The sequence below is a fragment of the Mesoplodon densirostris genome, chromosome 15 (genome assembly GCF_025265405.1).
Source record: "Mesoplodon densirostris isolate mMesDen1 chromosome 15, mMesDen1 primary haplotype, whole genome shotgun sequence".
Classification (NCBI taxonomy): Eukaryota; Metazoa; Chordata; class Mammalia; order Artiodactyla; family Ziphiidae; genus Mesoplodon; species Mesoplodon densirostris.
In genome coordinates this window covers 64,133,691-64,194,832 of record NC_082675.1, presented here as the reverse complement: position 1 = coordinate 64,194,832, position 61,142 = coordinate 64,133,691, and the positions used below count along the sequence as shown (strand labels likewise).

At 43.2% G+C, this 61,142-nt stretch overlaps 1 protein-coding gene across 2 annotated transcripts; it reads left to right on the top strand.

Moving 5' to 3' along the window:
* The first annotated feature begins 1,015 nt into the window (after positions 1 to 1,015).
* On the top strand, positions 1,016 to 52,961 carry SKOR2 (SKI family transcriptional corepressor 2). Of its 2 annotated transcripts, none has more exons than XM_060119044.1 (9): positions 1,016 to 1,354; positions 13,239 to 15,874; positions 16,901 to 16,964; positions 17,326 to 17,400; positions 28,727 to 28,792; positions 29,173 to 29,271; positions 38,675 to 38,742; positions 47,156 to 47,221; positions 52,409 to 52,961. In XM_060119044.1, the coding sequence occupies exons 2-8, from the start codon at positions 13,289 to 13,291 to the stop codon at positions 47,216 to 47,218; spliced, it is 3,021 nt and encodes a 1,006-aa protein (XP_059975027.1). In that variant the 5' UTR covers positions 1,016 to 1,354; positions 13,239 to 13,288; the 3' UTR covers positions 47,219 to 47,221; positions 52,409 to 52,961. The 2 variants fall into 2 exon arrangements, with proteins under 2 accessions (XP_059975027.1, XP_059975028.1); XM_060119045.1 differs by lacking the exon at positions 52,409 to 52,961 and adding an exon at positions 47,632 to 47,696.
* Positions 52,962 to 61,142: the final 8,181 nt, after the last annotated feature.

Genomic DNA, 61,142 nt, shown 5'->3' with positions numbered 1-61,142 from the left:
TAAAGCGTAGAGGCAATGTGTTTACCACATTGTAATTGAACTCATTAGGGCTATGGCTTTTTGTTTTTTAAGCAGCCGCCTCCCTTCTCTGCGTCGAATAATCTATGGGAAGCGTTTATTAGAGAAGGAGGGGGTAGCGGAGAAACAGTCCATCAATTCTTTCAATGAAAAAGGATGAGAATGGGGGGGAAGGGTAAAACCTCTATTCCGTGGATGTCTCGGTGGAGTCAGGGCTAGACCGAGGCTTCCCAAAGTTCCAAGGGTAGAATGATCTGATGAGCGCCCCGGCGTTTGGGAAGTTGCCAAGGGAGGGACCAGGCCTGAGCCAGAAAGGCTGCCTTTGTAACACCACTGTACTCCCAAACTCGGCCTATATCCCCACCATCCCCGGCCAAAGCGCTGCACTTCGACTGGACTCCCTGGCTGGTGCTCACCCTTCCAAGCGCCTGACGCTCATAATGAGATGGATTCTGCTAACTTTTCTTTTAAAAGCGGCATATGAGTTTGTCCCTAAAGCTTTCCTCCCTGGTAGTGCTGGGAAGGACTCATTCTCCTTTCTCCAGTTTTCCCAGCACTCCTCCCCACCCGCTGTTCTGAAGACGCACATTGGGTGCCCAGGATCAGCGCCCCCTACAAATCCGCCCCCCGCCCCCGGGCCTGACCTCACCTCAGGGGGTCTTTCCCCAGAAGACTGGGGGAGGGTGCCGGCTTTTAGCACTGCCCTCGGGCAACACAAGAGAGGCGCACCTGCGCGCCCTGGGATAACACTTCTGGCAGGGAGCCCAAGCTGCCTGCCTGGGCTGCATGCCCCCAAGAGCAAATTGTTCCCTCTTGCCCCTGGCCCCACTCCAATTATCAGGTCTCCAGCCCTCCTCCTTTCCCTTATGTTTGTACCCCTGGGCGTGGAAGGGTGATGGGTGGGAGGCTGAGGTTGGCGCAGGGCTCCTCTCCTTGCCCTGCCCTGCCTGACCAACAGGCGGCGTCAGAGACCTAGGTCTGGGCTGGGGAGTGGGGGGTGAGGATCTGAGCAAGCTAAGCCGAGAAGCTGGGCTCGAGGAGAGCGACCCTCACCCCAAACTTAGGAACTTGCCCAGGAAGCGAGTGGGAAGAGCTGGGTGTCTGCGGAAGACCACACAGAAGGGGAGAGTCAGGACGGGACAGAGTCGCAGTGGAAACCCCGACCGCGAGCGAGAGTGCAGAGGACCGCGGGCGACGGGCCGCGAAAGCGGATGTGGCGCGGGGGGAGGCGGCCGGCGCCGCGGGAGTCAGAGAGCGGCGGTGGAGCCGCGGAGCGCGAGGCAGGCGGGGTGGACTGAGCGCGGAGGGCTGAAGACCGCGAGGGCGGCGCAGACAGGTAAGTGGCCTCGTCCTCCGCGCTCGGCCTCCTCTCCTTTGGGGAAAAATGGGTTGAAAGGAACTCCAGGAACTTCTGACCGCCGTCACAACCCCACAGCTGACCCCTACCTCCTCCCCTCCCCTCCCGCTTTAAACGCACACCCCTCACCGTTTGTGGGTTTTGTCAAACTCTCCCACCCTGTCCATCCCTCCTCCTCTCTCCGCCTGACCCGGGAGGTTGAGGTAAACTGTCTCTAATTTGTTGCTAAAAGATTAACTGCAGAGGGCAGGTCGATTTGATTAAGGCAATTAATCTTTGGTTACAATGTGCTAGTGTCATTTGCGTGCGTGAGGGCGGGGAGGGGGACCGTATAGAGAGAGAGAGAGGAAAAAAAAAAGGCTAACGAGACTTTTTGGAGACGCTGTGGAAAGAGGCTACCCTGCCCGGGACTGCGGCCACGTCTTCGCTCCCACACCCCGCAGCCCCGGAGCCCACGCGCGGTTTCAGCACTTCCAAGCCGGGACAGCGACTCCCGAGGGCGCGGCTAGTAACTTCCGGGTCCCATCCCTGGAGTTCACACCTGGCAAGCAGAGGCTGGAGCTGACCAGGACGAAGGGTACACCCTCCCCCTTCCCCATTGCCCAACCACTGGGCTTCCCTTTCCCCACTTCAAAGCAGGATTCCGGCCAAATACAGCCCCCCCACATCCTCAAGACTCAAGCCCACCTGGAGGCGGGAAAGGGAGAAACCCCCAAACGCTCCTAGTAAAGTTCCCAAAGCTGGAGTTTTCTCTTTTCGTGAATAATTAACGCTAGTCATAAATAACTGATGGAGGCAGTGGAGAAAAGGAAGAAGGAGGAGGAGGCAGGCGAGAGCCAGGGTGGCCAAAGAGATCGAAGGGTTTGTTAAAGGACCATTAAGTAAGCCTTGCTGGGAACGGTATTCCTCTGTAGATCGCAGAGAGGTTACACCCAGGCACCCCAGCGGGGGTAAAAGCAGGGAAGCAAGGCACCCAGGGGAGTGGGGTTGTACTGACCAAGCCCGGAGCGCCTACCCAAGACCCAGTCTCAGCACTTGACCCATTCCCTCTCCTCTATCCAGGACTCATCTTCCCAGAGCCCTTTGAACTCTAGTCATCCTCTAGCCATGTGTCATTCACATGCCCACACCCAAAGTGCAGAAGTTCTGGGCTAGATAGTAGAGGCCCAGGGGTGAACCTAGGCTTTGAGCTCTGTCAGTTCTTCCCTGGCCTGTGGCAAGTCCTGCCCACTCCCAGTTTGCAGGCACCTCCCCAAAGCCACCTCCTCACTCCATCCCAGACCATACCATTTCATTCTTTTCAAAGTGGTCCAAAATTTTGGGACTTCAGCCTCTTGCTTATTCATTCTCATCTTACTACACCAAACCTTGAAGAACAGGGTAGTGTACACACACACACACACACACACACACACACACACACACACACACAGCTCCATGCTCTTCCCTTGCCCCTCCATCATCTCCAATTCCTGACTTCCTTTGAGGGTCTTAAGCATGCTGACCTCTGGCACCTTGTGTTTGCCCCACCTCTGAACTGAGACTCTTAGGCAGGGGTCTCAGAATCTGGAAGAAAGCCTAAGAGGAAACCCTTGCTCCTAGGTTGGAGGCCTATGCCAGAGCCTTTTGGCCCCTTTAGGAGACACTGGCCTCTCACCAGATGGCTAGCCTCAGGTGGCCAGTGCACGCTTTCAGAGTGAAACTCCTGAGGGCCCTTAAGCTGAGCATCCAGCACAATCCTTCACAGGGCCTCACTGAGTCCATTCCACAAGCAAAGCCATGTCTTGTCTTTTCCGAGTGCAACTTGGGATAGGCCCTGGGAAGAAAATATTGTAGACTGTAGTAACCACCACTGGCTGTGAGGTTGGGTTCCAACTTGGGGGCAGGCAGAAGGCTTTTTGTAGCCTTTCCATTGGTTAACAGCTTCCACCACCCCCACTTCCCTAAGGACCAGCTCTGACTATACCAAAGGCCAGCCTGGCTTTTCTGGGTGGGAGCAGAGAGTAGCTTCCAAAGAGGAAGGTTGGTGGCCAAGCCTCAAGGAGTCTAGATTTTAAATGAAATTTTTCTCGTCTTTATGTGATATGAAAGAAAACACTAAAACCAGTTTTATTTTCTCACCCACTTCATCCCTATCCCAACACTCTCCACACCCTGAGCTCTTACCTTTTAAAGAACTGGGAAGTTCTGAATGGGGAAGGGAAAAGGCAAGAGAATAGGGACAGTTTTAGGGAATTGTCTTTCTGCCTCAGTAGGGATACAACAACCCAGTAGGGCTGTGAAACTAGACAAAGGGGTGGGAGGAAATCAGCCCTGGAGCCATGGGTTGTTTACTTCTCATATAAAATATAACTCCCCCAAGCAGGAAGTTACTGCAAACATGTATCAATAATGAATGAATCTCCTGTAATAAAATACTTACATAATTAGCACAAGTCAAGTGGTTGCATTATGTTAACCTTTTGCAACTCTGAGATGGAAAATCTTGCTCCAGAATTCCTCAGAATGCCATTTTCATTCTCAGGAGAGGGTGAGAGCCAAGCGCTCACCCAGCTTTCCACTTCGTTACAATATGGTTTTCCATTTCTGAACCAGAATGTAAGTACTTCTGAAATATAACAGAAAACTCTCTTTGGTGAATTCAGAACAGTCATTAACATTCAGTTTTAAGTGAATGTTAACAGTAAATAAAGAAATCTCTTGATTGTAATCATAGTAACAAAGCAATAATTACCCAGTAGGTGGTCATCAGTAATGATAAATGTATCATTATTACTGTGTGAGTCTGGGAACTCCGTTTTGGAAAGTACTTCAGACTTTTTAGTAGCATGGCTGGTTACAAAGCATTTCTTAGCCTGCAAAAGCCATATAATTTTATACACAATTTAGGTGAAAATAAATTTAAATCTGTATATTACATTTTTAATTTCAAGTTAGTAATTAAAGTTGGGTCATTATATCTCCTCTGAAACCCTCAGTGCTCATCTCCACGGTTTGTTTGTACAATTTGTTTCTAAGACACCCAAGGTTACACAGTTCTAAAAGATGGAAATTTTAATTATTTGCCAACCTTAAGAGTTTGTCAATGATATCATAATGCATCTTGAAAAAGTGTGGGATTGGTTATTGTCTTTGATCTGGTTAGCTATGCTTTCACTTTGAACCTCATGAGGGAAAGACTTTTTGCTTAAAAAGTACTCTTAAATACACAAAAATAGAAAACTCCTCTGAACATTCTCTCTGAATTTTCACTGGTTGCTATTTTTTCAGGGGAAAAAAAATCAGTGACTCAGATTTCTACCCCCTCTACCCTGGGATTTATTTTGCTATTATCTAATTTCACCTTTTGCTACCACTGAGCTAACAACTGCAGGCAGGAGGAAAGCTGAAGGCATGATTCTTATTGGGCAGCCTGAGAGCACATGATAGTTTAATAATGTATTAGCTAATGGGATCAAGCTTGATGGCAAAGTAGAAAATTTTCAAATGGGGAGGGGTGAGAGGGAAGAGAACAGGAAAGGGGGAAAAATGCCTTTATTTCCCCAGGAAATAAAATCCAATGTTCCCTTCACCAGCGTCTCTGGGGAGATGTTAAATGTATATCTATGTCATTTTCTCTCTTGTGACCTGTCAACAGACAATTTACAGCCCCTCCCCCTACTCCTACTCCTCTGCTTCCCCTCCCCAAGCCTTAAAAGATCCTGTTCCACACCCTTTCTGCATCCTCAGCCTCAGTTACACCTTAAATTGCTTCCCTGAAACAAAAGAGCCAGTGTTTTGTGTGGTTTTTTTTTAAGCCTCAAACAGCATTTCTTGTTCTTGGTGGTAGTTGGAATCTTCATACAATTAAAGACTCTTTTGCATAAATCCACTGAAATACTTGCCTTAGTTTTCTCTCCCACAATCTCTATTTCTTGCTCCACTGTCTCCTTTTCCTTTTCTCCCTTTTCTCCTCTCCCTTCTTTAGGAGTGGCAATCAAAAAAGGCAAGCATCTTTCCTTCTTATTCATTATTACAGCAGCATCTTTGAGACGCATCTTTGCCAATGAAAACTCCATGTAGATGCCTATCCTTTTGTTGTGGCGGCCTAGGTTATTCAGGAGCAGAGACAAAAGCCTGAAGTGATGTGATCTAAATGAGCTCTGGGGTTTTCCAGCTGGGACCACCTCCATTTCAAAGGACCCCCTCCCTCCCAACATGGGGAGGAGGGAAGTGGAGGGGGCTGGTACATATGTGAATGCATGCACAGAAAGAGAGAAAGGAGAAGACAGGGAAGGGAGAGAGCCTAGTGGGCTATTCCTTATGCCAATGTCCCTCTTTGATGCACATTCGCAGGTGTGTTCAGGAAGCATGCATCCGTAGCCTATGTGTGTCCTCAGGTATTTTGTGTTCCTTTGAATTTTATCTTGGTCAACTAATATTTGCTAAGTAACCATCAAGTATACCAAGTTCATGTTCCATTCTGGATTTTATTACTTCATGTGAACTATGTGCACATGTGAGTTCTTTGCTGTGTTTACAAGTTTGTGAGGACTTGTCAAGAAATGTGAATTCTTTGTTATAAAAGAAGAAAGTCCAATAGCAAATGTTTCCATTAGTCCCTGGCCTCTGTGAACTGGTAGGGTAAGAGCTTTCTCTGCCACTGACCCAAGGACAAGTTTTCTTGTGAGAATGGTTTCCTCTGATTAAGGGGAATTAAGCCTTCATTCCTTCTCCTACAGTCTTTATTTTCTTATTAAGGTGTTTGTTTGAAAGGTAAGAAAGAAACTACTGATTCCCATAGTCATTGGTGCATGAGGAACTCAAGGGGTCACTGGGGCAGGGATACAGTGCAAAATGTGTTCATTTTCTCTTCCCTTCCTCAATTATGGTTTAGATTTTTAGGTTTGTGCTCTCATTGTACTTCTCCAGGGATACTCTGACCCCAGGAAAAGGGTTCCCATTTATGGACAGTATTTATTAAGAGAAGGCTCAGAGGCCTTTCTCATTTCTTCTATGATTTCCATAATGGATGAGTTTTGGTTTGCTCCTGGTCCTTGGTTTCCTTCATATAACTCCAGCCAGAGCAATGGAGGAAAAACCAGGGAGTCTAAGCTGGGCTTGCCAGGCTTTCTACCCTCTTTTGGGCAGAAAGAGGGAACTGAGGGCTATCAACAATTATTATCATTATGGCCATTACCATTGCTAATTTTTGTTATCAACTTATTTTAACTTGGTTAAGCAAATAGTAGCTAAGGTTCTGGCCACCTGTATACAAAATAAACACTAGACCAATTAGGGGGCAGGGTAAAATTTTATGAAAAGGACTAAGATTCCTCCGGGGAATTTGGTTCCCTCTCTGCTCACCATGAAACTAAAATGCCTTTGAAATCTTTTACTCTGGAGCTATTAAAGACTTCAAACATATCTTGTAACAGTACAGGCCTAAGCATGTCTCCATTCTCCGAGGAAGGTGCTTTTAAAGCTAGGATGTATTAAATGACTACTGTGTGCCAAGCATTTTACATATATTATCTTATTTAATTCTCATAATACCCCTGTGGGCTACATATCAACCTCCTCATTTTACAGATGAAGAAACTAGGGCTTGGGAAGTTTAGGTATCAAAGCAAAATTCCACAACTAGTAAGTGACTGAGGAGAAATTTGTACCCAGTTTCAATCTAACTGAATCTCCTGTACTTCCTGATATGTGAGAATTCTTCTGTACCTGGTAGTTTTGCCAGCCTTCCAGTTTCTTTCCGGGCCATGCAGGTCTACTTTTGCAGACTTGGAACTAATAGGGAAACCATTTCTTACCCTACCTGATGCAGAAATACCAATGCCAAGGACACCTATTTCAGGGACACAGAAGCAGTAATATTCTTGCCCAAGAGCTGAGAATGGGGTAAGAGGGAATGAGTGAGAGAGATAGAAGCTGTTTCTTTGATCTGTAACTGTCATGGGTTCTCCAATACCCAGGCTTGGAGTAGAATGAGAGGGAATATCTGGCGTCTCTAATTTTAATGAATTTATATTAAGGCCTTTATCTTCCTTTCGTGTCAATGCCGAACACAGGCGTGGGGGTGGGGAGTGGCTGGATTTCTCAGTCCTTTTAGATGGAGCAGGTGTGGCAGAAGTACGGAGGTGTGTTTCTGTGTCGCCCCTTGCCTCTTAAGTCTGCAAGGCCATGCTGGAGCCCAGAGCCGAATCTAGGGCTCCGATGATTGCAGACTGGGAGGCTTCTTCCGGGAGGGCCTTGAACGCAGTAGGATCTGCTGCGCCACGGAGCTCTGCATTCGCTTCAGCACCGCGGACAGCTCCTCGGCTTTGCCCTTCCTCTCGAACCTGCCGGGATTCCCACGCTGCCTCTCGGAACAGTCTGCTTCCAAAGTGGAGGGCATCCTGACCAGGTTTGGGTTCGCTTCAACCAATTGTTAAAAAAAACTGCAGCTAGAAACCTCCATCCACGCTGCTGCAACCGCCGCGTGCGCCTTCATGGAGGCGGCGCTCCTCCAGTTCCGAGGGAGCCAGCTCGGTTTGTGGTTTTCCTTTGGGTCCGGTGTATGGGCTCCTTTACCTGTCCCTGGCCTGGGTAAACCGCAGCCGCTTGGAACGGAGATGAGAGTGGAAATGCTCTCCTCCGTGCGGTGATAGATCATGCAAACGGGTGACACCAGTTTAACCAATAAAACAATTTGAATCAATTAGCCGGCTGAGGAGAGTCCCGAGGTGTAAAATGCATGTCTGCTCGAATAGGAAAGCATTGATTAACTCGGCCCCTACCCGCTGCCTCCCGCCACCGCCTGCTCCTCCCTGCTGCCCACCTGCCAAGGTCTCAGGGGGGCCAGGACTGGGACTGACAAGGAACAGGCGCCCCTGGTCCGGAAAAGGAAATTGGAAGGGCAGTGGAGAACCATCAGGAGACCTGTTCAAACTTAGAGGACAGCAAAGAATCAGAGAGATAGTGAGTGACAGAAAGTTGCTCACAGGCTCAAAAACGTATAAAAAGACTGTAATTCCGAAGTCCAGCTCCAGACTGATGGTGAGGATTTGCTGGACCACGGAGTCTGGCTTTGAACAATTGTTCTCCACCTTCACCTTCCAAAAATATACTTGGCCTGACAGCTCAAACAGGCACCCCAGACTCACTGGGGAAATAAAATAAAAATGCTATTTTTTAGAATTATTTGTGCATAAGTACTTAACCTAACATCACACATTTCTCTTTCCAGTGACACTTCTTTGCATTAAAATAAAGTCACAGGTTTGTATGGCAGTAAGCCACCAAGCTAATGTATAAATGTTTATGTTGAAAGATGAGGTAAGGAGTGGCTACAGGTACCACTCAGGCATGGATTCAGTCCTCAGGGTAAACAAGGATGGGAGGGAAGGCAGATTCATCCAGTTTCTCTTTTCAAAAAAATATGTTTTTACAGACTTTTTTTTTTAAGTAGGGATCTGTAGGGGAAGAGGAGCCTTTGGGGGGCAAAGATAGAAACAGCGAAATAAAAGGAATAAAAGCACCACATGATCTGCCTTCTCAGCAGCGACCATGCATTTTCCTGAGGTACATTAATGAGGTGATAGGACTTTTCATTTCTCCCCATTTTCGGTCTTAAAATCTGCCCCATTTTCAGGCTTTCTTTCTAGCAGCCTGGGCTCTAGGAAGTGTAAGCAAGTCGAGACCTCCCTTTGTGGGAGCTCCTGACCTCAGAGAGGAGGAATAACCAGTCCGGGCCCCAGGACCTTCAGAAGAGCAGGCGTGCAGGCGGCCTTCAGCCTTCCGCAGGAATGAATTCGTGAATGAAAATGACGCTCTTTTGGCAAATGAGCCAGGCAGGCATAGTGTGAGTTTCCCTTCTTCTAGGATGGGGGGCTTCGAGGGCACTAAGGAGGGAGCATTCAGTTGACTTCAGCCCCTTAGAACAGAGCCTAATTAGTGCCGATGGTGACTTCAGAAACTAGGAGTTGGGTGAAATATTATTTCACTGCCGTTTGAAACTTATGCTCACACAAACGTTACAATTTTCATGGCTCTGAAACTGTGTTTTCTGCTTATTAATTTAAAATAGCCACAATTCCTGTATCCCTCACTTTTTGTTCAATTGACTCCCTTTTGTTTTATTGACCTTTAATGAAGTGTTAAGATTTCACACTTTCACACTTGAATTTAGTGATGGTTTGTTGTTGATACTATGATGTAGTCCCCGTTGGGCTTCCGGGTTAGTGGAGGTTGTTCTTTCAACCATTTCTACAGTACGACTGCCCAACTCTAAGGCTATGTGTTTCACCAGGCAGCAATCGAAAATTCAGCTGATAGTAAGGGAAAAACTTAAAAGATCTTCCAGTCCAACCCCGTGTAGGTATTTCTTCTTAGAATGTCCTCTAAATAAGCAGCTTCTTCCATTTCTGATAAACGAGAGGTGGTCATTTTGACTCCTAACAGCTGATCAACGAGGAAGTAATATACTGACACTTCACTATATTGTATGTGTGCCTTACTTTGGGAAGCTATAGGAAATGGTCTTTTCCCATCCTGCTTTTACTTCTTCTTCTCATTAGTATTATTACTATTTTCCTTTTTGTAAGGGTATGTTTCTACAGAGTTCCTTGAGAAATTTACTTCTCTGGGAGCATTGGCAACTTGCTCAAGTGCGGGTCAAGGCTGGGGGCCTCCCTGCTTTCCTGTCTCACCTTTTCCTTGTGCTGAAGTGGCCTGCATGGGTTTTATAAATGGGATGGAGAACTATTCTGAATGAAGTTGACTGACGAGTGCACACATGCACTCATTGGGGTCCTCACTTTATTGCACACTTTCCAAAATAGAGAATGCCACTCTGTGTCTTGTCCTAAAAAGGCAAATGTGTGTTCAAAAGTGAAGACGTTCTCCACGCTTCCTTCCAAGTTTTTAGATTGAGTACGCTTTGCAGAACGCACCCCCCCTGCCCCGCCCCGCCCCGCTTTTCTCATTTCACAGTTTCAAAGGAGCACTGAAACTATTCTATTCTCCGGCTAACTGTGAACTGTGATTCCTATATCTTCGGAGACACAGTGAGGCTACTGATTTGCACCGCGTACCTGAGAGATCATTCGCGAAGGAGGGTGGCTCAGAGAACTGAGGGGAGGAGACAATAACTGGCAGGGATACAGTCAATTTAGAGGCGTCCTTCTAGAATCCGGGGCCTCCATGATCCAGGGCCCCGGGATCAGGCAGACTATATAGCTTTCCACTCCTAAATCAGATCTACGGCTCCAGCACCACTGCTGCGTTTGCTCCATGGAGAGGTTGTTGGCAATTGCGGGTTGGTTAGGTGTTAGCCTTCCTGCCTGCTGAGAAAGGATCTCGAAGCTGCTCGCTCTCCCTTTCGCTCTCCCCCCTCCCTCCCTGTAACATGCCAGCCCTTTAATGTGGAGTGTCAGGGAGACGGTGACGTCACCTTGCCCGCTGGGTGGCGTCCCTTCGGTCCGACACGAGTTCAGAGACAGAGAAAGGCGCTGTCAGACTGCACTCCACCTGGGGCTCGCCTGCCGCGGGTTTCCGCGCGCCCACACTTTCTGCGGTCGAGGGGACGCCCCGCAGCAATTCAGGCGGTCATTCTCCGCGGGCCGGGGTACAAGCGCCATTAGAGCCGACTAGCGCCAGGATCTTCACGCGGAGCCCTCTGAAGTCCCGCCCGCTGGATTCCAGGACCCGCTTGGATGCTTCGCCTCCGAGCGACCTCGGAAGATGGGCCGGCAGCCACGCGCGTAAAGACAGCTAGGGGTTACCAGGTACTGCCGGAACCAGCCGGCCCCCACTCGGCGCACAGCTCGCGGTTCATTATTTGGGATCCCGAGCGGCGGGATTTTCCGGTTAGGTTGGGGGCAGCGGAGGGCTTCGGTAGTGATTGGTTTGGGAGCCTGGGGGGTTAAGTTGAGGGTCGTTGGCTCGTCAGTCAGATAGGGAAGTTCGCCAGCTTTCTTTCTCAGTTCAACTAACTTTTAATTGTCTCTTCTTCCCTCTCTCTCTTTTTAAAATCCCCCAACCTAAACCCTCTTATTTGTGTCTCTGCTCTGACAGGAGTCTCTGGGAGAGCCTGGGGTGAACGTGGAGCACACCCAGTAGGAGACACTTCTGCCCCGTCTACAGCTGCTCAGGCTGCGGGTCTCTAGCCAGCTCCCCGCTAGGCCAGGCCCGCTGCGCTCATTGCCATTATCCCAGGGTCTTATTAAGATAATAAGAATCTTGTTTGGGAGGGGAATGAGGATTGAAGGACCATTTGGCAAAGTTAGGGCTGGTTATATCCGGCCCAGGTATCACTGTGCCATTTAACACCCCGTCCCCTGGAAATATTGTCTCTGATCCATCCGAAGTGACAGGCCTGGCTTTCGTCTCGTTGATCGCATCGAGGTTTGTTCACCCTTCCTGGAGGCCACAGAACGTAATGAGAGCTGAGGATCCAGGGGTCAGAAGGGCGAAGGTTGTCGGGATAGAGGTCACAGGGGCCCAGAGAGGACCAGGATATGACAATTTGGGTAAAGGGGTACACTAGTGTATTCACTGAAATCTCTGTAATAACAAACTCCAGTGCCCTTGGCAGAAAGTGGTGATGCGACGGCCACCGGTGATTTTCCAGGGCAAACGATAGTCTTAGCAGCTGCCCTGGACAAGTAGCTGTGCAAAGGTCACTGCCAGTTTCGCAGGGAATGAGCCGCTTTGCTTGTTTTGACTTAGCAGTGTTGTCACAAAGGTTTCTTTCGCTTGCTTTTTCTATATTTTCAATTTACTGGCTGTTTTCCCCCATTAAGTATCCCGGTTGACCAGAGATGACAGGAATTTTACCGCAGGCCCAACCCTGGGCTTCGGCTTTCAGCGCTCCCGCAGATTACCTAGTCCAAGGATTATTTCTACCGTGGGGCACTTCCCCCCACCCCCAATAAGGTAAAGAGATATCTACATAGATCAGAAAAAGAAATGTCACAGAAAGTGGTTCACCTTTCAACTAAATTTGCCTTTTAAAGCCCATCAGTCATGATCCCCAAGAATTGTTCAGTTTCTTTGCACTGTTTCTGGGCTTAACACTCTTGCCTGTACTTATTTGCTCATTGTCATGGAAATGACAGGCAAACAGTTTTTGAATATCTTCAAGCCTACAACTTCATCTTTTAAAGCCACCTATTGGAACCGGAACTACTCAATTTTAGCAAGCAGCTTTTTGAACCCTTGAAAGTGAAACGCCTGTTTGGGTGCAATTTTGCATATAGGTTTGTACATTTTCCCAAAAAATTTCTAATTAAAGTATCAAAATATCTAATGGCAAAGGTAAGGGAGAAGGGATTTCGTTTTGCTTTAATGAGCTGTGTCTCAACCAGTAGTGAATTTCCCCCAAGGAAACCACAGATGCCACAAAAATTACTTTTTTAAAGGTTTGGGTTTTTTTTTAATCAAAATCAATCTATTTTCAAGCAAATGCGACTGGTCTCTCTTAAAATTTGGGCTTCAATGGCTAAGCCTCAGTTTTCCATAACCTTTATAATCTGTACTAGTTACCACTGTCATCATTACTTCCTAATTTATAGCAGGAGTGCCATTTTATTCTAACAGCTTCTATAAATCGGGGATAAGGTTTTGAGTTTCTTAGGAACTGACTTTTTAAAAATTTACTTTGGATATTTAGACCCGAAGAAAAGTAATTCCAAATTCCTGCATTTCCAAAGGATGACCTTGAGGAAATTTAAGAGATGACTTCCTTGTGTCTGAAACTTGGTTCCTTTGCCCAGTGATAATTATATCTTAACCAAAGCAAGGAAGTGATTATAATTCTTCAGTTAGCGACTCAACCCACCCCCGCTCTTTGTAAACTGAAAAAGCTCTAGTCAACGCTTTCTCCTTTCCCTTCCAGTCTCCAAGGCCGACCCGGAGGGCTCGGCCCGGGCTTCCGCGGCGGAGGAGATGGCTTCCAGCCCTCTGCCGGGGCCCAACGACATCCTGCTGGCATCGCCGTCGAGCGCCTTCCAGCCCGACGCGCTAAGCCAGCCGCGGCCGGGCCACGCCAACCTGAAACCCAACCAGGTGGGCCAGGTGATCCTCTACGGCATTCCCATCGTGTCGTTGGTGATCGACGGGCAGGAGCGCCTATGCCTGGCGCAGATCTCCAACACCCTCCTCAAGAACTTCAGCTACAACGAGATTCACAACCGCCGCGTGGCGCTGGGCATCACGTGCGTGCAGTGCACGCCGGTGCAGCTGGAGATTCTGCGACGCGCCGGGGCCATGCCCATCTCATCGCGCCGCTGTGGCATGATCACTAAGCGTGAGGCTGAGCGTTTGTGCAAGTCGTTCCTAGGCGAAAACAGGCCCCCCAAGCTGCCTGACAACTTCGCCTTCGACGTTTCGCACGAATGCGCCTGGGGCTGCCGCGGCAGCTTCATCCCCGCGCGCTACAACAGCTCCCGCGCCAAGTGCATCAAATGCAGCTACTGCAACATGTACTTCTCGCCCAACAAGTTCATCTTCCACTCCCACCGTACGCCCGACGCCAAGTACACGCAGCCGGACGCAGCCAACTTCAATTCGTGGCGCCGTCACCTCAAGCTCACTGACAAGAGCCCCCAGGACGAGCTAGTCTTCGCCTGGGAGGACGTCAAGGCCATGTTCAACGGCGGGAGCCGAAAACGCGCGCTGCCCCAGCCGGGCGCGCATCCCGCCTGCCACCCGCTCAGCTCGGTCAAGGCGGCCGCTGTGGCAGCGGCTGCGGCGGTGGCGGGAGGTGGCGGACTGCTGAGCCCGCACCTGCTGGGGGCGCCCCCGCCGCCGCCCCCGCCACCTCTGGCCGAGTTAGCGGGCGCGCCGCACGCGCATCACAAGAGGCCGCGCTTCGAAGACGACGACGACTCGCTGCAGGAGGCGGCTGTCGTGGCCGCCGCCAGTCTTTCGGCCGCCGCCGCCAGCCTCTCGGTGGCCGCGGCCTCCGGCGGCGCCGGAGCGGGCGGGGGAGGCGCGGGGGGCGGCTGCGTGACGGGCGTTGGCGCCGGCGCCGGCGCGGCGGCTGGCGCCAAAGGGCCACGCAGCTATCCGGTCATCCCGGTGCCCAGCAAGGGCTCGTTCGGGGGCGTGCTGCAGAAGTTTCCAGGCTGCGGGGGACTCTTCCCGCATCCTTACACCTTCCCGGCTGCAGCCGCCGCCTTCGGCTTGTGCCACAAGAAGGAGGACGCGGGCGCCGCGGCCGAGGCCCTGGGGGGTGCGGGCGGCGCGGGCGCGGCGCCCAAGGCCGGCCTGTCTGGCCTCTTCTGGCCCGCGGGCCGCAAGGACGCCTTTTACCCTCCCTTCTGCATGTTCTGGCCTCCGCGGACCCCGGGCGGACTTCCCGTGCCCACATACCTACAGCCCCCGCCGCAGCCGCCCTCGGCGCTCGGCTGCGCGCTGGGAGAAAGCCCGGCTCTGCTGCGTCAGGCCTTCCTAGACCTGGCCGAGCCCGGCGGCGCGGGCGGGAGCGCCGAAGCGGCTCCCCCGCCGGGTCAGGCCCCTCCGGTCGTCGCCAACGGTCCGGGCTCCGGCCCACCGCCTCCCGCGGGCGGCGCGGGCGCTCGCGACGCGCTCTTCGAGTCGCCCCCGGGCGGCAGCGGCGGGGACTGCAGTGCTGGCTCCACGCCTCCGGCCGACCCCGGCTCCGTGTCCGGGGCTGGGGCCGCGGCCGCCGGAGCGGGCCCCGTGGGTGCCCGAGTGCCCGTGCCCCACCACCCGCACCTCCTGGAGGGGCGCAAAGCCGGCGGAGGCAGCTATCACCATTCCAGCGCCTTCCGGCCGGTGGGCGGCAAGGACGACGCAGAGAGCCTGGCCAAATTGCACGGGGCGTCCGCGGGCGCGCCACACTCGGCCCAAGCGCATCACCACCACCACCAACAACAACCGCACCAACACCACCACCACCATCATCCCCCGCAGCCGCCGTCGCCGCTGCTGCTGCTGCCCCCGCAGCCCGACGAGCCGGGTTCCGAGCGCCACCACCCGGCCCCGCCGCCACCCCCGCCGCCTCCGCTGGCCCCGCAGCCGCACCACCGAGGCCTTCTGTCCCCCAGTGGCACCAGCTGCAGCTACCCCAGCGAGGACAGCTCCGAGGACGAGGATGATGAGGAAGAAGAGCAGGAGGTGGACGTGGAGGGCCACAAGCCCCCCGAGGGCGAAGAAGAGGAGGAGGAAAGTCGAGACCCCGAGGACGACGAGGAGGAAGACGAGGAGACAGGGGTCCTGCTAGGGGACCCTTTAGGCGGGGGCGGCCGATTCCTCCAGGGCAGAGGGCTGTCGGAGAAGGGGAGCAGCCGGGACCGCCCGCTGGCCGCCGCGGGCGCTTTCCCACTGGCCCTGAACTCCTCCAGGCTGCTGCAGGAGGAGAGGAAACTGGGTGACCCCGGCGGCTCGGACCTGCCCCCGCCCCCGCCCCCGCCGCTGGCCTCCCAGAAATCAAGCGGCGGCCTTAGCAGCAGCCCGGGCAGCCCGGTCCACCATCCATCACTGGAGGAGCAGCCCTCCTACAAAGATGTAAATATCCCCTTTAGGCTCCTTCAAGCTAATTATTATTATTTAAATGCACCTTTAGGCTGAATCGGTTACATATGCGCAGGAAAGATGAATCACCAGATTTCCCCACAGAAATGAAATATTCAGTGTGTTTGGGAGGGCTTCTTTCCTACCAACTGTCCTCCATAAAAATGTGGTTTCTGGTCTCTCTCTTACAAAGCCTCTCGAAGGCCTTGGGGCCTCTATTCCCCCCTATATTTAAGTTGGCTGCTTATAGAAGTTGGGAAAGACCCCTAAATTGACCAAGTCCTTCCTCTAATCTACCAATCTCTTTTGCCCAACTCCCTGCCCCCAGTTGAGCACAATTGTTCCCCCAGAAGCAGTGGGACCACAAAACTGGTGAAGTCTGAATGATCCTATCATTTTTCTTCTCTGTAATTCAGTGCCTCCCCAAACCATGACCCAGAAAAGATCAAAAATACATTGACTTCAAAAGTTAAATTCAGTTTTATATGAACTGCTTTAATCAAGGCTTGAACCCAAGAGGTCTAGCCAGAATGGACACTTCTGTAAGACACTGTGTCCAGTAAAACAAAAGGCAGGCTCTTTAGCAAGACTGGCTTCTCCCAAACCAATCTCCACCCACATGAAAGTGCTACCTGGGGCCCCTAAAGACCAAAGCTAAATTTAAGTGGCTCAGCATTGTGTTCACTCAAGTGTGCATAGAAAACACTCTCAAGGACTTCAGAGTGAAGTGACTGTGTCCTAATGTAGTGTAGATGTGACAAATGATGTGGCATGTTGATTTACAGAGTGTATAATAGGTGCATATTTAACATACTACTTCGTAAAGGATAGTGCAGGTACGTGCGGTCGTACACTTGTATTTAAGCACAACAACTATTCAGAGAAGATAATCATCAAAAAATGAAGTCTCCTGAGGCTCCATGGAGTCACTTTTATTGATGCTTCTTCCTGCTGACTGTTGACATTAGCATATGGTTTCATCCAGGCATTGATTTGTGTCTCTAATTCTTCTCCATACAGAATCAGAAAACTAAGGAAAATAACCAAGTTATTTTATCTACAAAGGATGACAACAACTTTTCAGGTAAAAGAAAGTAAGCCCCCAGTTTTCTTTCCTGCATTTAACCATTTCTGTGAGACTTACACCCAGCATCTCCTGCCCCTGCCACCATTCTGTGGGTTTTCATCCATTGAATTTTGTGGGGTTTTTTTCATACTACAGTTTATATTTTAATGGGCAGCATTTCTGTAGTTTCCAAGCAATGGCAATTTTCCAGATAACAGCACTGTTGCCCCCGATCTCAACATACGTCTTTGCATTTAAATGGCATCAGTACTCTAAACATACACAGATACATAAATACATGTTAAAATTCTTGGATGTCTTTGTTTCCCACTTGTCAGTACAGATTCACTTGTAGATTTTGTGTTTTGTTTGATTCTAGATAAGAACAAGGAGCATAGCTTTTTCATCACAGACTCTGATGCTTCCGGAGGAGATTTTTGGAGAGAAAGATCAGGTAGGCTGGGACAGATAGAAGGAATGAAGAGTCAGATGACAGAGAGAAGGGCTGAAATTCATAATCAGAAGACTGAATATTTAGTACAAGGGTAAAGATAAAAAAAACAATTCCTAGTAGATATAACTAAGAAAAAACACAAATGGGAAAGCAGTGACATTAATAGCAATAAGATTATTAATTGCTGGGCATATATCAGAAGAGAATTCAGAAATATATCAGGTTACATAATGAAACGGGCTGGAAAAGCATAAAATGACAATAATTGAAATGTTCTCTTAGAAACCTTCCATTAAAAAGGATCACAGCTTATTGCTTTTAATATCTGTCAGAAAGACATTAAAGGTGTTTTATGACATCTATGCCAACATTTATATTATCTCCATGATAATGATCTCTACACAAAATGTATAATACATTTACAAAAATTACATTATACAAATTAAATGAAACCACCTTTTACTGATTGCTAAATGTCTCCAAGGGGTTTGGGAAAGACGTGATTAGAAGTTTTGATACTAAGTTGTCTATTGCAGTGTCTTAAGGAGAGGGTTTTGTTTCTTGGGAAAAAGGAATCTAATTTTCCATTTATGTAATGCAAACTGCCTTGGCTTTGACTATTCACGGTTAATTGACTGTCAAACGAGGTTGTTATCCTGCGGCAATGTCTGCAAATTTGCCTGTCAAATGAGACAGAGAGAGCAAGCTAGGAAGTGAGGGAGAGGGAGAAAGAGTGGTGTGGGGAGCAGAAATAAAGAAAATAGGATCTTAAAGGAATCTTATGTAACAGCAAAGTACAATGAAAAAGGTCTCCAAACCTTTGTTTTTATTTTTCCATAAAGGAAACTTCTCAGTACTTTAAATGGCAAAAGGCAAACACCTATTTTAATGAAAAACTAGCTTTATATATCATGGGAAGAAAGCTTTATATATTGTGAGTTATTTCCAAATTATTTCATGAGTATTTTCTATAAATATTGATCAACAGCCAGTTTGGGCTGACTGTGCTAAGGAGTTACTAAGAATAATTTGGTGGTGTATCCTTGGCCATATCAAGTCTCTATAAAATTGTGCATTCTGGCTTTTCCTGTCTGTTAGCACGTTTTAAGTGTTTTTATTATTATCACTTTCACATTAAAGCATAACCCTTTGAAAATTCAAAAAAATCACCTTTCACAAATTTGCTCTGTGTCTAATATGATAAAGTTGTTAAATGTGGGTTTTTCTGTTACAATCTAAAGTGTACAAAATAAAGTCACAAAGGCAATGATATTTGAGCAGGAACTACCTCTTCCCTAGTACGAAATTTCACAAAATTGAGGCTTGAAATAGAAAGGATTGGTACCAACACATTTCTAATGGGTTTGCACACAAACACACACACACACACACACACACAAATGTTTATAATTCTATTTGATTGATTCTGTAATATCTAACCATTTCCCAGACATTTCTGGATAGTCGATTGCTTTCCTTTGTTTGATATGTGTAGAAATTAACAGCCACTAGAAACAACACATTTATGAATATAAAAAAAAACAGTTTTGGAAACATTTCTCATCCCCATATCAAATGATATTTAGCAGCTCTGTAGAGCTAAAAACAGATTTAAAAGTTGCCCAATTTCTCCCATGCCTAGAAACCACAGATGGGAGTCTGTATGTACTCTAGTGAATGCAAATTAATCGGGCTGTTTCAACAGCCGAAGTGGATGGAGACCTTTGCTGGGGGTGTGTTGTACAAACAGTGAGCACTTAGAGAATTCCCATTCCTCTCTAACCAAAATAGACACAGATCGGAAAGAGAGTTTAAAACCAGTGTCACATCCTAGTGGCATTGTCAATAACTTAATTTGGGAGGAATTTTTATTTGTTTTTATTTTATTTTATGTACAACCCTATTTTGTGAGCAGCCCCATGAAGCTCAAAGTCCAATAAAATAAGAAAATTTGCATGTAGCAATGACTTGTATTTTTTAAATAATGTAAGCCATTCAGAGCAGGACAGGGACCCCACTTTTCATTTACTCATCTCAAGACAGGTTTTAATTTACTGTTGCTTGTTAAAATTAGTACTTTGTAATTTATATGAATTAATTTTAAGGTTGTTTTTGACTGCCTAAATTTGGAAGTTTTTATTTTTCAGTTGGCTATTGGTGATATTAAAGTTCAAATTATACTATACATGTATTTAATATAAAATAACACATTTAGAGAATAATTCACACCAGACTTCATTTCGCTAAAGCATAACTCATTAGAAATCTCCTTGGGCTAAACTCTTACTCTATTTGGGAGCAAATTTTAAAGAAAATAAAAATAAAGTTTTATAAATATTCTATAAAAGATGTAAAATGTATGTAGTTTTTTAAGGGGTATCAATGATTTGTATAAAACTAGGGAACAATTTGCTGTTTAAATTGTTAAATTTAAAATAGTTTCCATAGATTTAATGAGAAAATCCAAACTTCACAATCTGAAATCATCTTTTTAGGAACTTTAATTTCCCACCTTGCACTTAACAGCTAGTATTCATAATTATCATAAAAAATTTAAGTTAACATTTTGACAAATGTGTATACCTACTAGAAATCTAAATGTATTAGAACATACTGATTTCTTTACTGAATTATATTGTCTTCATTACGTGTACACGAATAGTCTCTATAGATTTGTTAAAAACTGAATTTCTCTTCTTCATCTTCCTCCGATTTGGATGGCTGGGCTGTTTCCATTTGAAAACAAGTTCCTCCTGGCCTTGGAAGGGATTTGGTTCCCCCATACTTAGTAAGTTCAATAAACCCTAAAAAAGTCATTAGAACCCCAAGCATGATAGCCAGAATGGGTCAAAAACCACAGAATCCACTGTTGTCTGATGTTCAGATGGAAATACAAATGTCAAAAGGAAGTAAATAGAAGTATAATCAGGATCGGTGTTCACATAAAAATTCCATGGTGTCTGGAGCACAGGGCAGTACAGTCAATAGTTATGTTGGTAATAACACCTAGTCATGCCATTGATGTATTACTAGTCCCTCCCTCACAATAATTAATTTGATACAGATTCCCAGAGAAACTTGCTCCACATTGATATTCTGTATTACAATTTCATTCTCAAATTATTCAGAGAAGTATGTAGGTAGTAGGTTATATCATATTATTATTATCCTGTATTTAATGTGAGACAGGTGGGACGTGGAAAGGATGACCATATATTATTGACATGAACAAATGTTTGGGTGAAGAGTATATTTTGTTAAATTTATCTTGGAATCTTGGGTCACAAGAATTTCACCCTCATGGTTCCTTTGCTGAGCCTGCAGAGAAGATATTTTAAACACCACAAAGTGTTAAGGAGTTTGGGTTGTTGTAGGACTTGCTGTACCTTCAACTGTCCTTGCTGGTAGGAAAGATCAGCTCATGGTCTTCACACTGGAATGCACATTTGAGAAAATCCCAAAATGGTCACCCAATTGGCCTAGGTTTTGGTATTAATGTATTTACTTGTGATCAGACACCAAGAGTCCGTTCATTTAGCAAAGTGTCAAAAATCCAGATGAGCCAAAGAGATTATGAAGCCTTGTGATGAACTGGTTTGTAGTGGTAGCAGTAGAATGCTTTATCTGGAACACATTGCTGGTGAATGGAGTTACTTCTCCCCATGTAACAACTGTTAACTTCCACATGTACATGATAGCGTTCATTTGTTTATTTACTCAATTACTCCCCAAATATTTCAGAATACCTACTGTATGCTAGGTATTTTGCTAGGCTCTGGAGATTCAGAGATAGAATCAACGCCAGTCCCTGCTCTCAAGTTGCTTCCAATCAAAAGGAGGGGACAGCTAAGGTGTAAGGCAGTATGAATACTATAATAGCAGTCTACACAATATAACATCCAAAAAGGTTTATATAACCATATGTCCCTTTAGCCAACGTTTAATTTAATCATCATTATTGGAAAATATCAGTGTTTTATTTCTGTGCATATACAGTATAACATAGAAGAATGAAATGTATTTTCAAACTACCTAATAAGTCAGTATGCAATTTTTGATTTTTACATGAATTTTTCACTCCCATGACAATCATAAACGTAGTTTATCAGGAAATTTCTGACCTTTCTATAAACAAGTAAAGATACAGACTTATCTTTAAATGATAGGTACTTGCTTTAATTTATCCCTAATACAAATTCAGTTTAGCAACAATATTTAGTTCCAGTTCATTTTTTTAGTTCATCATTTTAATTAAGTTTGGCCTTTCCTCAGCCTTTCAGCCCTGTTGGTAACTGTTACTTTTCAGCTATTTCAAAAAGATTACATTTTTTAATGATTTTTTTTAAAAACCTCCCTGTTAATGATCATTAACCTTACTCATAGCAGATATTATACTTCTTTATAATTAGAGGGACCAAACATAAAGTTTTAAGCAGCCAAAATCCCGCAGAAGCCAGAACTTTTATCTGTAGGTCTCTTTAAAATGAGACCCATTGCTTTAAAGCCAAGTAATATAGATTAGGGGGATGGCAGTTTGGTCAAAATATTACCTACTCAAAAATATAAATGACAGCATTTTGCTTGCAATCCCAGAGTAAGGCTTTGCATATCCGTTTTGAATAACTTTAGTGAAGTTAAGTGATTTGAAATTGAATGCAGTGGGGTAAGCTGGTGAGACAGCTGAAAGCTATTGCAGGTCAAGGAAATCGCGTAAAGTGGAGTCATCCTCAATTCCAATCCCTTTCATTGTAGAAACGCCAGAACCATTGGACTCAGAGTGGCTGCATCTTGTTATATGTATAGAAGTTTTAAAATCAATTTGATTTTCACTGGTATGATTCTCTAGTGTACTTAATATGCTATGGATGGATTTCTGAGAATAGTAAGAAGCAGTTACACTTCTCATGAATATATAGCAGATGAGGCGCTCTGATTTATTATTCCATTCTATTTTAGAACATGCTTATGATTTTTTTTTAAAGTAAAAGAAGAAGCAGAAAAATTCTAAAAAGCACAGACTAGTAGATCTGAGTTTTAATTCTCTCACTTACTAGATGACTTTGGGTAAGCCTTTTTAAGTACTTTGGCCTCAGTTTATCCACCTCTAAATTACTACCGACATTTTTATGAACAATGAATTTTGAGGTATTTAAATATATGTATTCAAAATTAACTAATCTCCATATTTCAAATATAAATTTCTTTTTATTTATGGAAACATTTTCCTTCTTGTCGTTTTTAATAATTTATATGAAAATCAAGGAGATAGAGAAGGACAATAAAAAATTCTTCAGAAAAAAATAAAAAATAGCATTAATTGACAACACAAGTTCTAAAACTTAAGAGAATTCTAAATGAACTCACAATTCACTAATCAACAAAACTTGATATACTGATTCAAGAAGCAATGTGTATGTAACTCACGATAAATTTTGATCATGAACTGTAAATTTTGTTGTAATTCTTAGTTAACTATAAACCCACAAATATTAATCTTGCTCTTGTTCCCTTTTTTGGCTAATGGAGTTAATAATTAGTTAGTTCATTTTGTAGCATACCCTCTCCAGTGATATTGATTTTCTTTTCTGTTCTATGACCTCACTACCGTGCCAGACGTCACAGGGGAAGAGTTTAATGTAGAATTTAACACCAAGAAATTAACAGAAGTCCATGTCCCACTGATAGAGGAGAAAATTACTTAACTTTGCTTTCTGTGTAATTGATTTTTTAATGGCTTAATGCAAAATGTTCTTAAAAACCTCTCTAAACCATACGTTGTGCTAAATTTTGGTTCTTGTTCAATGTACTAGTTATACAAACTGTAGATTAACTTTGACCCCATCCAAATTGTACCTCTAAGGTAGATTGTTAGGGAAAGAGAAAATTAAACTTCCAGAAATTTTAAATTAAGTCAGATTATAAAGCTAAGATTAATTATTAAAATTCAGTGTTTGTTTGGGAGTTAAATGTATATAAGAGGAGTCTCTCTTGATCAACAGAGGCCAGACCTGTGCTGAGGCTGTTGGGAGGCAGAGGGCAGGCCCAGCCTGCCCTGAGGGCGTGACAGTGCCCTGGGAACTGCGGGCAGACACCGTTCATAGCTTCGCACGCAGATCTTGCCTTCCCTTCCGGGGTCTGCTCCCCTGCACTAGAACACATGCGATAGCACGAGTCCCCACGAACTACGGAAACATCTGGATGTTTGACTGAAATTTTTTATTCCTCACCTAAATATTAGAATCCATGTGAATCTCATGTATAGACACAGCCCCAAACTAAAATAGCTTCATTGACTAAATTTGCCCTTCAGTGTGCATTTTCTGAAATGCATTTTTTCCAAATGTTTTTCATCAGTTGTCAACAACAATCCTGGGGAAACAGAGAGGACCTTTCAATGACAAGCAACTTGCTAGCCCCTAGGGCTGCAGGCTGGGGTAGTGCCCCTGAGTGCTGGCTGCAGGCTCAAAGGAGACTTTAAAAGGGAGACAGCCAAGATAAGGGGTAGGAAAATGAGTGGGATTGAAAGGAGAAGGAAGGAGGATGTATTGCCATAGAAGGGATGGGTGAATGCTAAAATTTTTACTCTTCGTCCAATGTCAGGCATTTTATATTGTAGCCTATATACTTTGATGCCCTATACACATACAGGGTACAATACTTAAATGATCTTTGAATTCACGTTTAGCTTGAGAACAGTAATATCTCTTAATCAACTTCTCCTCCCATCTCATGACCACCAACAGAACAGGTCATCTGACCTACTCATTTGGCTCTTAAAATTAAGTGACCTTTTAAAAATTGTAAGGTATTTTTGCTGCTGGAGGCCACGGCAGACACATACGTGAATTAGTATTTTCATGTCTCAGTTAACATTCAGTGCTACAGTTTTATTTGTCCCTGAAAGAAATTTTCAAAATGTCAGATAGGAACAAAAATAGAAACAATCACAAACTTCCCCGGTAAACTGAAAATATAGAGTAATTCTTAGACCATACAATGGATCAAAACGTGCTTGTTCGTTCGTAGGAATGAGTTAGTGCTTTAAAAACCTTATGACAACTGAGGATTTACAATAACATTAGTTTGTATTTCTTTCACAAACCAAATTGGATTAAATGAAGTACAACAAGTGTGTGTGGAATACATTTGTACCCCCACCTTGGGTTGAGGTGATGGGGGTTACCTGTAGGGCAGGATCTCTCTGCGTTCAGAAAGCAGATTTTCTAGCTGGGGAAGATCAGACTAGCATAGGTGAAGCACCAGAATATTGGGTACAAGGTGACAGAGTAAAGATGATAAGGACGTAGAACTTCAGCCCAGGAAGGAACAGATCAGTGGCATCTGAAGAAGTTGGGAAAGGTTTTATGAAAGAGTAAATGACACTTGGGTGGCTTTCTGATTTTGGGTGGATGGGGAGAGGAGGGGGACACCTTAGGGAAGAGAAACAACATAAAGCAGAGCCAGCAGATGTGAGAAATAAAAGTCTGTCTTGGGTGAAAGCTTTGTGCTTAGTGACAGAGAAATACAGGTTGGCTGAGCCGGATGGGACAAGGTTACAGGAGAACCTGGAGTCTCCCAGGGAGGAGTTGAGTAGATTCTGCAATGTAGACCGTGGGGAAACACTGCAGGTTCTCGAGCAGAGGTGTGCCATAATGTTTAAGAGAAAGTCATTACCGTTGTGCCTTGAAACGTAGTGCTGGTGAATCTATTGACTGTTTTGGTCTTTTTTTTTTCCCCCTTTGGATACTCCAGTCTCCCCTTCATCTGCTATTTACTGCTCATGTCTGCTTTGGCATGGTGTATTCTCACATCCATCCCTCTTGTACTTCCAATTTCTGATGGCTGTGTAAGGGCAGATCCAAGGGTGGGGTGGAGCATTCCCCTGGGATGTGGGACCACCTGGTCCTGGAGGGCCCTGGAGAGACCAGGGAAGCAGGGACCATGTGGCTCCAGGCTCCCTGGCCCCTGCTGCACTCAGCAGAGGTATAGTTTCTCTGATGTGGCATCACACTGCCTCTGCCCCCACCCCAGGGCGAGCAGGATTCATGGGCAGCGATGCAGGTTAACTGGCCCCGTGAACATGTGCTTGTGGAGAACTGGTGTGGACTCATCCCTGAGCAGCAGGTCCTCATCACATCAGTCCACGGGACGCACTTTATGCCCTAATTATCCATCACTCTCCAACTTTAAGCCACTCAACTATTTTCTTTTACAATTAAGATCTCTGTGGCCCCCCTCCACCCTGGCCTTTTTGTCACTTTTTTTTTAAAGGGGGAATATAATGGGAAGGAAAGTAAGAATTTTAGCTTGGGGATTTCTCCAAATGCATTCATTAATTTTGGAAAAGTAAAATGCATTTAACCTGATGGAATATTTATAAAAATGGAAAGCTCATTGTCAACTAAATCTCATTTATTTAATCTAGTATTAGACTGCCTTTTTTTTTTTTAAACCAGATGGAAAACATTAGCAGTAATAGTGAACAAACATATCCAGGCTCCCAGAGGTCATTTTTAACCACCATTAACAATCTGGTTTTCACAGATTAGTAATATGCAAAAGGCAACGGTCCAGTGAAAAATACACAAAAGGCAGCTGAAGCTTCTGTGCTCCTTATTTACCTAACGTTGAACCATTTTTTAAAACGCTTTGCAACTGAGAAATTTGAATCTTCTAAGCTCAAAACTGACGGATTTTTCTGAGAAGTTGCAGCAAAATACCTGTTTAAAATAGACACGTGTAAAATATTAATTAATCCACAAAGTGGATGAAAAGCGGATTTTATTAATGTCATCTGTAGATTCGCCTGTGGTTAATATAGTTTTATTTACTAGCTATTTGTTTAATGCTTCATACCATTGTAAACCTCCTAACTGTGAAGTAGAAAAGAAATGCAATTTTACATATATTATTTTAATTTTTTAAGTTAATTATCTAGTTGAAATGTAATATAAGGTAAACAGTCCACAAAATATACTGGTAGGTCAAAAAGAAGCTGGTCTCTAATGTGGTAAGGAAACGGCTTCTAGAGTTGCCTATTCAGAAACTAACTATCTCATTTAAATCATGTCTTGAGGTGTTGGGAAAGTTGTAGAATGATAAAATCTCATCATGCTCTGTAGATAGATGCAGAGATGTGTGCATGCTCATTTCTTGTTCAACCTCAATATTATATGTGGGTATGAAACATCTATGCATTTAACATCTGGTTAACTGAGACTAAAGTAAACATAGGTAAAACTGCACATAATATGCATTTATCTTCATTTTAAAATATCATTATTCTTGGTTTATACATTTACGATTTGTTATCAACCTCTGTGTTACTCTTCTTTTAGATAATAGTAGTTTGTAGGAATTACGTTGAGGTCTGTATTTAAAATGCTTCACGGGTATTTCCTCATTATTTATTATATGGAGAAGAAAGCCAAGGTATTAATGTTCAAAAGCCTACAGAGAGAGGTCATGTCCAAGATGAAAATGAGAATAAGTTTGTGCAAATATGATCTAGATAGTACAGAAAATGGCTGCCATTAAGGAACTCAGGATGCCCTGGATATTGTTGTGCTGATGATGGGGAGCCAGAAGAAGTGCCTTCCCATAAGTGTGCACATGCTTGGGAATATTTGTACATTTGTATTTTCATACACACATATGCACACATGCACACCTGCACACACATACCCCTGACAGTCATCATGTGGACTGCAGAATCGCCATTTATAATATCAGATTGAGGACTTTTCTGTCCGTCCTTGATATTGTAGGCTGCCACTTTGGGAAGAAATTCTGTTTCCCTCTTTGCAGAAATTTTTCCCTTGACAATGAAATTCCCCAGTATTCGTGGAAGTGCCCAGGACCATTTCACTCCATTTCTTGCTGAGGAAGGGAGATGAAAAGATATGAGAACAGAATTGAAACGATGCATCTAACTTGTGCTATGATTTAGAATTTGCGACCTCCTAGGGTCCCTTTCAGTGACAGCTGAAGACACTTTATTGAATATGAGTATGTGTCTAGCACTGTGCAAGGCACTGGCCATGCAGAAAAGACAGAGCCCCGCCTCCAGGTAGCCTGCCTAGTAGGTGCAGAAGGCTGGAAGCAAACGGCACCAAGGACATGGAAGAGCTAACCTGGGGGGCAGGGGAGGGGGATAGAGGAAACCTTCTCAGAGCACCTCTGTCTGCACTGCCATATCTCTACAGATGAAAACGGAAAGCTTAATTAAATTATGTGGGTAATTGCAGATAACAAGTTGAAACTTTTTAAAATTCTGATAGCAGAATGATTGCATTTCTTTGCTTTGTTTATGTTTTCTGGATTATATAGACTCAATTTATGACTGTAGATATATACATTTTCTTAGCTTGTCATCATTCTAGTTAGCACAGAAGCAAAATAGGTAAGAACAGCCATCTAACTTCTATCCACAATACAATTTATACTGTTTGAAGACAAGTAGTTAAGCAACTATCATCAGCAAGCATATGACTATTACAAAGTAACATAACTTATTTCACTTCTTTCTTTTTGGTTGATTTCTTTTTTAAAAACTATCAATTATTAGGAAACCACTCCAGGCTCATAACTTCTCTCCCAGGGACAGCTAAAGCCTCCTCCCACTTCTTTTTCACCACCCCACATTTTGGTGGCCCAAGAAGGCTGGAGGCTTCTGCTTCCATGGTCTTGGGTGCCTTCCCAATAAAATCAGGCTTCTTCACTTCTAGAAAGAGAGGGAGTCTGATCAGATTTCTCCCAGAAATGTCAGCTGTTCAACCTCCTCTTTTGCCCTTCTAGCAGTTAGCTTGGTTGTAAAGGCTGGGCAGTGGTAGGGGCTGGGAGGGAGGCTGACATCAGGAGTCTGCTTTCATGGAGCTGTCGTCGCAGTCTAGGTGGACCCTCATTTTCTGTCACTCCCCTCCATGGTTCAGGGGAATGATACATGAGTAAATGAGGACAATGTTTGGCTCCAAGGACTTCCACCTTGAAGTTATATTAAAAACACTCTTTTGTAGATATTAATAGAAAGTGAAAATAACAACTTGCAGAAAATAGCCTACACAAAACTAATTTTGGTTTTGGTTTTCGTTTTTTTTGCGGTACGCGGGCCTCTCACTGTTGTGGCCTCTCCCGTTGCGGAGCACAGGCTCTGGACGCGCAGGCCCAGCGACCATGGCTCACGGGCCCAGCCGTTCCGCGGCATGTGGGATCTTCCTGGACCGGGGCACGAACCCGTGTCCCCTGCACCGGCAGGCAGACTCTCAACCACTGTGCCACCAGGGAAGCCCAAAACTAATATTTTTTTCTCCTTTTTTTTTTTTTAAAGGTGAACACACACAAGAGACGAATTCACCTCATTCACTCAGAAAGGATGTAGAAAATATGGGGAAAGGTAAAGAAAAGTTTTAATTCTGTAGAACTTCTCTTAGCTTTACAAGACTAAAGAGATAATAGGAGGATATTTTTGTTCTACACTATATTTTAAGTTTGACAAGCAACATATGAATAATATACGGACCATGAGGTGGATATAATTGAGATTAATGCATACATATCAATCAGTACATGACACTGTAAAATAATACTTTAAAATAATACATTACATTGATTTATATTCATGGATTTCTGCACAAAATCTATCCTATGTCTATGTGACACTTTTTAAACTGGTAAAATATTTTGTCTTATAATAATAAATTGCCATATATAACAGTTCTCTGGAGAGTTATTTGTAAAGATTAGTAAAATGACTCTTCTTTTTTTCTTTATTAGAAGAACTTCAGAAGGTTTTATTTGAACAAATAGATTTGCGGAGACGACTAGAACAAGAATTCCAGGTGTTAAAAGGAAATACATCTTTCCCAGTATTCAGTAAGAAATCACTTTTATTTCATTGCCTTATGATATTTGATGACATTTCTATTATTAGGCATAAGGATAGGCTTCTAAATATTATGTGATTACACAAAGTACCACAGTCTTCCGGTGGTCTCAAAGTATTTGGAAATTTTAGCCTGTTATTTATGCTTTGAATCAGCTGACAGATAAAATTTCTTATAAGAACCTTTTGGTGTTTATTCTATTGATATATGTGTATCTGTGCATATGTATTGTGTACATTTAAAACATGTATGCAAATATACCATTAAATATGTAGATATATTGAAATAGTCAGAAATATTAATAATTTTTAAAACAAAAGAATTACTCAGGTATTTTTTTCTCTAAGGTAGGAAAAACAAAAGAACAGTTAATTCTTATTCTCAGATAGTGCTAGAGAGCTGCCTGGTGCTTGAGACATGAAGATTTAAAATTTAACAATTCAATGTACACATATTTTATTAATTAAAATTAGTACGATTTTAGTAGTTTGGGATTCTCCATCCATATTTAGTATTAAAATCCCATTCCAAATTTGGTGGCAATAGAAACTGTACAATAAAAACTATTGGTTCTACTCCCAGAGTCCTAGAATTTCAGAAAGACCTATGATAGGTGTCCAGATTTCTAAAATTCACCTGTCGTGTTCTGAATCACATTTGGACAAATACATCACAGTAGTATTTTTCAAGCTTTTTGGAGTTTCATTTAGTCATATTTTAAATTATATACATTTAATATTAATTTTTTCAGGAACACTTTTTTAGAATGTCAGTGCCCTTTGTTTTTTAATCCAGGCATCACAAAACTCATGTTGGTAGTTTCTGTGGAAGAGCCATAGGCAAACATCCAGAAAAAGATTTTTCAGTAATTGTGACAATTTTAATAGTATGAGCACAAAGGTCTGCACTCGCCAGAGTTTCTCAAATGTAATCATCAGCACAAACTGAAAGACATGCCCTCTCGGGTAGCATTTTTGAATAGTACTGGGTTCCTGGTAACATGTCAAACTCAGTTCCACCAGACTGCTTAGCAGGGATAAAAATGAAGAGGACTCATGATGGAAGAGAGTTCTGGCCCCAAGGAGCGATAGGGTCGGTCAAGTTTGTGATCTGTCAGTATCCGCAAGGGAGGTTTGGAGCTCACGATGCTTCAGTATTTTGAATTTGGAGAATGCCTGCTGAGGCTTAGAATAAGATGGAAGAGAGGAGAATGGCCAGTAGCTTTTGATAGTGTGTTGGGATCATCATGACATTTGTATCTTCAAGAAAAAGAGAAACATATTAAAAATATCTTTGAAACCTTGAAAAACAGGTGCTTCCAAGGGATCCAGGATTCTCTCATTTCTAAAACCACATCTTAAAAAAGACTGCACCGTTCCTTGCAGCGATGAGCAGACACTGAGTGATTTGTGTCCCTTCTAAGCTGATGTTTATCTAATTGTTGAGTTTGCGGATCCAGCAGAGTGAGTCCAAATCCCACTGAATCCCCAAAGTATCCACTTAACTCCATGTGAAACCAGTGTAGCCATAATTTATCCCATGAATAAAAGCTGATCAATCATTTTAAGGAATTAAGTAATTTATACATTTTCTTACTAATTACTCTACCATACAACATGTACGTGTTTCTGTTTTTTTTAAAAGTTAGGATGTTGTAGTACAACTGTCCAGTTTCCATTCAGACCCATCACTCATCCTTTTGGTGTGAATTAAAATGAATCCTCTGCGATTGCCACGTATGTGAAACACTTCAATTAAACAACAACAGAAAAGTTTTGCCCTTTTTTATCTACAGTGTACTCCACTGACCAAGGAAGTGGTGCCCAAGTTTGAATAATGCGTGGTTTAGACACACCACAAAGAGGCAGTTAATTTCACACCAGTGAAAATAGCAAATGCACATTACGTGCTTGTTAACTAAGTGTGAGAGGCGGTGAGCCTGGCAGACAGATTTAGATTCGCTCAGATGGAAAGGGGAGGACGGAACTTTGTAAAGCCCATTCAGAAGGAAGCAGAGAGGAATCCCAGCAACAGCTTTTTACTAGGAGGTGGACTCACAGTCACAACACTTCAAACCCAGTTCACTTAGAGCACTGGGGACCTAAGCTAAGCTGTCACCTGTGACAGTTAGGAAGCCAGGCTCAAAATACCCTGAGATACTTTGTGGCTCTGCTACCTCTTGGCTGTAGGACCTTGGAAACTGTAAAGTGGGCCGGATACTTCCTGTCCCACAGGAAGATGAGGACCAAATGCAAGGATCCACGTGGAGGTCTGAGCACATCCCTAGCACAGGAGAAGTGCTCGATAACATCAGCAGTGATGGTGACGGTCATGACGAAGCAGGGGGAGGAAGAGGAAACTATTAGCATCGAGCTCTCGAAAAGCATGTCTAGAATGGGTCCAAACTTCTGAGCTTCTCTTGTTGTGCTTTGGGAGTGAGTGATGACCTGTGGCACAGAATAGTGAGGATAAAGATGAGAGGAAGGAGGAGGTGGGGGAGGGAGGAAAGTGGAAGAGGCGGAGGGGGAGAAAGCAGGCCTCCGTACTCTGTGGGCAGAGGCTGGGAGGAGGAGGAAGCACAAGCAAGTCTCTCCACTTGCTGGACAGAGGCTTCCAGAGCTGCAAGACTCTGATGGGGAAATGCAGGGAGGAGGAAAGGAGCGGACACCGCAGAGCAAGCAGGCATTTACCATCCAGGTGGAGGCCGCAGAGAGCCTGGCGGCTAGTAGCGGGGTCTCCAGGTTTGGACACCGACTCCCCCACTGAGTAACCTTAGGCAAGTTACCTAACCCCCTTTTCAACTGTAGAACAATACTACTGCCCATCTCGTGGCGTTGCAGAGAGGATTAAATGTATAAAGTGTTTCGCATAGTGACTAGTGACTGATCCATAGTAATGTGAGTTGCTGCTGCTGTTACCATTTTAAGGGTAATATGTACATTCCTGCAGGGGCTTTATTGTAAACCAGCTGATATTAGAAATCAGAACTTCTAGAGTTTTCCTGGGCTGTAGTTATAGAAGATGAAACAGGCAGTGAAACTTATTTTGATATGAGACAATCCATTTAGTTGACCAACTGGGTAGAACATGAGAAGAGAGCTCAGGAGGGGATCCTGAGGGAAGGTGGGAGAAATGTAATCAAAGTTGGGTAGAAGCAAGAGTTTGGAGCAAATGGATGACAAGGAACTTCACCTTTATCAAGGTCACTGAGGTGACAGTCGGACAGCTGGCCCCACATCCTGCAATGACAGTCATGCTTAATTGGACAGGAGTAAATGGTTGGAGACCCTGCCCCCAAGAGGCCACCATTCCAAGCTCTCCCACTAAGGACTGGTCTGATCATTTTTGCGGCTGCAAATCCAGAAGTCATTTTAGCCATCACATTGTGTCTGCCTTGCCTGGTGAATCTCTCCTTCCTCCCTTCTCCTCCAACACCCTGCACCTTCCTTTATTACAGTATTCAGGCCTTTGCTGTAGTTTTTCATTCATTTTACTCTCTTGCCACTGGCCATCAGTATAACTTCAGAGCCTAGGCCTGACTGGGACCTGCCAAAGGGTTGCTGGATGAGGCCACGAATGGAGAAGGCCCTCACCCCCTCCCTCTCCTGTGTCGCTGCTGCGGGGTGCCCTGGGTCCTCACCTCCCTTCCCCACTCCAGCCCTTTCTGCTCACTGCTATTAGCCCTGCCTTCCTAAAAATCTACCTTTGGCACCACATCTTCCACTCACTATAGTGATTCCCTATTGCTGACCATATCGCGTCTAATCTAACTCCTGACTGGCTTTTACAGCCCTCCGTAATCGGCCCCCCCAGGCTTATTTCCGCTTCTCCCCCTACTCAGTTCCACTTACCCTGCGGACCGCCCTCGCCCCTCACTTTCCACCTCTGCGCCCTGCGTTTCTCTAGTCCAAATGCCTCCCTTGTCTATGTGCTCCTCATCATTTGGGGCACAGCTCAAGCTCTGCCACCTCCAGGAAGCCTTCCCATTCTTGCAGTATGCACTCTGTGCTGGAGTCCTCCTGTGTTTATTTCTAGTTCCATGGGTGTTTTGTGTTCACTCCTCTCTGAGTCTTTCACCCTCTACCCGACAGTGTTGTAAATAATTTCAGGAAAGAGTCTTCTGTTGCTGCACATGCAGCAAATTGTGGGAACATGGCGTACTCTCAATCAGTGGTTGATATAAATATTGGAGTCATATTCGAAGAGATTAAAACTGACAATGAAGATGAGATTGGATCACTGATAAAGGAGATTAGCAAGGACTCATGAGCTAAGTCCTTGGATTTGCAGGTATGATGACAAATTCATGGCACTTGAGAGAACCAAGTGGAAAGGCCTGTGGTTGACAACAGGGAAGACCTAATGACTGGGGTTTGGTGAAAAACTTAACTGGTAGATTTTGATCATGTCATCGTCTTAGATTTTTTAAAAAAATTTCTTTTCCAAGTTACTTTTAAGGTTACTTCTTATTAAAAGCAAACGACATTTCATCTACCCGAATATGGTTGTCCCATCTTTCACCTGTGTCTGTTACTAGATTCATTCTGTGTTCAGTGGTTTCCGTCTTTCCTTCCTCTCTCTTTGTTGTAGCATCCTCTGGAGAAGGAGGGATGGGGATTCTAAAACATGGTACAGATCAAAAGTCTCTGTCGTTGTTTAAAAGCAGTGATAACAAAATAAAGACTATGTAAATGAAATAAGCCCCAAAGCCTATGGCTTGATGAGTAAGTAGGCTCTACCAGGGGAACTAGATCTACCATGTGAGTTCTCTTCTTATTTCTAGTGCCAGGTATGTATGCTGGATACTTTTTGTTGCTGTTTGGAAAACTCTTTGGCTTTTCAAACTGTCCACGTTTGCAGAGCACAGCCTTCAGTGCTTTTCTCTGCCACCTCCTTTTATGCTGTCGTCTTCCAAAAATAGTTGGGTTTCAAGTGATTCTCATTAGAGTAAACAGCTTAATGATTTTTTCATCTCCACTTAAATTGTGTCTTCATCAACCTTAGAATGTAGCAAAACTTTTAGTTTTTTTTTCTCTTGCCAATTAACAATCTTTATATCTCTAAAGTTATACACACACTTGTTGTAGAAAAGTTTAGGGCTTCCCTGGTGGCGCAGTGGTTGAGAGTCCGCCTGCCGATGCGGCGGACACAGGTTTGTGCCCCGGTCCGGGAAGATCCCACATGCCGCGGAGCAGCTGGGCCCGTGAGCCATGGTCGCTGGGCCTGCGCGTCCAGAGCCTGTGCTCCGCGACGGGAGAGGCCACAACAGTGAGAGGCCCGCGTACCGAAAAAAAAAAAAAAAAAAAAAGTTTAAACGTACAGAAATATAAAGGAAAGGAAATAAAAACTACCCATAATCCTGTCACCTAGAGGAAACCAATGTTAACATTTTGGAGTTTCAGCCTTTCTAGTGCATATTAAATCATTTTTTAAACAAAATGAAATATTATACACACCAGTTTTTACCCTCCTTTCTTTCACTTAACATGAGCTTCTTTTCAAGACTACCTAGCAATCTATAAATGCACTCTTATATTGGACATTAAAGTTTATCCAAGTTTTAGGCATCGTTGTTACTGAATCTTTGTACAAATCCATGATCATCTCCTTAGGATAAACTCCTAAAAGAATTTCTGTTAGAGTATGAACTTTTCAAAGCTCTTGATACATAATTTTATGTTGCTTTCCAGAAAGGTTGTACTAATTTATACTTCCAACCTTGGAACACCACGTATCATCTTTTCTTTAGAACTTTACTAACTTAAATGGGAAAACGTGGTTCCTCATATTATTTCCTTTTCTTTCATTGCTAGGGATATTGAACACCTTGCACATGTCTGTCATTCATTTGTATGTTTTGTGAATGCCCACGTATTCTCTCCCCATATTTCTTTTGACATGTTCATTTTCTTCTGGTTTATGTGAACTCTTTATATACTAAAATATTAATTCTTTGTCATGTTGCAAATATTCTTTTGTTTCTGCCCATTTTTAAATGTCGGCTATGGTGTTTTGTGTTTGTGTTTATTGTCATACCAAAGTTTTAAATTTTTATCTAATCAAATCTGTAAGTCTTTCCTGTTTGCTTTTTGTCTTTGATGCCCTTCCTCACTCCAATTTTATAAAAATATTCACTATTTTTCCGGCGCTTTAACAGCTTCATTTTTTTTTTGACTTTAACTTAAAGAATTTTACTGTATGCCATCATAGAGCAATGAGCATGAATTAAGTAAGGACTAGTTATCATCGTTCCGCTCCAGATTACCCTTAGCTATTTCCTTCTCCAACATCAGACTCTCCTGGGATGCCAGGGAGGTGCCACAGCCAGCTTCAGGCAGCCCTTCGTCTCCTACCCACCTCAGCATCACCCTGATCAGAGGCACTGCGGAGCCCGAGAGGGACAGAAGAAGCTGCTGAGGTTCAGAGGGCAGTTCTCTCCTTCACAGAGGGAGACCTGCTTGGGATGTGCTCTGGTGTCTGGAAAACACACTGGTCTTCTGAAGGTATTCTGGCCCAGGTACAGGGCCAAGGGCACTGAAACCAGGGCAGTTTGTGGAGCACTGGCTCCTGTTGCCTTGTACCCAGCCTATGGGCTTTGACCCACCTCCAGAGCATCCTGAGGTGGCAGGTGGGTGCCAGCCCCTCATACAGTACCTGGCTTCTCATTTTTATCAGTATAAGTCAAAATTACCCACTCCCCATTTTCCAACACAGGAAAGACAGAACTGGGTGTGTGGAGCCCAACCAAATCAGTTTACCTTGTCATCAGATCTTAAAGCAGTAGAGCAAGAAAGAACCTTACAGAGCACATCGTTCCACACCCTTGTTTGTTCAGATAAGGGTCTGAGCCTCCAGAGGGGGGTAATTACTGTCCAAGGCAGAATCCAGACCTTCTGGTGGGTACTTCATTGTTCTATTCATTCCTCATTCATTAACTAGTCCCTGCTGTGTGCCAGGCCCTGTGGTGGGCTTTGGAAATTTTAAAAGGGTCTAAAACTTATCTTCCTGTCCTCACTGTTTCACTGAGAGACAGATGCATAACAACTAATCATAGTACCGATTATGGATGCATTAACAGAGGTATGTACAGAGTGCTGGAGGAGTACAAGAGAAATGTGGCTAATTCTGGCAGGAGAGGGCAGGAGAATTGGAGAGAACATCTCAGAAGACAGAACGTTTGAGCTGGACTTTAAAGAAAAGGGAGATGTTTGCTGTAAGGGCCAGGCCACAGCAGTGGCAAACACAGAGTGGCTGGGAGTGCAATGCATGTGTGGACTGGAGAGTGGTTTGGTGGGTGATGTGGTGGAAGGAGTTTCCTCTGCCCCCTTTGCTGCAACCAGCTGAGCCACTTGCTGTTGCCTACTCCCGCCTCCACATCTCAGCGAAGAACGCTGATCACACCTCCTCAAGCTTTTCCTCCAAGGGAACGAGGGCTCCTTCCTTGACCCTTGCATAGCACCACAGGCTTACCTCTATTACAGTAACTCTCACATCAGATTCTGAGGTGAGAGTAGGAAATGGGTCTTCTTAAAAATATGTATCTTATAAAAGGCAAAACTATGGAGACAGTAAAAAGATCAGTGACTGCTCGGGGTGGAGTGGAGGGGAGGAATGAATCAGCAGAGGCCAGAGGATTTCAGGGAAGTGAAAATACTCTGTATGATATTGTGATGATAGACATACGTTATTATGTATTTGTCCAAACCCATAGAATGTCCAACACTAAGAGTGAATCCTAAGGTAAACTATGGCCCTTGGGCGATAATGAGGTGTCAGTGTAGGTTTATCCGTGGAAACAAATTCTGGTGAGTGATGTTGATGATGGGGGAGGCCGTGTGCGTGGGGGGAGGCACAGAGTGTATGTGGAAAATCTCTGTACCTTCTTCTTAATTTTGTTGTGAATCTAAAGCTGCTCTTTTAAAAAGGTCTTTTAAAATTAATTAATTAAAAATACATGCTTGAGGTTGGGGAAGGAATTCAAATAGTGTAGAAAGATAGATCAAAACAATAAAAAGAACAATGTTTTTAGTTTCTAAGTATCCAGAATCTCATGAGTGGTAAAGGGTTTATTACCTTGAAAGCGATGGGAAACCCTCACGGAATTTTTTTTTTTTTTTTTTTTTTTTTTTTTTTGCGGTACGCGGGCCTCTCACCGCTGTGGCCTCTCCCGTTGCGGAGCACAGGCTCCGGACGCGCAGGCTCAGCGGCCATGGCTCACGGGCCCAGCCGCTCCGCGGCATGTGGGCTCTTCCCGGACCGGGGCACAAACCCGTGTCTCCTGCATTGGCAGGCAGACTCTCAACCACTGCGCCACCAGGGAAGCCCCCTCATGGAGTTTTAAGCAGGAGAATGAAAGGGATTTGGAGGCCAGATGGTCAGTTGGGAAACTTTTCAGGGAAGAGGTGTCTGCATTTGGGAGGTAACAATGGCAGAGAGAGGAGAGGATGGAGGTGGAATATACGGGACTCATACACCAGCTGGCTGTAGAGATGAAAGGAAGAGAAGAGATGATGACAGTTTCTGGTTTCTTCAAGCCACTGCCCTGACCACCCACCACAGAGTCATATGAAATCATGTTAATTTCTCACTTAAAGCAGAAAAAGCTGAAGTTAGCCAAGTCCACACTTTAAAAAAGATCAGTGGAGAAGATGAAAGAACAAGATGCACATTAGGAGGTCATTCCTTTCTGGAAATACAATAAAAATCAATATGTAGAATGGCAATGATATTTTGCACAATATGTCTTAAAGTTCCTTCCTTCTCAGATTGAGGTAAGGTCTGTAGAACCACATAGGCCCAAGGAGGACATAGGATAAGGCTGCTACCAGGTGGGAGAGCTTGCAGGTTGGGAGAGTCCAGTCAGAATACATTTATCACTCAGTCTCTTAGACGTGAGATGAGCTGCAGTGAAGCCAGGCAGGCACATCTAACAGACCTACGTCTTATCACCCAAGGGTTCGCGTGCACAAGAGTCCACGTTTCCTATGATCGGCTTTGTCTGAGCTTCACCCCGTCACTAGCACTAGATTTCTGAAGACAGTGGAAGCTCTCAATACTGTGACTGGCTCAAGTGTTCAAAGACTAGAGAACATGCTTGCCCTCGACATTCCTGAGTAGTTACTATGTGCAAGGGATTATACTAGACGGGCTATGTGATATTGTGAAATATAAGAGATAGACCTTAGCCTCTCAGGATTTACTGTCTATTCTGATTAAATCACAGTCTTGAAGAAAACATCTCTTCAAACAACTAGAGTGTTTACTTTTAAAAATACCAAAGGGCAGGGTGGGGGGGCAGTTCTATGGGACTGTCAGTAATATTTTTACTAAATATACCAATAGTAGATTTTGCACTTTAATTAATTTATTTCTCTGTTTCTCACTCCTACCAGATAATTTTCAGGATCAAATGAAAAGGGAACTAGCCTACCGAGAAGAAATGGTGCAACAGTTACAAATTGTAAGATGCATTTCTACTTAAAAATAAATGCAAGGTGATGGGTTTGTTTTCAAACCACCCAATATGTATGAAGCTGTTAGTGTTTTTGCCTTGAAGTCCTTTGGTCCACTTCCCTCTCCGCTGGTTTAGATGCTAATTGCCAAGAGATTTACTTAGATGCAGGATACACAGATGTGTCAGTACATTTCCTCTAAATGTAACTACCTACCATGTGTTAGTAGACAGATGTGTACATTGTCTCTGAGGGTGAACCAGAGGTACCTGCATTATCTTCCACTGTGCAAACTTCCGAACACAGCGCTGGGCTGCACCGGAAGCTCAGGGAAGGGCCATTGTCTTTGTCTTCCCCCTCCTTCCACCACCCAGACCTGAGCAGGCCCTCTGCTGTCAATAGAACTTAGTATAAATACAATTAATCAATTAAATTCACTTGAACGACGATGAAAAGAAACAAATTATTTCCAAATGAAGTGTGTGACTCTATCCTAATCATGTCTGAAAGTGGACACTGACAAAGATCTATTTATACAGAAACAGGGAAATAGGAAAATGTCTGATAAATAAATGTTGCGAGGTTTTATGTTTTTCGGTTTTTGAGTTGTTTTTTTCTTTTTCCTGAATTCCTCGCCCTTTGTCCCCATGCAGATACATCTGGTATTATTTATTAGTGCTTTGAAAGCAGTCTCCCAAGCTTCCTCATTTTCATGAGTACAATGGGGAAATAATTTCTGCTTTGTTTTTGTAAGATTTTTTATTTATTTATTTACGGCTGTGTTGGGTCTTCGTTGCTGTGCACGGGCTTTCTCTAGTTGCGGTGAACGAGGGTTACTCTTCGTCGTGGTGCCAGGCTTCTCATTGCAGTGGCTTCTCTTTGTTGGGGAGCACGGGCTCTAGGCGCGTGGGCTTCAGTAGTTGTGGCACACGGGCTCAGTAGTTGTGACGCACAGGCTCTAGAGCACAGGCTCAGTAGCTGTGGCGCATGGGCTTAATTGCTCCGCAGCATGTGGGATCTTCCCTGACCAGGGCTCAAACTCATGTCCCCTGCATTGGCAGGTGGATTCTTAACCACTGCGCCACAAGAGAAGTCTATTTATAAGATATTTTTAATCACCTGGGTAGAGACATACATTGATCCTTAGTGTTCTTCACAGCATGATTATTATAATTTGGGTTGCTTGGTGTTTCTGAGCTGGTCCACATTATCCTTATACCATGAAGCATGTATCTATGCAGACCCGCCTGTCTTGTCTAAAGAGCCAGGCATCTAGCTTTCTGTCAGGATTATTTAAGGAAGGTGGTTATTGATGTTTCCTTTCTGCATGGGAGAAATCATGCTTGCGTTAATGGAGATTGCTGAGAGTCATTTCGAAAGCAGCCTTGTATTTCATGATGTTTTCCCCCATTCTAGGGGCTCTATTAAAAGTACTGCTTCTAACTTTAACCCTCCTTCTGAGGTTTTCCTGGATCTCAAGTGCTGGTTAACAACTCTCAGTTCTGAAAACCACCTCAACATAAGACCCTCTTAAACAGGATCTTTCTTCTTGTTTTGGTTTTGCTTGTGTTCGTTTTATTTGCACCTAACTTCACTGGGGCACAGAAGGAGTTTCTTAATCAATTGATTTCACTAATCCCCCACAGGGGTTAAAAAATAGTATCTACTCTTCTTAACTTTTGATACCTAGATAATAAGAGCTGCTCATTACTTGCTGTGAATTTACGTATTGTTTTATTTGTCCAAAGGAAGAATGTAAAGATAGAATCAGAGGTAGAAGGATATAACATTTTAAGACCTTACTTATTGTACATAGGATATCGTTTTCAGACTCTTAAAACAAAAATTGCCACACATGCAACCAAAAATGTGTGACTGCTGGGTGGTGATGAGCATAGCAAAATGGGCATTAGGAAAGGAAACTAAATAATTATTTCAGGGCCAGTTATTTAAGGCCAGTCATGTACTTTTAATGTCTTAATTTTCTTTGACACTTGGTTTCTTTAGTGAAAGAGGAAATGATATTGCATCCATGTAATAAGCAGGCAGTATTAATAAAAGAAAAAATATCTCTTGTCTTTTGAGATATCTGGTACATGGAAGATACAAATTGGTATTACAAAATATCTTTATTGTATTGCAAAATATTTTATCATTATGTATTTATTTATCTAGACAAGTGTTATTAATTCATATTCCTCTAGATAGTAAATTTTCCTGGTTGCAAATTAAAGTCTTTGGGAGGAGCTGGAATGTTTTCCCCCAGCCTTGTAGGTACCATGTAACTCCTGAAATCCACAGAAGTACATCCAGACTACCACCATGAAAAGTGGTGAAATAGACATGAGTTGTCCCTTCTGCGTCTTCCCCTTCTTTCGTGTCCCCTATCCTTAGATGCCCGGGTCTTCGTGCTACCTTCAACACCTAGCATGGTGTCTAACATCAAATAGGGATCAGTAGACATTTGATGAATTAATCACCACCCATGGATGCCCCCTGACCCAACTCTGATACTGTCATGTAGCAATCCTCTTCATTCTTTTCCAAATTTTCCTGGCTTGGTCCTGATTTCCTCAAATTTTTTTTGTGCTGGGTAACTACTACCAAAACTACTAAAAGAAGGCATACTAGTGAATTACTGGGAGCTTATGTATTATTACAGCACTGTCCTTGTGACTAACAGATACAAGCTTTAAGGTCTGCAAACTTGAGTTCAAGATTCATCCTGTAGAGTTCATTGTATCAGTTTCTAAACCAAAGGGACGTGTTATAAGGTCCAACTTAGTACTCTGATAGTGATATGATAAGGCACAAGTGTTTAATAAACATGAAATGCACATATAAATGTAAAATGCTGTGCCGATACAAGTAATCAATTTAATGGCATGCCCCTTCTCAAAGTAGTACCTCTATTAGTGGAACTATTTGAGCCCTGGTGGCTAGACATATATTTGTGCTGTGTTCACACTATACCATCTGCTTTAGAACTGAGGCAGCAAACTCAAGGTTACTTGAACAGAAACTTATCCTGTCCCTCATTCAGCTTGTTGTATTTGCTGAAGTAACTGGAGAAAAATGTCTTTAGAAAATTATACCTAAATATTATCAAGAAGTTGCTAGGTATCACAATTATTGACTTTCTCAATATTTTTAGTTGAATGCTCTAATTCATCAGTAAATATAGTTACATGCTTTGCCCCTTGAGAACAGAACAATTCACCAAAAATTATTTTATTCTTTTATGTTTAAATTATTTTATATTTAAAGTTTACAAAGCATGTATTACAGAATAGTCATTTGCTTACAGAATAGGCATCCTTTCCTTTAGATGAAATAAAAACCCACTCTATCTTGCAGTCATGGAGAATTCAAATATATTAAAACCATCATATTTTGTAACAATTCCCATAGACCCACAATGCATTTATCCTATGCTGTTGCACAGTGTTCTTATTCAAGATGATATCGAAAGCATCTTGGGTATCATTGCCATAGAAAGAAAACTTATGAATTTCTTTGGTTCCTGCATTTTTAGATTCTCCGCTGACTGTAATTTCTACCCATTGCTTCCTTTTACAGTGTGTTAAATGCGAAGTTGTGATGACTATACACTCAAATGATTGACTCTCTTTGTGTGTTTGTAAATAAATGTGCATTTATCTAATGTGAGATTTAAAGCATATGCAGTTTATTTAACACATATACATGGGCCACAAGCTAATATTTTTTTTTTACAAATAATTTAAAATGAGAGTTTTACAGTCCTTATCACAGTTTGTGTTATAGTCCCCCACCTCTGCTCTGGGTTTTCAAATGCTTAAAATGTTTTTATTACCAAACCAGATTTATTTATACAAGTGAAGAAATATGTTCCTCTCAATATGAACCAAATACAAAGGTTTTAGAATTTAACACGTTCATGAAGATGTTAGTGTTTAGTATAATAAAGAGCAAAAGATTTCTCATTCACAAATGAGCTCTGGTTCTAGGAAAAAAGTTCAATTTTTAAAACAAAACCATCATCCCTTAGGATTGAGAAGAAGGTGAAGAAACCATTACAATGTTATATGTAAATTATACCTCAATTTTTAAAAAATTTCTAAAGAAGAAAGTGAAGGCATTTTACTAAGTGTATAACCATTCTTAAAAGATTTTTATTAGAGTATAGTTGATTTACAATGTTGTGTTAGTTTCAAGCGTACAGCAAAGTGAGTCAGTTATACATATACATATATCCACTCTTTTTTAGATTATTTTCCCATATAGACCATTACAGAATATTGAGTAGAGTTCCCTGTGCTATATAGCAGGTTATCTATTAGTTATCTATTTTATATATAGTAGTGTGTATATATCAATTCCAATCTCCCAATTTATCCCTACCCCCTTATACCCTGGTAACCATAAGTTTGTTTTCTACATCTATAACGTGTATAGCCTTTTTTTTTTTTTTTTTTGCGGTACGCGGGCCTCTCACTGTTGTGGCCTCTCCCGTTGCGGAGCACAGGCTCCAGGCGCACAGGCTCAGCAACCATGGCTCACGGGCCCAGCCACTCCGCGGCATGTGGGATCTTCCCGGACCGGGGCACGAACCCGTGTCCCCTGCATCGGCAGGCGGACTCTCAACCACTGCGCCACCAGGGAAGCCCGTGTATAGCCTTTTGATTAAAGTTTTTCCAAAGACTGGAATATAATGTAGTTTACAACATGAGCTGAGACTACTGTGATGCCTTGATAACCTTTTTTTAATTTTTTACTGCTAATTTGGCAACAATTTTTTAAAGCAAGTACATGTATGTATAAGCTACTACCGTAGGTTTGTTGAAGGCATGTCATAGTTGAAGACATAGTTGTTGAGGACATTAGTCATACTTCTTGAAGGACACTGTGAAGCTGCAACAGAAAACGCATGATAAATGGCTAGACCCAGATTCACATCCTGTGAACTTGCTGGATCGCTACCAAGGGGCACGTAGATTGAGAAAAAGTGCTTTTAAAATATGCTAGTCTTGAAGTGCCCTCTGCTGTTCTTCCAGAGCACTGCAGTCACACAGCCAGAGGGAACCAGTCTCAAAGTTCCTCATTAAAGCCTCAATTAAAATGAATGTTCAACCAATAGATTTAGTACTAATGTTTCGTTCACCGTGGACTTGTAAAAAGTCAGTTTACAACTTTCTGATGGTGTGAGCGCTGTGCTTCCTTGCAGGGAAAGGAGCGGTGACAGGTCTTTATCGTTTCTGGAGGAGTGCTCCCTCTTTGGCAAGGGCACAGCTCTTCAGTGTGGTCTTTCCTTGGAGGTTCTCCAGTATTCATTAGGATGGGAACTTGCCCAGACTTCTACCGTCTGAACACGGAGAGTTTATTAAAATATGTTTTACATATTTTTAAAAGGCAGATAGAGCACTTTATTTTTAGAAAAAGATCCCTGGGCCCCTAGAAGATTTTGATTTTGTGACTAAATACATAACAAGTAGAGGACTTGATGTAAGTCTGAACTTCCTTGGAAGCTGCCTTAAGGTTCTCCAGGAGACAGACTTTGACTACTGTGGGTCCTTTTCCAATTATTGATCTGTTGCCTTGCATCTTGACAGTGCAATGACTCGTTTCTTAATTATATATCCTTTTTCTCGTCTTTCTCCTTTTGAGATGTTGACCCATCTTAACGTCTGAGCTCAGGCTAACTGTCTTGGTACAATCTAGGAAATTATCTTTTTTGGTAAAATCTCAATACTTTTGATAGACTAGAGCCAACTAGGTGATTTAGAAGTTATATAGCAACTTTGAGGGGTTTTGTCCATGCCAATCTTGGTGATTTCCAAGCTGGTCAGAATGGAAAGAAAGCTTTTATAAGTTCTATTATAGGAGATTTACATGGCATAATTATCTTTAATGGAGCCTCTAAGATCCTGAGCTCCCTCAGTTGGCAAGTATAGAACGTGAAGCACCATCAATCATAAAAGTGCCCATTACTTGATGTATCATAAGAAAAGAAGATTCCAACTATTATTCTCAGATACCATCAATTGTAGTACATCCAACTTCAGAAATGTCAAAATGTGAGGGAAAAAACTTCATCTTAGAATCAATGAAATAGGATAGTTTCCATGAACAGTCGGACCATATGCTAATATATTCTTTCTTAATCATTCATGATTTAAGACTTGGAATTATTGACTCTCAGCTCACAACCTGAGATTAATAATTCTTCACACAGATTTAAATTTCAATCTGGAGATTTGGGGATCAAATGTGCTTATTTGGAAATGTCCTTTTTTTCCTGAGTCCTTTTCTTTAATTTCCTTATCAGCTTCCCATCTTAATGAAATGCTACGTTGTTGTTTCTGAAAAAAAGAAAAAGGCATTCAGACTTAGATCTGAAAGTAGTGCCCTTCAGGCAGTTTTCTTTGGGTTAGGATGAGTAGTTTACTGGCTTTGATGAGATGGCGCATGGTGATATTAACTTATCTCGTGCAGTGCCTGGCACAGAAGAGACACTTACTAAATCTTCGAGGCATCTAATCTTGATGTTGAGAATGCTTTCTAAATGCGAGAGTGACACAAATACATTTTATTAGGTAGTCCTTATACCCCAAGGTTTACATCATTTCTACTTGTTATCCTAAATAATAGAATTCCATTCAAAGCTCTCTGAGATCATGCATCTAAAGAAAGAGGTGATCCATGTGTTTTGGCATATTGTTTCATACACCAAAATGGAAAATCAGGATTCAAGTATGTCTCTGTTAATAGCAGGTATAGCATAACCCAGAGTGGAAAGAAGAGGTAACTAGAGTAGGTCCCTGTGTAACTATTCTTGTCATAGTTATCTAGCTAATCTCAGCTCTCGTCCTAAATATGAGATTAGGGCACAACTATTTATGGTCCTATAAGAACCATTAATTTTGATGCTGCTATTATGGCCTTTATCAGATATGCCTCTATCGTAGACATCCATGTTGTGGCTGTGTATCAAGATAGTGAGGTGGTTATTTTAGTCTTCTCTCCTTTTTTCATTAAAAAGACTGTTTGAGGGCTTCCCTGGTGGCACAGTAGTTAAGAATCTGCCTGCCAATGCAGGGGATACGGGTTCGAGCCCTGGTCCAGGAAGATCCCACATGCCGCGGAGCAACTAAGCCCGTTTGCCACAACTACTGAACCTGCGCTCTAGAGCCTGTGAGCTACAACTACTGAGCCCGCGTGGCACAACTACCAAAGCCCACGCGCCTAGAGCCTGTGTTCTGCAACAAGAGAAGCCACCGCAATGAGAAGCCCGCGCACCGCAACAAAGAGTAGCCCCCACTCGCCACAACTAGAGGAAGCCTGTGCGCAGCAATGAAGACCCAACGCAGCCAAAAATAAATTAATTAATTTTTTTAAAAAAGACTGTTTGATTCAACTAACCAGTTATTATGGCAAAATGGTCCAGCTAGTCTTAGCTACAAGCATCACTATACATTTGTAGTTCCTTCCCATTAATAAAGGTTCATGTTTATGGGCTGGTAGATCAGGAGAGCAAAACATAAATATGCTGGGGATATGGGGAATGTATATAACAGTATTCAAAATATTACCTACTTGAATGACTATAATTTTCTTTCCTTCACTGCTTTTACATAATATCAGCCATAGTTCATGTTACATTCTAGAAGGCTGAATATTTCTTTAAATGTAAAACAGATTTATATCATTAGAGTCCTGAATTTAGCCTTATAATGATGAAGGTAAGTAACATAACTAGGGTTAGTAGAGAGGCAAATCTAAATAATACGTGTAGTCCAGTTTCAACAATTTGAATTTTCTAATGAAAAGTAGCATATCAAATGCGATAGACTTTCATTCAAAACCCCAGTATTGAAAAGTACTTTTCAAGTTTATCCAGGTAGAATTCTCAAGGGTCATATTTTCCATTCAGTGCAATTATTTCTGATGCTTCTTAGTAGTTATTGGGAAATTACCCAGAGTAATAGTTTGTGTTTAGTTAATCTTATTTGTGATTTATAATGATAGCATATTTCCTCACTCTAATTAAATGAAAACTTACATGTTTGTAATCACAGTCTTGTTTTGTGACCTTGGACATACGTTATAACATAATAACTTAATTTTCATACCTAAATAAAAATAAGTACCATATTATTAAGTGCGAATTTTTGAAAGCTTCTTAAGTGAAATGTCACATAGGAACCTCAGAGACTAGCTGTAGCAACAACCCAGTGTGATCACCTGTTCTGTCCTGATATGCTTTTTAACAGGCCTTAGACATGCTATACCCCAGAAGCCCCATACTGCCAGGCAGATGGAGACCTTTTGTCCTCAGGGCAGATCCACCAGCATTCAAATTTAGGCACAATAAAGGGTCTCCATTATACATGTCTCCAAATTTTGCTCACCTGGATAGTTTTGCTTGTTTTTATCTTACAGATTCCCTATGCAGCAAGCTTGATCAGGAAAGAAAAGCTAGGTGCCCATCTCAGCAAAAGCTAAAAGGTGAGCTCACCAGGGGAAACAGATTTTCCTTAACTCTCTGAATTGTTATTGTTCGGCTGTGTTCTTTACTGATGTACTTGAAAGAGCCCAGGGGATTGATGATGTTGCATCCTGTGTTTAAGCCGATACACTGTTGAACTTCATTCTAGCCGTGGGGCTTCCTAAATAAATGACTAAGTGCATCTTATAAATTCTGTGGAAAATTTCTAAAACTAAGGAAATTCTCAGTTCAGTCCTGCAGATGTGATCTTCATTCTGTTTTGGGGTGTTCTCCTCTTTCCGGTTCCTCCTGACACCCTGATTCCTGGTCCTCTGAAGGAAACCGGAGTGTCAGAAGCCATGCTTATTATGCTTTTTCTTCTCTGTCTCTCCTTTGCTTCCAAAATGTCTTCCTGAAACCCGACTTTCAGTGAGTTACTGACAGATGGTGCCGTGAATAACTGCGTGCGACGTAGACCTTCGAGAACTTCTGCTGCAGGATTAGTCATTCATTCTTTCCCTAAAACAATCCTTGTTTCTCTACAGCTGAAGCCAGATCCAATGTCACATACCTGACAGCAATTTAAAAGACAAATATTCTAGACTCCTAAGGAAAAGAAGACAGTAAAAATTCAATGACTATATTCAGAATATACCTAAACATTTCAAAAGCAACTTTTTGATGATATGGCAGAAGATATAAATAATTGTTAGACTTGAAGGAATGCAAAAACTAGGATATTGTTGTTTCTCTAACAATACGTTAGGATGACCTAGCAGTTGGAACTGCTAAATCAGGGGAAAACTCAGATGTCAGAGGTGGTATTTATAAGTGCTCATGGCTAACTAGGATTGTAGTCATTTATCAGTTTTATTTGTTCCCATCAGAGTGATTCTTCCCACTCCTTCCCTCTGGAACATATTTTCAATTCAATAGAACTGACTGGCCAAAAAAACTCTGTGCAATGCAGGTTCATGGTTCCTTTTCTTTCCTTCATGCCTCTTTTCTGCATATCACAAGGCTCCTCTACTATGTGCACATGACAGTTCTACTTCTTGCCATTATCTTTTTTTTTTTTTTTTTTTTTTTTTTTGCTGTACGCGGGCCTCTCACTGCTGTGGCCTCTCCCGTTGCGGAGCACAGACTCCGGACGCACAGGCTCCGCGGCCATGGCTCGCGGGCCCAGCCGCTCCGCGGCATGTGGGATCCTCCGAGACCGGGGCACGAACCCGTGTCCCCTGAATCGGCAGGCGGACTCTCAACCACTGCGCCACCAGGGAAGCCCTTGCCATTATCTTTATTAGTGATAATCTTCAGTATTTTTCTTAAACAGTTATATGTATGTCACATTTCATTAGGAGCTCAAAACCCTTTCCAAGACAGTCTCTCATTCATATGCTTTTCCTTAATTTTACGCACAGGGAACCAAGGTACAGTGAAGAGAGATGTGATGTTTTCTGTCTCTGTTACAAAGCCAGGAAGAGATTCTAGGGCTCCTGATTTTAAAAGCAGTGCCTGCTTGCTCCTTAAATAGGGACTTCTTGTCTTCTGTGATTAGATGTTTAGCAACAGAGTTGCTCAGATAATAAGTCATTCTGTTTTGGGATGCTCAGATAATGTCATTCTGTTTCCATCTCCATGAAGTCACACACAAATGGACCTGTGATTTTGGTTTCATTCTATACCTTCAAGTATTTTTCTTACGTCTGAACTTGACTTTGGGTGATTTCTTTCTCATCATTGTAGACCAGATTTGTCCCAGCAGTGTGAAATGAATAATTTTAGAACATTCAGAGTCTAATAAATCTTAACACAGAATATCAAGGTAATCAACACAAAACTCATCCAAATTAACGCTGACAAACCCATATGTATAAAAGTTTGAAAATGTCAAACTACTTTTCTTTCAGATCAAAAAGTATATATTGGGATGTGTTTTTTTAAGTAACCTTCTTATTGAAATATAACACACATTCTCCAAAGCCTATAAATCGTCAAGTCATGAAGTCTACAAATCAGAGCTCAATGAACTTGCTTAGGTTTCTAGCACCCAGATAGCTACCTTGTGCCCCTACCCAGTTACAAAAGATTGGTTTTACCTGTTTTTGAACTTTAGTAATGGACATTTTATAGAACGTTCTCTTGTATCTGGCTTCTTTCACTCCACGTTTGTGATTCATCCATTAGAATGTAGTTTGATTTATACTTAGGAACTTCAATAAACTCGCTTTCTACCCTTCCACTTCTTCCCTGACTCATCTTCTCTGCTTGTTAGACATGAGCTGCCCTTGCACCTACAAAATGAAGACTTACTGCCCAGAAACCACACCTCTGATGGTGACATAGTGTGCAGTGAGGTGGGAAAAAAAAAGATTGATTTGTGTTTAGTAACTAATGCTTCCTCCATGCTGATTTTGTTTCCATCCTTGCAGACAACAGGGATTTCTCTAAGTAGACCCTGGTGCTTTCAGAAGATTAGTGGTTACTTAAATGTTGAGCTAAATCAGCCAAGCAGAGAATCACAACCATATTGTTAGAGGCGGTATTCGATTCTCAACATGCCAAGCCTGCAAGGAATTACCCCAAGAGAGATGACAAAATAAAAATCATTACACCAAGGGAGAGAAACAAGTTCTGTCTTGCTGAGTGACCACAGGTTTCCAAATTAGGGACTGATACGTTAATGTCTCATGCAAGAGTGACCCTTAAGGTAGTGAGCTGTGTTCTTGACACCCAGTGAATTCCAACATGACTATTAAGAGGAGGAAGCTTTTCAAAACCACAGGCAATCCACTTAATAAGCTGAGCAAGCATTGCCACATATCACTGCTCTACAAATCATTTTTGCCCTACGTTAGGACACAAGAAGTTCCATGTCGAATCAAAATAAAAGTCCACCCCTACCAGGGGACTAACAGTGCAATTCTGTTAGAAGAGCCAAATTGTTGTTCTGAACAACACCAACCTCAAACTTTAGGCATGTACACTGAATAACTCTTAACTTTCCCTAAATAACTCCTTAAAGATCCATCATCCATGGATTTATTTAAACCTTTCTTCAACCTAGTCGTAGTCCCCTCTGGGGCAATGAATTCTATTTGTTTAGCTACCAGCTGTGTAAACTGTCGTTTATTTTATTTATTTTCAAACTACTTTCTAAAACAAGCCCTTGTAGATTACATGTTGCACTGCTCTGCATATTTGCTTTAGCGTGAGCTCACCAGTACAATGGAAGTGATTTGAAAAAATATTTCAAAATGCTGTGTGTGTTATCCTTTCATCTGGAACTCTTTTGAACACCGGAATTACTCCTGACGGTCTTCTTACCTTTGGTCATTAATGTGCCCCAGTTCCTACACAGACGTTCCAGGATAATCTGTGTGAAATCTGCACCCCAAATAAAAATGTCATGATGTTAACACCAGTTTAATATTACTTTACATTCTTTTTGCCCCAAGCTCCTTTTAACATTATGCAAACGTTGTCCCTGTGACTCAGTGAAATACTTATGTCTTTCACAGAGAACTCAATCATTTTGCATAAGTGGAAAGTGAATCATAGGATATGGCTCATTCATAGTCATACAGAAACCTGCTGAACAAGCTGGAAATAATAATAACTGTCATTCATTGAGCACTACCCATGCCAGATACTGGGTTAAGTTGCCACATTCTCTCTTTTGATCTTTACAAGTCTATAAGGTTGATCCTATTACTATCTCCATTTTATACATGAGAAGGCAGAGGATCAGTGAGGTCACTTAGCCAGAAAGTGACAAAGCCAGGATTCAGTACAGGTCTATTTGACTCTAAGCCCCTTCTCTGTCTTTCTAGGATCATTGGGCTGGTTTTGGGAGTCTGGCTTCTAAATCTGACACTACTTCCCTATGTCATTTGACGTAATATCATTTAATCTCTTCGAGGCTCACTCTTATCTATGAACTGTGGATGGCCAAACCTGATCAAAGTCTCTGCCAGCGCTAACTTTTGACTATCACTCTTGCATGCCAGTCTTCTGCCAGATTCTCTCTCACAAAGGGGCTGCTTTTATTAAAATCTGTTCATATAAGACCCTATATAACACCTGAGGGTGTAACCCACCTACTTTTTGCCTTAGGTCTTCATTTTCTTCATCACTAATTGCTACTTTGCATCCTTCTAGAGAGTTTGAAAATATCATTTTTTCCCCTATCCTAACAATATCTAACTCTTTGGTAAACTCCTGTTGTTTTTATTTTGTTCTTTTTATTTTAATTCTGGGATAATTGCTAAGAAAAGAATAACAAGAAAAAGGTCTTAAAGGGGTGTGGAGGGATTGTAATGGAACATTCTGTGTCTTCCTTTTGTAACGATCAAAGATGAGGGGGCGGGGGGGGCATGTCCATTTCTAGCCTCTGTCCTCAAACAAAAGAGAACCAGGTTCTTTCAAGAATCTCCATTGAGAATGACAGTGTGCTGCCACACTTCTAAGGGCTTTACGTCAATTATCTTATTTAATCTTCAAAACAACCTATTGAGAGAAGTACTGCTACTCTCACCATTCTACAGCTGAGCAAACAGAAATGCGGAGATGAGTAAGCTGTGTGGTCTCACTGCTATGACAAGTGGCAGAATTTGAACCAGGCCGCCTGACTCTGAAGCCCACATTTCATCTGCTCTCACCTGACTTGTGACCTGAAATCGTGGCCTAATTCACATCTTCCATTATCAGTTATAAATATGCAGTTAATAACCAATCCAGTGGTTTCATTGATGTTGAATCGCAAAACCTCTATAGCTGCCCTAACACCCCAGGACAAGAGAAATGGATGTAACTTGGACCATTCAGCCAAAGCCAGCAGGGCACCAGTGCATGAAATTCTGTCTGCCCCTTTTACCACAGGCTGTCTTAATGTTTGCTCAGCAACAAATTGGAGCTTCTGGAACCCAGCAAAATGACTTTACTGTAAAGAAGGCATAGCAAACCAGCACGCTCTGATGTAATAGTTCTAGTTTGGCTCAATGTCAGCAGAGATGCATCATGTAAGGTAGCAGGCAAATATATGGGAAAAGGAAGATGCTTTCATGGCCACTGTTTAAACATTTTTATTCAAACTGTACTAAAAATGTCTTCTCTAAAGGATATACTAAATATTACTTTAAATGTTTTTAAATTACCTGATTGTATCACACTGAGGTTGACATTCTGTGCTTTTTGTCTTATCCCAGGTGCACAGAACCACTTACTCTTGTTCTCTTGTAAGGTACAGACTGCCCCTGAGTACTTCCGACCTGCACAGAGACTGAAAATTGAAAGGGCTTGGGAATCAAATATAAAATCAGGTTCGGGAGAACCCAAGGACAAGTGACCTCAAAGCAGCATGGACAACCATGTAAAATAGACTGTAGCAGACATTCATTAGTTGGGGGAGGGGGGAGCCAACCAGAGCAGTCAACGCTTGTTGCATCTTTTGGTGGAACCAAAGTTTGAGTCTGTGTTTTTAAAGGCCAGCCGAACCCAGAGTGCGGGAGTGCTGTTAGCCACCGGGGTGGGAAATCCATGGACGGTCCCAGGGGATCTCTGTGCTACATACTTGGAGAGAGCAGCTCTGTGAGACCGTCTTTTATGTTTGAAGAAGTGATTCTTGGTGAAAAGACAACACAAGACCTGTCCTAGGAGGGGGGATCACGTTTCGACAGCTAGGATGGCATCAGTCGTACAAACCTGCTTTTCCCAGCAAAGTGGACAGACTTATGTGTGGCCCCTTCCTCTCTGGTATTTTGCCTGCTATATGAATGAAGATTGTATTCCTTCGGAAATATTTTACAGTTTAATATTGAGTGTAATTAAGAATATAATCATGTTATCAAAAATGGTATTTAACTCTGTTGTAGTTTCTTTAACATTCATGTGGATAAAAAAAGTCTATAATAAAAAAACTATGAAGTAATGGTTGTGTTCATGTAGTTAAATGCACATTTGCTTGGGGGCAACTAATAGAAACTAATACATTTTAGAATTATTTTGGCATAAAATATTTGAATAAATTATTTTTGAAAATGAAATTCCTTCAAAAATGGTTATTAAAGTCTAAATTAGCCTTTGGCCCTTGTCAGCAGCTGGAGTCCTCCCCAGCATGATAGGATCTTTGTATGGGTAAGGGAAGGTTCTAAATTCCAGCTAGGTCTTCTAACAGCATTATTGAGGAAGTCGATAGTGTGCCTTCCTCTTTACTGTGATGTTGAATCAAAGTCCATGAGATCATTTTATGCCAGAAATTCTGCCTCTCAGATGAGAGAGATAGAAGGGCCAAAATGGTGACCCTTTGGAGCCAGGATTTCTAGAGTATTGCTGGGTTGAACAGAAGTCTGCTGTGGATGATCTCCTGCCCTGGAATTGCCAAAGACCATCCTAACTGAAGAGGCATCTCACCAGTGGCATCCCTCGACAGATTTCAAGAGTTTAAAATGCATTGCCATGATATTTGATACTTTTACCCACCTTCTTCATTATCATAAACTATCAAAAAAAAAAAAACCCTTGACAATTCTCCCTTGAGATAAATTTTCTTATCCTTAGCTGCCACATTAAGAAACCAAAGGAGGGATACTCATTAGTGATTTTCTTCCCAGCCCATGAAAGATGGGACCATGGGTCAGAGAAGGGTTATAAACCAAGTCCTGGAGTCTGAGGACAGGTTCCCAGTGACCACTAGCAAGAAAATAATGTGGAGATGCTGCAACTAACCGCGGAGAGGAGGATGTTCTTCCAGGAGCCTGGGCATGGGGCTCACACAGCCCTTCAGACGTGGCACACGCTTCTGAAACTGACAGCTGTGCTTGACACAGGGGGAGTAGCTGGTCAGTCAAGTAGGTGGAGCTTTTTCTCCTATGTAAGCTTTAAATTACACATAGGGATGGAAGCCTAGCATCCTTAGCTTTGTACTCTCAGCCAGTAATACCAGAAGTGACAGAAAATGACCAGGGAGGACACAAACCTGGCTTCATGCCCAGCCACCAGGGGACAGCAGAGGTCATTTTCTGCAGAACCCAATGCAAACTCAGGGACCAGATAGCTTCTCAGAGCAAGAGCAGCAGCTCCAGAGGGAGCTAAAGATTTGTGGATGAATTTAAGGTCTTTGTCCTGCAGCTACATCATCTGTCCACGTAAACGAGCCTGAAACGTCATTCTTTTCTTTCCAATTGCAACTTTAAATGTCTCAGAGTTGTTAGTGCTAAAATATCAGCAAATGATCTTGTAGCAAAAGAAAAATTAGAACGAGATAACTTGACAGGTATGTCTTAGAGCGTAGAGGAGTTCATCGTGGCATAGCTCTGAATTGAGTTAATAGCCGAGCTCAGTGTGGAAGTCCATTGGCCTCTGTTGCTAGGATGCTGAAACTACATTAGTGCCTTCTGGTTCTCCACCTAAATTCCAGGCTCCATGGAAGCCCAGCTGTGCATCTTTCCCTGAGCACTAGGAGACTCCTGTTGTCCTTTCCCTCATGGCCTTAGAGTCTCCCCATTTCTTGAGGTATTTTATCAGACTGAGTCTATTCCTTTCAAACACTAGAGACTATCAGTTCTCCATGCAACCATGAAGTTATACACTAAAAGCCAAAACCTTCAGAAGGAAATCCAGCATATAATACGGAAACATCATTAACCCATATATTTTCTCAATGAGGCGAGTGAATACCTCCTCTCTATTCTAGCAATGCTTGATGCTTCAAAGTTGGAACAAAAAGAATTTGTCCCTAAAATTGGATGGATTGGGTTATCTGAGCTGCCTTGTGGAAACAGACAGGACATTCATCTAGAGTGCTGCATGAGGCTAAAAATAAAGCCACTCTTCAGAAGGACAAATAAAATTCTTGGCAAATAAAATGACAGCCAAAAAATGCTGTGTTCTTTTCTTCAACTATTTTATCATTCCAAGATCAACCCAAATATTGGCTAATGAAGAAAACAAGCAATGCAAATAAAAGGTTCTGTTTTAATTCCAAATGAAATTATAAGATCAGAAAGGGCCATAGCAAATCAAAGCAGAAATCCAGGCCTATCCTATTGGGGTAGACTAGACATTTCAGACTGATGCTTTTTTTTTTTTTTTTTTGCGGTACGCGGGCCTCTCACTGTTGTGGCTTCTCCCGCTGCGGAGCACAGGCTCCGGATGCGCAGGCTCAGCGGCTATGGCTCACGGGCCTAGCCACTCCGCGGCACGTGGGATCTTCCTGGACCGGGGCACGAACCCGTGTCCCCTGCATCGGCAGGCGGACTCTCAACCACTGCGCCACCAGGGAAGGCCCAGACTGATGCTATTGATCCTCAGAATGCCTGAGTAATTGCTCATCTATTTGCCACAGGCAAGCAGAGTGGGACATCATATCCCAATTTCCTTTGATTGTACAAAAAGTGTAGCCTCAGCTCTTTGGAAAATAGAGAAGAATTCTCTCCTAGCTACAGGAGATATAATCAAGCAGAGAAGATCACTTTCATTTAAGGGTAAGAGTTTAAAGCAGCCTTGTGCAGCAGTGAGGAAGGTCAGAGAAGAGGAACACAGTCGCCATGCTGAGGATGTGCAACCACGTCATTCAGTGGCGTGCTTCCAGCCAATTCCAGGCCCTATGAGGAGAGCTCCTCTGTCTCCGTCTACAGAGTTGAGTGCACAGAGTTCAAGGGTGACCATCTTACAAGATTCCCCATACACAACCTACATCACAGTTTGTAATTATACACTCCTATGTGGGAAGGTATACACTGTAAACATTAGGAGGGCAAGGACCTTTGTTTCAGCCCACTACCACCTTCCTCGTGCTGAGAATAGTCCCTGGCATGCAGTAGCTACACAAAACATTTTTTATTGAATAAGTGAGTGAGTCTCATTTATTTGATTTGGGCCAATCATAAGAGCGGCTCATTTCACTGTTATCACTTTAAACTCTCTCTCAGAGAACGTTGACATTTCATTTGGTTTCGGATGATGATATGTGGCAAATTGCTGGTTGCCCTCCAACAGACCATTCTCAGGTGGCAATACACCCAGATAAAATCAAACTACATCTCCCAGGCGTACGTGCTCTTAGATGTGGCTGTGTGACTATGTTCTGGCCAAGAAGATGTAGGTAAAAATATGTGGAACTTTCAGGAAGGTCACTTCAAAAGAGCTTGGGGCTTCCCTGGTGGCACAGTGGTTGAGAGTCCGCCTGCCGATGCAGGGGACACGGGTTCGTGCCCCCGTCCGGGAGGATCCCACATGCTGCGGAGCGGCTGGACCCGTGAGCCATGGCCACTGGGCCTGCGCGTCCGGAGCCTGTGCTCCGCAACGGGAGAGGCCACAGCAGTGAGAGGCCCGCGTACCACACACACACAAAAAAAAAGAGCTTGGCTTCGTTAGGCAGCGTTTCTCTTTTCTCTTCCCTTTCCCTCTTTTCTGATGTCTGTAAGGTGGAGGGAGCCTCAGAAATCTTCTTGAACCGTGAGGTGACTTTTAAGATAGAAGCCATATGCTAGCGTGGCACAGAAAGGTAATGGAAGCCCGGGTCCCTGACAGCTACTGAGCCTCCATGCCAACTCTGGAGTGCCCACTTCCAAGCTACCTTTATATAGGAGAGAAATGAGGTTCTATCTTGTTTAACCACCATTACTTTAGATATTCTGTTAACTCTGATTACAAAATCCTTTTCTCTATGTGGGGGCTGTGATCAGCCAACAGGAACACAACTTCCTATTTGTGTGACAACTTTCCAATGCATATTTATGCTGGGTACGTCATCTTACCTTCTCATTAGCCCTTTGATTTAGCTAAAGGAGGTCAGTGATTATGAAGTCTATTTCGTTGCTGAGTCAAGCCTCAAATCCAGTTCTTACTGCCGTGGCAAGCTTTGCCTACTTAATCTCGTGGCCTCATCATCACAGCTGAGCAGGTCTACGACTTCTCTGATATCCCCAACTACAGTATAGACAGGTGAAGATGGGGGGAGGGGCTGGACCTGAACTTGATCTGCTCCCCAGAGTAAGACAGAGACTGGGTTGGACAGGTACGCTGTCCAAAAGGCAAGCAAAGCCGTGACCAGGTGTGTAGCTGGGACCCCACAAGGGAATAGAGCTCTGCAGCACAGACATTTCCAGAGCAGGAGGCTGTCAATCATCATTATCCATGATAACAGGCTCCTGATACTCACTTGGCCTTCATGGGCAGGTTCCATCCTCAGGGAAACACACCACTAAGAATAAATAGTGTGGCAATAAGCAAGCTCAGTCCTTGACTCAGGGATGTGACAGGCAGAGAGGAATTTGGCTCAGGAACCCATATGGGCATTGGATCTCCTAGTCAGAGGGCAGCAAGGTAAGCTTGGGAGATGAGGTGGTAACCCTGGGACTCCCGGACTTGGGTCAGAAACTGCCACACAAAACTAGAAGAGAGCTAAAGCGTTCTAAATGCCCCTTGACTCCAGTCTTTTATTTATTTATTTTTTATTAATGTATTTATTTTGGCTGTGTCGGCTCTTTGTTTCTGTGCGAGGGCTTCCCCTAGTTGTGGCAAGCGGGGACCATTCTTCATCGCGGGGCGCGGGCCTCTCACTATCGCGGCCTCTTAGTTGCGGAGCACAGGGTCCAGACGCGCAGGCTCAGTAGTTGTGGCTCACGGACCTAGTTGCTCTGCAGCATGTGGGATCTTCCCGAACCAGGGCTCGAACCCTTGTCCGCTGCACTGGCAGGCAGATTCTCAACCACTGCGCCACCAGGGGAGCCCTTGAGTCCAGTCTTGATTCGGGCTTTGAAATAGTGCTGCAGCTTTGGGAGGGGGAATGGAAAGAGGGCTGGTTTTAAGCTGAGAACGTGTGGGAAGAACACTAAGAGCTGAGAATACCTTTCTGCAAATGTCCAGACCAGGCCTAATATACATATAATTTAGAAGTCATAAACTCAAGTTACCTAAAGTAAATAATCATTCTGAAAATTCACGACTCTGTACTGAATTAAGAACTTCCCTGAAAGCATTGGTAACATTTGAAGTTTTCAAATAATAAAATTCATTCTTCTCATCCAACTTTTTTTTTTTTTTTTGCGGTATGCGGACCTCTCACTGCTGTGGCCTCTCCCGTTGTGGAGCACAGGCTCCGGACGCGCAGGCTCAGCGACCATGGCTCACGGGCCCAGCTGCTCCGTGGCATGTGGGATCTTCCCGGACCGGGGCACGAACCCGTATCCCCTGCATCGGCAGGTGGACTCTCAATCACTGTGCCACCAGGGAAGCCCTCATCCAACTTTTTTATCATCTCACTATTAAGAACAGTGGCTTCCTGGATGATGGTTAATGGTGGCTTCCTTTATTATATTTTAGACCATTTAGCAAAGTTTATTGACTTATACTTCCTTGTAATTAGCTGTAGTGATTAAAATAGCTTTTATGGCTCTCTAGAGATTGCCTTTATAAAGAATCAATATTTCCCCCAAATCGTGCACTTTAAAACATGGTTAAATACTGTTTGAATTCAGTACTAAACAATCATTGGTGAAACTGTGATTTTATATGTGGTTGCTTTCTCATCCCTCTACTTATATGGCACTATCATCCAATTACTTGGCAGCCAATAATAATAACAGCAACCAGCTTTCAGGGAGTGATGACAATAAGCCGGACATTGTGCTAAGTGTCTTAATGCATTATTTCATTTAATTCTCTCCACAACCCTATGAGGCAGGGATTACAGTATTTAACTATTTAATTGAAACTGGAAGGAGTTAAGTCACTCAGCTGGTAAGTGGAAAATCAGGAATTTGAACTTTCTGCCACTGTGACTTCAGAACCTCTGCTTTTAACCACTAAACTCCACTGCTCAGTGCCAAGTAAGCCAAGCAAGAGCCCCCTGTACACATGGGTGAATTGGGAGTCCCCTGACTGACATAATTTGAAGGGTGTTGGAGACCTCTCTTAAACAAAAATATCTCCCCTCACCAACCTCACTTGAAGATGAAATTCCACCATTAGCATGATTCTTTTGACTAAGGTATTATATGTTCCTGGAAAGATAGGTACTCTAAGACAGTGCTACTTGAAGTGCGGTCTGTCAAAGAGCTAAAATAATAAAATTCTTAAAAGAAAACATAGAAGTAATCTTTATGACCTTGGGGTAGGCAATGGTTCCTTGGATACAACACCAAAAGCACAAGAGACAAAAGAAAAAACAGGTAAATTGGACTTCATTGAAATTACAAACTTTTGTGCTGCAGACAATACCATCAAAAAAGTAAAAAAAAAGTTAAATTAAATTAAAATAGCTTACAGAATAGGAGAAAATATTTGCAAATCATGTACCTAATAAGGGATTATCCAGAATATATGAAGCACTCTTACAATTCAACAATAAAAAAACAAATAACCCAAATAAGAAATGGGAAAATTTGGGAGTTCCTTTCTATGACTAGAAGGAAAGTCTCAACTCTTGAGGGCTTGCTACGGATGGGGAACAGAGGGTGCAAATTCACATCCTGATGGAATCTGTTAGTGGAGGAAGTCATAAGTAGGAATGTGATGTGGCTCAATGTATCAAAAAGGCACATCTACTGAGTTTCTGGGTAGCAGGGGATGATGTAAGGAGTAGAGGTCTTTCTGTTTAGAAAGGCACCGTGATGGGCAGCATTTCTAGTGCACGGGTAGGCCCTGGGCATAGTCTACAGGTGGGAGCTGAGAAAGGGGGAATTGGAGCTGCTTTGCCTAACAAAAGTAAGGCATGCCATTTAGATTTAGTTGGAGAGAATATGTTGGAAGATTGGACTATGTGTAGGAAGATTCTCCCCTCCCTTCCTTAATATGGATTTGGACTGAGACTAATGGTTTGTCTTTGGGGTGTGTGTGTGTGTGTGAGAGAGAGAGAGAGAGAGAGATATCTGAGAGTTACTCACAGGCAATCAGAAGACCACAGGAAGAATGAGGAGGGGTGTCTTGAATGCATGCTGGCAGAGGGACCCTGAAGAGAACAAGAACTGGAGAAATAAAGCCTCCCTTGGATTGTTCTGGACATCATCTAACTACATGGCATTACTTCTAACTGAGTAACTCAGACTTTGAGAAATGCATGGCTGTGGATTATCTTTACCTTACAGATGATCCTATTTGTGGTAGGGGGTAAGGGTTGGGTGGATCTTGTTGAGTGGGGGTATCATGGGCGGGGTGAGGGGTTGCATTAAAATGTAAACACAGTGAAAAAAAAAAAGAAAAGAAATGGGAAAAGGATTTGAATAGACATTTCTCCAGAGAAGATATACAAATGAACAATAAACACAAGAAAAGAGGCACAACATCATGAGTCAACAGGGAAATGCAAATCAAAACCACAATGAACTCAATTCACTTCAAATCCATTTCACACCCACTTGGATGACTTATGAAAAAGACAGACAATAATAGTGTTGGTGAGGGACTTCCCCGATGGTCTCAGGGAACTGGTGGTCCCTGGTGGACTTCCCATGTAGAGAATCTGCCTTCCAATGCAGGGGATGCGGGTTCGATCCCTGGTCGGGGAACTAAGATCCCACATGCCGTGGGGCAACTGGGCCCCCCGCACCACAACTACTGAGCCTAGGTGCCTCAACTACAGAGCCTGTGTGACACAAACTATAGAGCCCATGCGCTCTGGAGCCCACACGCCACAACCAGAGAAGAGAAAACCTGCACGCCACAGCTGGAGAGGAGCCCACATGCCTCAACGAAGATCCTGCATGCCACAACTAAGAACCGACGCAGCCAAAAGAATAAAAATAAATAAATAAAATAAATTTTAAAAAAATAACAGTGTTGGTGAAGATGTGGGGAAAATTGGAGCTCTTGTACAGTGCTGGTAGGGATGTAAAATGGTACAGCCACTGTGGAAAACAGTTTGGCAGTTCCTCAAGAAATTAAACATAGGAATACCATATCACTTGTCAATTCCACTTTTAGGTGTAAACCCAAAGGTAT

Bases quoted from the DNA above. Each gene is read 5' to 3' on its own strand.
- SKOR2 (XM_060119044.1), top strand. From the start codon at position 13,289: ATGGCTTCCAGCCCTCTGCCGGGGCCCAACGACATCCTGCTGGCATCG. The intron at 28,793-29,172 runs GTAAAGAAAAGT...TTTCTTTATTAG, and splicing joins TGTAGAAAATATGGGGAAAG to AAGAACTTCAGAAGGTTTTA. The intron at 38,743-47,155 runs GTAAGATGCATT...TTTATCTTACAG, and splicing joins TGGTGCAACAGTTACAAATT to ATTCCCTATGCAGCAAGCTT.